Genomic DNA, 72,089 nt, shown 5'->3' with positions numbered 1-72,089 from the left:
AAACTCCCTTTTCCTCTTATCGAGCGTGTTCTCCGTGTTAATATTACTCGAGTATCTTAATAGCTGGTACCAGCAAAGGTTTGAGAGCAGAAGGCTCTGCATTCGGCTTTGGTTCGATTGGAACACACCTCGTAAGCATGTAATTTATAAACAGCGAAATATGTACTAGAATTGGCGAAGCTGCATTTAAGATGCGAGTTCCTGGCCGCTGTTAAGGATTCCCGATGAGAGAGTCCTGTTTGTAGAAACTCTGCTTAATGTAGACATTGTTTGAGAATCGTGTACCGTAGTGGAACCGAGGGTGCTCAACCTTTGCTCTAAGCTTTTGTAAATTCATCGAAAATCTCGTAGACTAACGAAGGTAAACCTGAAATAATCAGAATACATGTAGCATTTATATTTGTATTTGCGTATCTGTGCAGTTGAGGATGCTCTTTTTAAAATCGTTTATAGTCTCTTGAAAAAATTGATGCGTAACGATGTTATCAAAGTGCTAAAGGAAGTTTTAATTTCAAAATTTGGAAGAAAGAATCAACTTTTTATCCTTCAGATTAATTTCCAATTTAATCATTTCCAAATTTCTATTAGTATACATGAAGATTGTCAGCCTCCTTGGTCGCTAAACATACTTTGAACTTTGAAGAATGTTATAAAAAGTATGGTCCATAACAATGATACGATTTAGCGGAAATTAGGCAGGACGTGGGTCGGATTTGGGTGGAATGGAAACGAGACGGAGAGAAAGTACATTGGACGAGTTCTCTCGGTTTTGTCTCTCCCACGTATGGCTTATGCGCATCTCGAGTTCGTAAGCCACAATTCATCGATTCACTGGTTTCGTAACGTTGCCGGATTGTTTTCACCTCGTCCACGACGGCGCCGTATAACCGTGGGGAACCTAATGAGATGTAAAGTCGTTAAAATTAACAGTTGAACTCTGAAGTCTTTGAATTCCCGAAGGATGTCCATCATATGTCTTCAAACTTTATTACTCCCACGATTCCCTCCATTTGGATCTAATCCCCTTAAAATCTACGTCCCAAAATAAACACAAAATCGTTACATAATTATGACTCCCTTTCAAATATTTCTTAATCGATCGATTCTCTGCTTGGTATCTAGTAATTTCACAGTCCAACGAGTTGAAAACATCTTTAAAATTTGTAGGAATCGTGTTTGAGACATAACGAGCATCGCTCAATGCATATCAGAATTTAAAACTCGCGTTGAATAGTCTAAATGAATCATCAACAAAATATTCTTTTTATTTAGCATTGCTTGCATTACGACTATTGGAAATCACATTAACCTCGAAGATTATTCAAAGATCGTACAACGATCTTGCTTGACGATTTTTGTTCATTCTTATAGGCCTTGTCGACGAAGAGGAAATCGGCGTGAGCACCTCTGATTCCGCGCTGAATCGAGCGAGACCGTGTACGCGGGTGGGCCCAATGGGCCACGAGTCCCACGCGGGTCCGCGTTCTCGCACCACACACGCACCGGCATTAACACCTGACCTTACGCTATCTACGGAGTGTAGATTCATTATCGGGCATAAATTACGCCGGAAAAACCTCTGGGGAACTCGATACGCTGCCAGCTCTCGGTTTCGCGTTTTATTGAGCGTTCGACTTCTTGTTCAGCCCCCCGAGCATTCGCTATTAGACGCCACTCGAAACCTCGTACCAACCATTCCTTCTCGTTTTCTACAGCTAAATATGTTTATTGTTATAAGTAATCCTGGAAAAATCATTGCAGGAAGATGATACCTTGTATTATGGATTCCTGAAAGGTGTAAGGTTATTGTAATGGATGTAATTCCACGCTTTATACCTTGTTTTTCTTTTTCTTATTTCATTTTGGACGTAATTTGTTGTTGGATTCAGATAATTTCATTCTATAGATCAAAATATATCGCGCACTTCCATTGCAAGAAACCTTTTTGAAAATTATCGGTTATTAACTGTAGTTCTATTAACCTGCTAATTACGACGGGCCAGTTTGCTCACCACGAGGATTACAAGCATTTTGAATGTAGTCCTTTATTTTCTCTGGAGTTTAGCTCTTTCATACATCGTTATATTCGCATAAAATTAATTTTTTTTTAATGATCTATTAATTTGCTGTCTGAAACTTCTATCACAAAACGATATTTGTAGGTAATTAGGCTTGTTTGAAAAGCAACATTAGCAACTTTAATTTATTTCATATACTTTTCCTAACAAAATAAAAATCTCACAGATCGATATTCAACAGAAATTCATACCTTTACCAAATCCACGGTTGTCAACAGGAAAGATATTTAAAAATTCCAACGGTAAAAACGTGATAGTATAGTGAGAAAATTCTTCTTCGTACAACGATTCGATCGTTGAACCCGAAGCCACGCAATTAGAACATCTTTATCTAGCAATAAATAAGACCTCGGAAACGTTTAACAGTCTTGCAAAATCGATCGTAATATACGCGCATAACGAAAGAAATCTACCACGCGAATAAACGTAAAGTTCGATCGGTTGTGCTCGTGAAAACATGGAAATTATGCGAGCCACTAAACAATCCGACGTATCACGCGGAGCGGTCTTTAATGTCAGCCGGAAAGGAACAACTTAATCTCGAAGGAGATATCGCCGCGTCGTTCCTCCCCCGTGGTCGTGGATCACGATCGTTTTCACGATCCTCCTTCTTCGCCTTTCTTCTTCTTCTCGCTGGAGAAAAGAGATCAAAGTCGTTTCCAGAATTCCACCGTGGTCAGTGATCGAAATTCGACCATAAACGAAAATGATCTTGCCTTGTAGAAGCGAACGGATGGTCGTTCGTTCCACATGAAACGGCACCCATCGAGAGCAATAAAACTGACACGGTATAAACACCCACGCCCTTACTCAGACAAAACCATCTCTTTTCCACCAGGAGGCCACCATGTGGATTTTCGAGGAAAGTCTGAAATTACTGGGATTTCCAGTTCTAGCTGCGACATGTGCGACTTTCCCAGTCGAAGGAACCTTACTTATCGTCTTACTACCTTTCCATAGGCTACCTGTTCTACCTCATATTTTTATTTATATATTTCTCATATATTAATTTATATATTAAATACATATATTATTTATATATATTTTTCTTTTTTCACTAAACCTGTTATGCCTTGCAGTAACCTGGAATGTTTGTGACTTGGTCGAAATTCTACTTGAAAATTTCTTCTACATTTTCTATTATATTTCTCCTGAGAATCTTTTCGAGCGTAATTCAAAAATTGATCATGTAACGTGGCAGACATTTTAATAACTATTCCAGAATTTTTTCAGATTTCTTAAAAGTGTAAAATAGCAAGAAGCTTGGGCGCAGACATAAGCGAACCAGCTTGTGAAAATCTGTTTGCCCACAGACCGTTAGGTATTCTTACCGTAGAGGAGAAAGGTTTCAAATTATGTAGAATGCTTACTCTAAAATTTAAAATATTATGGGAAATTGGTTGATGAATGAATATAGGAAATGTAAAATACTCGATAATTTTATATGCAGCATATATTATAAAATGATATCAATTCGATAGTTTGAGAATTCCCACTAGTCTCAGTAATAACATACCAATTTTATTTCCCTCTGCACGATTCCAAAATCGTAAATGCCTATACTGTTACATTTTATCGCCTCCAAAGTTCTTAACGCCATTGAATATGATTTATAGACCAGATCAATTAATGCAGGAAAGTCGTGTAGTCGGTTAGGTAACCAGGAACAGGTAGCGAGGGTTATTAGCCTGTAGAATAATGAAGACATCCGACACGAATCAATCAATTCGCCTGTCGACACCTACTCGCGACTCTCTTTTGCCATACCGAAGCAATCTTCTACGTGTAACCGACAATTTCTCTTCTTCCGAAAGCTCGTAAGAAAATACTCGACTGCATTGGCAGAGCTCCCGTCTCGTAAAAAAATCGTTTTTCGTTCTTGGAAGAGACGGTCGTTCCTCGCGTCGCGTTTTGGTCGCGGGTCACAGCCTTTCGTAAAATCTTGCGAGCAGTAAATCCTCGCGTGTAAATCACCTGTCGGACGTTAAGAGGGAGACGAAGTGGTGGAGTAAGAAGAAGAAAAGAAGGCTGGCGAGGATGAAGCTGGTGAAATCGTAGATGCGTGACGACTTGGCCATCGTCGAGGACGCCCATTTCGAAAGTTGTCCCAGGCAAAAATCGCACCTTATGAGCAACGTATGGCGAACACTCGTGGCATACCTAAGAGGAAAACTGACAGCTTCCCTACTGAACCTCGAAATTGCACGTAAATTCCATTATTCCACTATGTATCTGGAGAACACATGTTCCCGGTACGTTGTCCTAGACCATAAAACCTTGGGCCCAGAATTTTACGTGTCCCTTCCACTTTTGTTTGTTCTTCGGTAAACGTAACGGTTTCAGTTAAGTTTTCGTGGTAATTTAATAAAGCGAGTACTTAGTATGATATCAAATATTTCGTCGATAATTTGAATACTTGTTGGTTTCTAATACAATAAATGAGAGTTAAACAAACGAATAATTAAGGAGCAAAGGATGTTTGAAATCGTGTTTGCTGTTTATTGAAACAATCTCTTTCGTTTCTCTGGTTCATAGTTAATCGTTTGTTAATAGCAAATATTCAGTTGAAAGAATCTACGATATCAAAAATGTTCAGTTTAAAGAGTTGAGTTTGGTCAAACATTCGAAATCTGCGTGGACCGACCAATCAAGAAATATGTAAAACGAAAAAAAGAAGTGACATACGATGATACATGATTGCATCGGTGTGACACAGGAAAGCAGGAGCTGTCGACAACATTTTACAACTCGATATGATCTCGGCTTTTAGCATAAATTTGTGTTTGACGTGGGCGTCAATTAACATAGTACGTAACGCGAGCGTTTTAAGGACATCAGCGGCCCTCTTCTCCCTTGGGTATCGATAAAAGCCACCGATCGAGTTCATGTCGCGCCTTTTTCTCGTTGGTCAACGGTTTGACGAAAATACGACCTGGCATCGGTTACTAACCCAAGTGTGGATCGTCTCGATTACCAGCCGCGACTTAATCGAGCGAACCGATTAACTTTACAATCCGCCGCGGAATCAAGACATTCCGCTACGAGGATCGGCCGCTAACGTCCGCACTGAATTAATGCGCCCGAAGATCCGGCCTGCCGATAACGCGGAACATGTCCCGACTCTGAGACCCGCGGTGATTCCTCTCGGCGCATCCTCGTGATCACTAACTCGCGTCGATAGCATATGGGTTGAAAAGTTTATGCGACGCAGTTTCGGAAGCAAACGTATTTGAAAATAATATAATGTTGCGTATAATGGTCTTTCGAAATTATGGGGTTTCGAGGGTAATGGGACTTGCAATTTTTCAAAATTGGCGGTCTTTTGGAAATAGTGGAATTTTCGAAATTATTGACAGTTTTAGTTTATAGGATCCTAGAAGCATTGAAATATTGTGGTTAACAAAGTTTCAGGAGTTATGTAATTTTTATATCTACATTGGTTTTGCAGTTTTGTAGAAATAACGATGTATCACAGCTGATAAAATTTTGGAAGGAAACGTAATTGTATGAGGTAGATGCATTTCAAACTTATAGTAATGGGCTTTTAAATATAATAATGCTCTAAAATTCCAGTATAATGTCAGCAGGATTGCATACAGATGCACCTATTATAGGGACCCATAAAGAATACCTATAAGCTACCAATTTGCCTATAAAGATCACATAGCTCGAGGTGGAGATTAGATCGACATTTACTGTCAAAATGGCCTGCTGTTTCGTGGAGAATTGGTGTAATAGTTATCATTACTTATTGCATCCTGCAAAGATTGTTAAAGTTCACATCGAACAGGAAATGCGTTTTTACGATTCAACATCGATATTCCCATACAATACCATGACGATATGTACATACACACGTTGCGTTTGAGAATGGTATGGGAATCGACGTTGTATATCTAGAACAGGTGATACGAATCCATTTTTTCAAACATACTGTTGCGTGAGTACGATTATGGTATTTTTGTCAGCAGGTGTAACAGTCTGTGTGACAATTTGCCAGTTTACTGTGTACAAAAATTACATACCTGTGGAAAGAATCCGTTATAAATATTCTTTCGAGTACGTAACTAATTGTAAAAAGTCAGAAAAGAGAAAGGGAAATTAGAAAATTAGGCAGGATTTTTAATATTTTTCTGCGATCGAGCATGAGACTGAGTATGTATGGAGTAATTAGCGAGCGTGAAGTCGGCCAGAGACGATGTGGTCGATCTTAACAGTCCTATGCAAGCGACTGCGGTCGCGGCGCGTCACAATTGTTAGTCTTTAACCACTTTAACCGCGGCTGCATCAGGGACGGTTTCAGTAATCGAAATATTTTTCCCTAGCTCCATTTTTAACCGACAATTTCTATAACATCGTACCATTATACAAATTCTTATACGGTTCATAGTCTGTCCTATTAAAATTATGTAACTTTATGTAGAAAATATACGATGATGGATAGCGATGTTATAAAAATTCGAACCTAACCTTTGTTCTTTTAAACACTTAAGATTTTCTTACAAAACTCTTCAAGTCGTTTCTTCGATCCATCATCCACTTACGAACGAAACATGAATTCTTGTTTGTTATACAATTGGTCTATTTAACAGGACGATTATCCTAATAGCAAATCCGAGAACCAACTAATCGCGTGTAATCGTGACCTCACATAGTGCATGGACGTGTGAAGTATTCCTGGAAAGAACCTCGACCTCCCACCCCTCGAAGCATACCTTCGGCTAATTCAATTCTCGCAAGGTGGCCACCTTGCATGCATCCCTGAAACCGCGAAGAAACGTCCGGAGTCGGAGGGTACCGTAAACTCTAATCCTCGGGGACGTTGACTGATTTACACCGGCGACACATTCCCGGTGCATGCACGGTTCTTCCCCGGCGAAGGATGAAAAAAAGGTTTACTCGCGCCCTTCTCTTGGTCTCGACGAGGCGCGAAGAGGTTGGCCGAGAGAGCGTTCTCCTCGTCTGGGTGTTCGCGTGTAAAAAAACAGACACTCGTCCCCTTGTATTCGCGTTTAAAACGACGTCCGTGGCGAGAGGTGGAGAAACGTAATGTGGAGGAAACGAGAAGAGAGGAGGGTGCACCGGTGGAACGTTGAAAGTATATAGAGAGAGGGAGGATGAAAGAAAAAAAAAAGGAAATCACGCGGTAAATCACCCCGCTTTTGCTTGGCCGGTCCGAGACGGACAGACGGATTTAACGTGGACGTGTAACGGACGAACGAAACGTAACCGAGATCCAGCTTGTCGTTAAACGTCCACGAGGACGACGAGAACGCGGCTGATGGTGGTGGTGGTTACGCGGGCCCAAAACCGCAGAACGAGAAGGGGTCTGGTTAATTTTTATTGAGCATAAATTTGCTAAAATATTTGAGCGTGACGTGGATGGCCCGTAACTCTCGAGAATGTCCCTTCTCCCTTTTCTCTTCTCATCTCTTTCTCTCTTACTGGACCTTCCTTTCGTCCTTTCGGTGTCCTGATCGTTTCTTCCTTCTCTCGCACCTTTTCGGCGTCTTGCGTTCCACTCGTGCTTCTGTCTGGCGCACGCTGCAGACCGCTTCTTATATCTCCTCGACCAGCCGATATATATTAAACATCGTTCAATTCTTGGAATATCGCGTGGAATTCGCCGTGAATGACCATGGTGCTCGCCACCTTCGACCCTACTTTCCGTCCCGAAACGCCTCGTCGATTGGTCGCCTCTGACCTCTCAGGGTGACACCCGCAACGTGCCAAATGAAAAAGCTCGTTTCGGGAGACTCTCAAAGCATCACCGACCCTAGTATCAGATGATTAAGTTGTAACGCGTCACTTTATATCGACCGGATGCAATTAAGGTCTTATCGAGCTGCGAGTTTTGTTCTATTTTAATTGAGAAAGCTGTTAGGGTTAATAGAAACGCCATAGGTAATCTATTATCGACATTCGTTAAATATACCTTCCTAATTTACGACTTCTTGGTTATGGTTAATCGAACACTATGATCATACTGTGATAATTCTTAGTCATGATCTTGCTCTACGACTAAACGTTTTGAAGCTTAGATGAGAATTCAACGTCGATTAAATTTGAAATTCTCCTATGTGTAATGCTTCGTTTATAAAATTTGTTAAATTCCATAAACGTGATCGATGCTTCGAATTGCGCTGAATATTCATCGGTTAAATCCACAGCAACCCCAGTACCCACCCCCGCGACGTTCTCTCGCAAGATCGGCGGATGGTAGGTGGTAAAATATGAAAATCAATAAACATAAAAATTAACACGCCCCTAACACCTATAATTTTAGCGTCGGGAACGTAACCGCGCCGTTAATACCAACATTATTACCGTGGCCAGCACTGTGGCCGCATTATGGGTGGCCAGGCACTGTAATTTGGCAGCAGTATAACCCCCACCGGTTTTCGAACCACGGCCAACGAGCGTGTCTCTTTCGTATGCTCCGTTCGAGTACATCGGTAACATACATAAGACGAAGATTCGTTCATTCGCCTCGCGTTGTCGCGTGTGCGTGGATACGCGTGTAATAATGCCACGAGATACTTGCCACGGATATTTATGCTCTTCGTGATTCTGCCCCCTTACGGCTGCCTTCCCGACGAATGTTGGGCCGAGTCTTACAAAGGCTTTCTGCTGATAACAAGGTTTCGACGTAATCTCCAGAGAATAAAAGCCAAAGGGGACAGTTCTAATTCCCGATTGCTAAATAACAAGGAATATGCTAAGGAATTCTGCATGTTCTCTGTATAATGTATATGTCGGGTTATCACTAGGATTATGGGCGTATAACGAATCTTCGCGTGAATTGGCCATCGTTGTTATGTACTATAGATGATATTTATTGATATAAATGTGATTATTACAGAGTTTAACAAGTAATAGCGGCTATTGGATAATCGAGATGTCGATGACAATGAATTTAGGTTCGATAATGAATACGATTGACTCAACGTAGTTGTTCACTGTACAAGTAGAACTTATCGGACTGACCGACTCTCAGTCCAAGTGGAACTGTCCTCATATACTGCCTCCTCCCGGTACCTCTCGGTACCCCTCGGGTTAATCTTCGTTTTTAAGGAGAGTTATTTAATTACTCCATAACTGTGTTAAGTACACGTCTCTCCCGTGACTGTGGCTACGTTCGGAGACTCATTATTTCACTTCGATCCTAAGCCCACTGTCATTAATCTCGGGAACCCATACTCAGATTAAATCATAAACAATTATTTCTCAGTTTTATTATTTAAATACAGCTATAATAAAAAGTCTGGACTAAAGTATTGGGGGCCTTCCCAAATATTCCAAAAAAGGGCCTCGATGTCCTTTCATTTCCGACATATATAATAATTTCTTGTATAATACATATTTTTTATATTTCTTGTTTGTAGTCTTAGATTGTTAAAAGAAAAGAGAATTTTTTATCAAGTAAGAAAAAATCGATCGGATCGGTTTCTGGGAAACAGAAATTTATTATTTGTTATTATTTGAGACTGAGAGTTCTTAAGTTACCAAATCCCTTACAATTTTGCAACTTTAGAATATAAAAACAAATCTACAGCCAGAAGCAATCCCCCGTTTTATTCCTCTAACCGAATGTTACTCCTGTAACTACCCTTTTCTACGAGGCATTCGCGAACGCATATAAACAGTCGAAACGACTTTTCTGGGAGCCGACGTGCACCCGTCTGCCAAATTACACGGCTAAACGTTCCTGATTTATGCGTGCATTTTATAGCCACGATTCGCGCTGCTGTGAAGATGCGACAAACAAGGCACCGTGAACAGCACCGCGGTGACGTCAAAGAGACAACAAGCCTCGTTGCTGGTTACTTCGGGACTTTACGGGCGGCCTTAATTGCGAGCATTATCATCCCCTGGAATGGTAACTGCGTCGCGAACGACCGTAGGTGTCTACAAGCCGCTTCGACGGCCGCATAAAACGCGTCCTCCTTTTTCGAGGGTGCTAAACGCGAAAAAAATCGTTCGCACGTTGTAATTTCTGACCAGCAGCCCGGTCATCTTTATTCTTCTTCCGTGAAAACCAATACAGCCTACCATGAGATTATGAGTTCTCGAAAGACACATGAAATTTTTCAAATGATCGCAAAAAGGCCGGTTAAATAATATTTTGATATATATACTTACAAAGAAGTCGTACTTTTTTACTAATTTTCTTCTTGTGTGTTTTCATCATCATTAGGCAAATGGCTAGGTCGAAGGTGTTAGATACATAAAATATAGAATATATATGTAGGGTTATCATTAGGGTTAGGGGCGTGTAATGAATCTTTCTTTGGGTTAGATATTGTTGTGATTCAAGAGCGAAGATATTTACTAGTACAATTATGATTGTGACAGAATTTAACAAGTAACCGTGGTAATTAGATACTCGGGATGTGCATGGCAATGATCTTAGACTCAATAACGAATCCACGGTCAACAGGACGACGAATGCGATTTTTTCCACAGTCTAAGTCGAACTCAACGTACTTGTCCACAGTACAAGTAGAACTTATCTGACTGCCAGTCCAAGTGGAACTGCCCTTATATGCTCCTCTCCTTACCTCTCGATACCCCTCGGATCAATCCTCGTTTTTAAGGAGAGCTATTTAATTACTCCATACCTGTGTTAGGTACACGCCCCTCCCGTGACCGTGGCTACGTTCGGCAACCCATTCTTCGATCCTAAACCCACCGTCATTAATCTCGGGCACCCATACTCAGATTAAATCAAAAACAGTTATTTCTCAGTTTTATTATTTAAATACATTTATAATAAAGATCTGGATTAAAGCATTGGGAACCTTCTTAAACATTCCAAAAAAAGGCCCCGATGTCCTTTCATCTCCGACATATAGAATAGAAATCGTCCATCTGTTGAAAGTGCATCAGCACTAACAATTACTATCTGATGTTTTCGATTACATGTATTAATAATAAACGATATGATTAATTGCAACTCAAATTGCAGTCGAATAATATTACATGCTACAGAAGAGATAGAATATAGATCTATATCTCTCGCAGTACAAAATTCTGACAAAATAAATACATTCATCTAGTATCTATGGTATTCAGCGATTTCTCTGAAATGCTTTGAATTAATTGTTCAAAGCAGAAAACGAAACAAGTAAAGAAGGTAAGATATTTAAAGCATCTAAATATCCTTTAATATCCTTAAATATCCTCGTCCTAAACGTATTATAAGGTTTCTTAAGTAGGTTTGTTCGTACCCAAATTAAAAACCTAAATGTTTCTAGCAGTTTTAAAGAATCCTAACCCAAGGATAGACGAACGAAACAGCGCAAACAGAGTTTAATGCGCGTTTTCAGCGAAATACCTACCGCCGCGTTGTCAGAGTTACCGCGAAAACCGAGTGCCTGCTCGTAAAGCGTATTTTATTCGTGAAATTGACGTCCGCAGGGTTAATCGGCAGTGAAACGTCGCTATCGAGTCCTTTGTTCCCTTTTGCTTAGTCTCCAGACCGAATGGAAAATCTAAACGGGTTATAAACTATATAAAGTACATAACTGTTAGGGTCTCGCGGAATTAAGATAAGCGTCTCGTGACTCGGCCGTATCGTCTGCCACTTTTTGGACGTAAAGACGGAGAATACGGAGGAGCACGAGGTCCGCGGAGATCTGGCGAAAAGAAGAGAGCTTGGTTACGTAGAGAGGTCTTAGCAAGGCTCGTAAAATACGTATCGTTACAACCGACGCGTTGGGCCTTGTAAGCGGAACGGAGCTTGTCGTTTCGTACTTTCCAGCAACGACAACCGCGCGTGTTCCCTTTCTACTCGTTGTGCTTCGAGAAGGTGGAAGAAAGAAAGAATGGAAGGAAAAAGGAAAAAAGGAGACGAATTCTTGCTGCGAGTCGACAGCGTGTAATAGCAAAAACGTTGTTCTTGTTGGTTAGCACGCGGTGTGCCATTATCCTGCCATTTCATCATTTTATCTTCGTGCCCAATGGCCGGCCTGATGAGCCAATAAAGCTGAAGATATGACCGGCCTGGTAAAAATGTCGCTCGGCTAACTCGGCTGCTTTCCAGACCACCGAATAATTCTCCAGAACGTACCGCGGCTGTCGTCGTCTAGAAGAGAACGAAGATAATCGCCAGTCTCTGTGGTAGACTAGAGTAGCTCGTAAGGGTACCTGTTTCCACCGGCTACTTTTCCGGTGGAACCGCGATTATGGGTCTATAATAGACAATTCGAAGATTCATGATGGCAAATTACTTTCGTTGCTGAAATATTGGTGATTTATTTGTTACCAAGTGGTTGGGTGGTATTTCTTGAGGTTCCAGGCTGTTAAACGCGTCTTAAATGCGCTGAGAACGCAGAATCTACTTCAGAAATGCGAATTTTCTACATTTTCAAATCGAAGATTAGAAAGATCTTAATCGACATATCATAAAAAGCCATGATCTTTAAAATGAATGAGAAATTTGTCTAGCTAACAGGTTATACACATCATTGTATATTAGTTGCATATATATACATTGTATATATATATAAACTTGAAGATTGCACGACAACAACGAAGTTATATTTTCCTCAAAAATGGCATAAAACGGAAAGATCTAATTATCAATTTTACGGTCAACTATACACACTGGGAACCTCCGGCTTAGATAAGAGAAACATCCATCTGAGAATCAGGTCATTACAAAAAGCCATAAAAGATAATGTAACGAGAATGCAAGGCGATCCTTGTAGGATTAGTAGGAACCTAGCACTCATCAAAGAGCTCGAGCAAAGTGTACCGTGGCAACCGTTGCGACCAGACCGCTCGGTATCGTCCGGATAATATATACGTATTACGTATACAATGTGCAGTATCTTATCAACTAATCGAGCAGGAACGAAGAGAGGCGCGTCGATTCGCACAAGAAAGATGGAGAGTGTGAGGAATCTGCTGTTGGTCCTTGCGCGACCGCATCCAAGTTACCGTTGCGATCGCATTAAAACGAACGTGCACCAGGGTGAGATGTATGTACGACCCAACGATCCTGCCGCCGCGGGCACCGTTGATCTACATCGGTAGTGATCTACCGATCTTGTGTATAACTCGCGCTTGAATCGTGATCAGCCTTTGGGCATCAGAAGTGCAATCGTCCGGAATAGCCGTAGCCGGTGCTCGTTCCACCGGCAGAATATACCGTTTTCTCCGTGTACCGCGCGCGGCTGGTCTGCTCTATTCCGCGGATGGAAACCAGAGGGAGATCCACGATCCATATTCCCACAGAATCGAGTTCGTTTGTTCGGGACGAACGAGATCGTTGCCACTGGACGATTTGCTTTTTCCAGCGAATAGACCCCATCGCCTTCCTAGATTTTACACCACAGATAGGTTAGAGTAAAGCTGGTTGAATTGGTCGGTTTAGAATCGATAAAGTGTTAAGTAGAGAAATTTCTAAGTGGATTACTATGATTACGCAGCATCGATGCATGCGGGGTGCATGAGGGTAATTGGAATCCGTGAACCATCAGACACGCGTGTGTGCTCTGAGTTGAAGAATGACTTTTGAGTTAGCAGTGTGTTATTTCGGTGGATATGGAGGAGTTACAGGTTATAGTTATAGCGCTAGATTAAGAAGTGGTGATTTTTATTTTGTTTTTTATTCGTTTCGGTTTCCACGTATATTTTCCAGGTTTTATCTCTTATTATTTGCTTTTAACTGAGTTTACTATTGCTATTATATTTTATTATTTTTCTATCTATTTCTAATCTCTTACGTTGAGATAATCTTCAGCGATAGAAATTACTTGATTTAAAAATCTTGACGCTTCTATTAATTCAATGTTTGAAGTCTCTTTTGCAGCTCCTGCTATTCTCATCTTCTTCAACTCGCATCTTAGCGTATACCTTCAAGGTTGCCCGACGCTTTCGAGTGATTTAACGACGCTATCGATCGATCGATCGCGGCGTGCTGGTTGACGTGTAACAAATCGCTGGTAGAAGCGGCGCCATCGAGACCAAGGAGGGATACCAAAAAATAAGGCCCCTCGAGGGACAATTAACTGCGGCGTCCACGGTCTCGAGCTTTTCTGTGGCGCAACGTCGGTGGCTGCGAGCGTCTTCTTTAAGGAGGAAGTCGAAGTGATGAGAGAATCGACTGGAAGAGAGGGAAAAAAGGAAGGAACGGCCGATAGTAACAAATGACACTCATCAATTAAGAATTAGCGGACTTACTGGCGGAGCAGCAGGTCACAGAACGTTCGTTCGTTTATGGGAAGCACGCCACTCGAGCTATCGACGAATCAGCGTGTGATTGTTTGAAACAAATGGCCACATATCCGATCTCGACGTTCTAACGAGGATACACGCGAGAATTCAAGGTCGAAGTACTTGACCGAGCTTGAAACGACGCCCATTTGCGACCCAGTTTCTAACCACACGCGACCAATTAATTTAGTCCTCGTTGATGGCTCTCTGGTTGAGTAATTGGTTCCGTCAGGTGTCGACCGTTTATTTTTGCTTGGTAATTTTTTCTAATCCTGCAATACGAATGCCTTCCCTTTCTACGCTTTCTCGATTAATTTCCACTGCTAGATTGATTTTTACGATAGTTTTAGTTCGTCAGTGTGTTCCATCATATTTATTACGAACGTAGAAAATTATACGCTCGCTGGAGGTTGCTCCATTAATCAATGGAGCGTCCCATGACGGCAGAAGTGCCACAGAAACGGTTGTTCCAGGCAGACACAGCGTCTGGGAGAAAGACGACACCAAGTGCTATAAACATAGCGATGTAAAACAGACAGACAGAGAGGGAGAGAAAAAGAGAGAAAGAAAGAGGGAGCTGCTTTCCAGAAGCGAGCGTATAAAATAACACTATGTCATTTTAAAGTAGAATCTTCGAGACACGTCCCGCGGTCTGACCACAATAGCCAGCTAAAAGAAGATCCGAAAGTAACACTAGAAAATTACTTGTCTGCCCTTGAATAGTCGCATTCTTCGCGTTCTTCCCTCGCCTCGTCTTTTCTCCTCTTCTTTTTCCAACCTGTCTATGACTCTGGTTCCAACCTGATGCACGAGCATCGTGATTTTTAGCTTGTTCCTCCGGCTTTCTTCTTTTTTTTTTTTTTATTTCTTATTACCTCTATTCAATGGGAGCCCCATTAAGGCGTTGGTAACGCGGCATTAATTCCCGCGGGACCACCATCGTGACCAGGGAACAGCTATAGTACGAGGTGGTAATCTCTTTCACCGTGAATGCGCCTCACCATGGATAATCAAACGTCGCTCGATTCTGACTCGGGCCCACGCCTCGACCAATTCGACTGGCGACCCGTGCCAGCCTGTCGACTTTCGAAGGTCTGTCTTTTTCACAGGCGCTTGGGTTTAATGAAGTGATACGGGACACGGAAGCTTTTTATGTATCATGGCTCCTGGCTGACGGAACGTCGCTGGTATTATCCGAGTCTATAGAACAATAAATTTGGATTCTGTGGGAGGGTGTGTGGGAAGGAAAATTTAATTCGTTGGAAGAATCTTTTTGAAGAAGTTCCTGAAGTTTGACTTACAGGCCTTTACTGTTGAATCGATAGACGTTTTACTTTGTTTCAGCAGAGAATGTTAATTTCTAAGTTTACTCGTGGAAACGATTTTAAGAACTGTATTATTAATTAGATAAGACATTACATAATCTAATTAAACAGCCGCTATAAGTCGCCGACCCTTTCGACACTTTTGTTACCCTGACCCGAACGATCCCCACGAAGTCGCAGTTCGCGATTTTCCTCGCGACGCTGCCCACTCGATATGAAGAGGCCGCCTCGAGTGTCTTCCACGGACATTAGTCCTCCCCCGGTGCATGTAAATTGTGCATGTGCATCGTACGCCACTCGAGGGCTCGTCTTACGGAAGGTTGGCCGAGGTGAGTTTGCCCGCGAGGTGCAAAATAATTCATTACCGCGTGACCTTCGATCCCAGAGCGCGAGCCGCTCATTATGGTACACTTTGATGATCCCAAGTAGGATGTCCCATTCTCCTGGATAAGGCAGTCGTTCGTGCTTGGCTCGAAAAGAACGCGAATGCTCGGAAACGCGTCAACTATCGAATTTAGCAAGTTTATTAGAAAATCACATTTTAATTTTAGATTTTATATAGCACAAGTATATAATATTACGATATTAAGAGGTTCGATCAAGGATGTATGTAATTACTGGAAGGAGTGTTCTTTCGATAAGATCGATTAATCAGTACAGCAGAAACGGTAGAAGCCTGCTTTCTACAAGAGTGCTTACCAGCCAGGCATTGAAATCACCGAAAGAGACGGCCGAGGTTTCCACTTGCACGCTCTTCCAACCAATTTATCTCGGGAACGGAAGTGTCCATCGTTTAACAACGCATCGAAGGCAGAAGACACAACAATGAACGATGAGCCAGAAGTTAATTATCTTGCGAGAAGGCTGATAATTATGTGAAATAAATCACGCGACCAACGGAGCAGAGGCGGCTGCCATTGGTACGAAAAGTTACCTGTACGCAGGTAAGTACGTTCGATTCCTCGAAATATATAATGCACCGAGGAAGGTGGGAGGTCGCCTGATCCTGCTGCTTCTTACCTATATACAACGAGCGTGATAACGGTACCGACTCTTAAACGCCACGTTATTCCGTCAAATGAAATCCTCGTGACCCTTTGGCTCCTGCATTCTTTATCCTTCGTTCGGGTCTCCCTTCTCTTCTCTGTCCTTCACCTACCTTCGTTGCGACGTATTCTCCACCCCATCGTCTTGTTTCCCTTCTCCCTTTCTCCCAGCTGCTTCATCCAATGGTGCCTTATAACATTACAATTGCTAATTCCCCCGTTGCGGTTGCTCTCGACCGCAGTAAAGTTCGGCCGTCGTAAAAGCAAGGGCGATTCTCCTCGCGCTGACACGAATGCACGTGATTACGCGTTCTTGTCACTGCTGGAACACCGGCCCTTGGCACCCTGTTCTCTTCCGATGTAATAATCGTACACTTTTAACACTCGCCATACTTTCGGAAAAATAATTCGGCAGGTTAGCCATGATTTAATATCTTTATAGTATGGAGATTGTTAAAAGGTAGATTTAAAAGCATACTTTTGTTCACGTCATACGTAGAACCGTCAGAGTAGTCAAACTAAGCGATTCGAAATTTTTCATACGTATTTTATAAATTTTTAATGGTACATGTTTGAAGATTCAAATGATTTTGTATCAAATGGATGCAGGTGAAGTCTTCGCATTACATATATTTTTTCATCTATAGTGGTTACAGAAAGTATTTCTATACGTTTATTTTCCAATGAAGCATTTTTTATCAAGTTCTACGTTTCATTTTCAAATATCCAATTTTTGTGTCTATATGAAAGTGCTACTAAACCATAGGAAATCTAATATACTTTTATTTATTTCATTAGTATGTAAATGCTGTAACAACTAGAACGGCATGCTAAATACTTTTGTTGCCTTTTTGTTGATTTCATTGATGCAAATCTTACGTTTCTGTCGTCGGTAGTTCTAACATGAAAAAATTGAAATTTGCAAGCTGAAAATCTCATACCTTTCATCTGGGTTTCGATAGTTGTTAATATTCAGCAAGACTGCATATAAATTTTTCAATTACCTCGAAAATCAAGGTAAAAGGTGCAAAGACCACACACGAGAGAAACTCGAGATTCTGTATCAGCCGTGGCATCAACTCGCATTTATACAACGATCACAATGAAGTTCTTATCACGAGGACCACCGTAACAGCGTGAAATAAAACCGTCGGCAAAACGCACGATTCCAATTTAATATCCTGCGAGGATGGGCATCAAGAGAGGAATTTCTTTCACGATTTAATTTCAAGACGTCTCTGCCTCGTTATTCGGCACTGTTGTTTATGCGCAAGAACACGCGCGTGCACGAGAGAGCGCGCACCAGCTTCGACGCGCACCCACGTGCACATTATTTCATACGGCGAGGACACGTACGTTTTCAGAGGACGTGCGGACGGGACTTTTAAACGAGCGTGGCTCTTCCTGGTGCACCGATAGTAGGTCAAGTTAATATGCCGCATTGTGATTTTTAATATCGTCCCGCTGTCGGTCGTACCCTCCGCCTTCCTGCCCCCTTTCGTTTCCTCCACCTCCTGTTCCGCGTCCAATTCCGACTGGTACTCCTCCTCCGCAAAAAAGGAACGAAAGAATTCAAGTACCGGTGGAACGACTCGTTTCGTGGCGAGGGCCAGACGGCGAAAAAAGCATTGTTGGGATTACAATCGAGTCGCTTAATATAGAAACAAACGCCACTCGTTTTTGCCCTCTTCCTCTTCGCTGTGTTACCTACTATCCTCGTGGAATTCTTTCCTCAAAATGCTGTTCGACTGGTCTTATTCGTATTTTCATATTAAATCATCGTTTCGGAAATTAACTTATCTAGTGGCATTGGTGTAGAGTCGTGATTTTCAACCGGTATATCGTAAGAATGTTTAAAACACGCAATACTCGACTAGTTAATCCTCTTTTCCTTTAGATCGTCGAACAAGTCGCTTATTTGCCAAACCGGTTAACTCCACGAAACGAAAAGTAGAGAAAAATGATAAAATTATATAAGACAAGCAGTAATTTGACCTGCGAATGGCTCAAGTAAAAACAACGATAGATGTTCAGTGTGAATGCCCTGTTTTATATCAGATATAATACATTCTTTGATGTACGAGAATTATAATAATTAGTTCGTTATAAGTTATAAGCTGGAAAAGATTGAAAATCGTTGGTTCACAGTGATTATAAAACGAGGAAAGAGAAGGTTTGTTGATATTATTTTATTTCCCCTTTTTAATAAATGGTTAATGTAGTTTTTAACCGGTAAAATATTCCGCTAAAAATCCAGGCACCTTTTGCAAGTGAAACCTCGAGACGCCTGACTCTTCAGACTGTTCAAACACACTCCAAGTGGAGTTCGAGTCGAGGACGAGTGCGGTCGCAGACATGGAAACCGAGACAGGGTCCTCTCAGCGGGGGAACTGATAAACTTGTGTTCTGAAAATTCAGTCCGTCAACATTAAATTCCCTTGAAATCGTGATTGAAACTTGACTTTTAATATTCTTAAAAAAAAAAAAAAAGATATACCTACGTACACCAACTTTTTAACCTTCAAGGAGAAAGACAGAAAAACGACTCTTTCTATTTCCTTCTTAATTCGTGATTCTCTTCAACCGAAGAGTACGAAACATTTTTTTAAATTAATCCAATAATTTAATAATGGTCGGTATTGCAATATTTCAAGATACAGTATCGCCGATACTTGGAGTACTCTTAATCTGTATATCAAAGAAACATGATCGATCGTGATCGACGGAACGATCCCATCAGGGATTTCTCAAGCAATCCAGGCTGACCTGGAAGACACGTCGCATCTCGACAGGTACTTACGCTGAAGGAAGCTTATTAGACGGCACGGTTGCATAACCAGGGGCGTTTAAGTGGACCTATCAGAGTCGACTGTTAACCTGGCAAGGGCCCACCGCTTCGTGGGACCCTGCTCGTGACCCAACCTGTCCGATCTACGAGGTCTGAGGCGATCTTCGCCGACCGTGCCATATTTCGCGCTCCGAGATCGCGATCGTTAAACACTTCCGTGCTCTGTGTCTTGTCCGACGGCAGGGACCACTTTTTTCGATCGCAACCTGGGATGCGATCCAACGTACACGAGCTACTGATTGCATCCTGGTCAAAGTTTCTTGTTTTGGTCGAATAAAACGGGATTTCTGGGATCCTAACGTCAGATAGGAACTCGATAGGAAGATGAGTCTTATATATACGTAGTTAGGTTATAGTTTGGTTTTGTTCAATTTCATTAAGTCGATAGGAAAAGAAATTATTCTTAATGGTAAAGGAAACTTTGCTTCGTGTTATGATTTCGTCGATTTTAATATCGGTTAGTGTTGGATATCTAGCAGTCGATCCATCAATTTCCAAACGAGGAACACAGAAGTGAAAATAAATTGAGAAACTAATTTAATGCCAATTTCACTGTTCACGGTTCAAATATTCCACTTCTTGTATTTCAAATATCCAACTCGTGGAATCATTCTAAATCTTCTCTGGAGAATTTATTGCTTCTAATCCTACCTGTGTTCGGGTGCGATACATTGTTTCCCATTCAATCTCATAAATCAGTACAGCTCCCGCGCGCGATTTATCAGCGGCTAGCGAACCAACTCGCCTTACCTCCTTCTCGAAACACACAATCACCGTGACTAGTGAGTCGTCGGAAGTCGAAGTTATTCCACGATAAAGAAATTCTCTTTTAATTTCACCGAGGTCGTGGCACTGTCTGCTTATGCAAATGCATATGATTAGGCGGACTTGTCCTTTCCAATGCGCTTTCTACCGGCTACTGAAGCTAATCCATATTCGTTATATATTGTTAAAGCCCTGAGCCGCGTCCTCCGTGGAAACGGTAGCGCGGTTACGTGGGTGCAGCATTAGCGGGCCTGTCAGGTCAATGAATCATTAGAGGCACGGACAGGTCGCCAAGGCGCCTATCGACGACGTGAATAAATGTTGACCGCCATAATTCTCCGTCGTGAGTCGTGCAACCGTACGCGGCCTGTCCAATCACCGGCACACGGCGTCGCCCTTGCGAACCAGGCGCCTCGATTCATGCACTTTTCAAGGCGTCCCGTGACGCGAATAAGTGGGACGTCCCCCGTACAATGAGGCTGCATCGCATAAATCAGCGATCACGATGAGTCCTACCATGACGCTGGTTTACAGCTTCTGAAAAAATTCCAGGCTCGTGGGTTCTATTGTCGCGACTATGCACGCTGGTAACCACGATTATACAAGCTAAGTTTAGTAACTGAGTTAGACTACAAGTGTGTTCCGTTTGCAGATAGAAAAATATTGTAGAAGAAAGCTTTGCCTTGTTTTCACTAAGTGTAACTGCACCGAAGAACTTTCGAAAGGAAATGCTGAAAAAGCTCGATAGACAACGTAAAAGTTTCCTTTATAATCCTTTTCTATTTATGCTAGCAGCTATAGTCTTTCCTTTTCCTTTTTCGAGCATGAAACTCATAGTCGTGTTTGACACGGTCGTTTCCTGGATCTGCTCCATTGCAACTCGTTACACACGTGAATTCGATCGGAAATAGCACACGATTAGTGGGAGCAAGGACCACGTACGGGTTATAACCTTCTACTCAGTTGGTCGTGTATCAATTTTCTGATAGTCGCGCCGTTATTGGTGATTTATCGGCCGGAAACGTCATTGACTCTGTTGGAGGTATCGAATCGAGGGTGACAAGTAATTGTGGGATCGTGGGTGGAACAAATACTATTGAGCGATGGAGATAGAGGGGGTGGCTTGGGGGCGGAAGGTAAGAAGAATTGATTTAAAAATACGGTCGTGGGAAGAACGGTACTTTAGAAAGGAAAGTTCGATCCTTATGTGAAGTTTCAAACGTCGACTTCGGATGACCGTTTACTTGCTCGTTCCTGTAATAAATTATACAGTAATTGCAACTATCTGCCAGCCATGGAAGTCGTTGCTCTTTCATTGAAAAAACATAATCCTATACAAAAGACGTATTTGCTAATTAAGATAAAATTGTACGTTTGACACCGGTGATTCTTCGAAACACTACTACATCGTTGGTAACTGTATATAACACACACATAAAGCAATAAATATTATCATCTCCGTCACATTATAATACGTTATCTTACGATTCCAACTGCTCCTACCTTCTACGCTTCCTATATAGAATCATCATTGTTTCAAGTTTCAAAGTTTCCATCGAAATACACCCACAAATAAGACATTAATCACCCTCCTAGTCGTCCTACGCGTCCTATATTCGCCCGTGACGATCGAAAATCGCGCATAAATTGTTAAAAATCTTGGAGAAATAGTCTCGGAAGATGGCGTGGAAGAGAATCGAGGCACGGGTAACGGAATTAAGAGGAATTCGCGCGTATGGGCGGACGCACAAGCCGCGTAATTGTCCGTGTTAACCCACTTGGGCGTCTCCGCACGCGCATCGAGTGCTCGCGCGCGCGCGACACACGCACGTTACGACGTCTACACAAGACGACCAGTGGTGGTACGAACCAATCGTGTGCCGTCCTTTCGTCCTACGGCAACCGCGCCGCGAATATCCCGGAGAGGGGAATGGTGAACGTCGCTCGTTGGAGACCAACATGCACCAGAGACCACGTGCACCAGCCTACCCGTAAAAATTCACGCTTTTTACCGCGAATTCTCCGGTTTACGGCGCCTTTCGATGAACTAGGTTGTTAGAATCCGACGAGAATGAGTCATTTTAGATGCAAGTGGAATATCTCTTGCATTCTGCGTCATGCTTGAGAAATTGTAGTGTTGTAATACAAATTAGGGGTGGTTCTGCTACCTTCTTTGGATGAATGTGTAAAGAATTCTAAATGATGGTCGTTGGAACAACGAGATGATATGGAAACCGTCAAGTGTATTTAAAATAATAAATAAATTAATAAATACAGGTAATGTCATTAAGACGCTCGTACTAACAAATTCGTTGAGACAGTGTGTAATCGCTCGCTGGTAACTCGTTAGAAACTGATAGATATTCGATAGATACTCGATAGATACTGACTCGCGCGACTAACTGAAGACTGGTTGATAACTGTACTTTTTACGACTGCGTTCGTTTATTTATACTGGTCAGGGGAGAATCGGAAAATTCAAATTCGTCTTCGTTCGAAGGTTGCACGTTGCGGCAGCATTGTTTTGCTCGGAGTTTATTTATTATTACATTACGTGTATTCTAGCAATATTGATACTCCAAGGCAAAACAACATGATCTGAATTGTCCTCTAGCTCATGTGCCGCTACAGATGTTACCATATTTGTGTCCGTGAGCGATGCAGATTGATCTATGAGTTCTGAAGATCGTTGTTTTGTTGAAGAAAAAAGGTTGAATTTTATAGTCAATTTATTGGTACAATAAATTCCTCTCATGAAGATTTAAGGGTGTTTATAAATTCGCTGAAATGATAAATTAAGTGTTACAATGTTATAATGTTACAGTCTTAGGATATCAAGGTACTCAAAAACAGATTCATGTTTCTCCAAAATATTCACGTACGATGAGTTACGGAAGCCTTTGTATACTCCTGCAATTATTGAATTTGAGGGTTCGTTTAAATTTCCATTTATATGACAACGAATTGCTATTGGGCTTTGTTAAGGACGCTGCGAAATGGAATAAATCACAGAATTACAATCGAGTGTACGATCTCGAGCTTCGACAAAAATTCACTTTCTTCACCACGGACGGCTCAAATCTTTCTATCGCATCTGCGAGCTAATTAACCAACTAGCACGCAAGCAAATCATCAAACGGAAACTGTTCTCCGTCAAAAATCTCGTCCGTCGTTCCGATCGGTGATCGATTATCGTTTTACGGACCGGTGAGCGTCCCAGATTCTGAGTAAATCATGTTAGATCGATCGATCTACGAGCGGCTGGCGCAGCGAAAAATTCGCCACGATTTCTGCTTATCGCGATGGTCTGCATTCGCGTCACGCAACCCGTCGAGGTAACAGGTGTTCCCGTGACTGTTGCCCCGATTACAACATGCAGGGTGGCACCAGCCGTTGTTCCTTAGGAAATTTTTCAATCGTTTGCTATTCACCGTGCTCGCCATTTATCGATCGAATCGATCGATCCGATCGATAGATTCCGCGGCAGTCGGCTCGACAAACGTGCGGGAAACTCGTGTCAACCTGACGGAGAACGCGATCGATGCCGTGAAAAAATCAGCGCGTATAACTCGAGTATTAGATCGCGATAAATTATGAAGGTTTGCGCCCCGTTCAGTCACACGAGCACGGAGGATCGTTATTCGATCGGCAATTAGCGGGCCATGCGTTGATCGATGACTGTAACCCTGAGAATTCTCATTACCTCGATTCTTCTCACGTTCGCCACGGCGTTCTTCGCGGGCGGCGATAATTAATCACATTACAATGGTCCGAAAAGCCGGGGTGTTTCTTGATCTGTCTGAACCAAGAGAGCATCCTAAGTTCCGCCCTGATAAATGGGTGGAAGTAAGGAAGGACGATGGAAGATGGAAGATTCTATTTAAAATTCAGTTTGGATTCGCGGTTCGTGCACTGTGAACCTTTGAAGCCAATTAATCATATCTAATCGACGTTTCCGCTTTCATTTTGTCGATTCAAGGCTCCTCCATCTATAGTACGATAGATAATTTTGTATTCTATTTCGAGTACTCTAACTTCACTCAAGTAATCTTGCAGTAGGTAGTAGTATGCTTAAGAAATATGTAGATTTAAAATCTCTACCGCAAAGAGTAATATGCTTCATCTGAACTGTTTCATCGTCAAAGGAAAGAGCAGAAAAATAACACTGATCTAACGCTGATTTCAAAGCTTAAGATATTTCTATTTGTCAGTTACATTATGTTCTCTGGTTCAATTGTGTAGTCAATTAATCTCCAAACGAACGAAGACTTCAGATATTGTTCCTTCATCTTTATCATTATTTCCATCAAATGGAAAAATGCGGTTTTGTTACAAACACAGTCTTCAGTTGTTAATTGCAAAAGTCAATAAGACAAGTGGATAACTTGAAATTATCGCTATTAATGTCCGTACTTGAAGAAGTGAATACACGTCGAAATAAGTAGAAGAATGATCCATTACTCGAGAACTCAGGCATGTAAAACACAGCTTCATAAACGCCTTTTACTTATTTCAATGTGTATTCACTCCCTGTGGTATGGACATGCATTTATGACTCACTTTGTATACCGATTTACAGCCAATGCACAATGAACGTATTACTTACTAATTGTCAGCAAACTTCACAGTATGTCCACTCAAAGAAATATAATATAAAAAGCTTTCTCGTCAGACCAATTACTACCATTCAGAGGTTAACTACCCATCGATTAATTATAATAATCCTTCCTCGATCACCAACCCGATACACCTTGACTGCCATAACTCCTTAGGCAAAGCTCGTTGCGCATCGCAGGTGCAAAATCCTTGCCAATGGCATTGCACCGAAGGTCAAACAAGAAGCTGCACCATCGAGACAACGGCAGCCCCTCTGGCTCCGATCAGACGAGATATCGTAGGAGATTACGAGAGCATTATCTTAATTGCCGGGCAGGAAGCTGCAGCGAGTCGAAGAGGGCGCGAAGCAAACGAAGGGGAACAAGAGGAAGGAATCGAGAGAGCCGATAGATCGAACGTCCAGAGCGATTCGATCGATGACAAGATCAGCCACGAACAATCACCGTGACTCGCTTTAATTACCGATGGCATGGTCCATGATCTCCCATAGAGAAACGACGTGGCAGCCGCGCGGACCACCGGCCTCACAGTATGCCAACTATGCCGCGGTTCAAGCTATGCGATCCTCGGACTCGATGACGATGCCTCGTTAGCAGATGAAACGTCGTCCGGTGACACGATCGAAACGGCGTTCTCGATAATTAAAACCGCGATCGGTCGATTTGGATGGTCGATTGGCGCGTCTCAGAATTGGTTGTTGCGTAACTTCGTAAGGTGTCGTGGTGGTGTTACGGTTCGGTTTGAGCAGCTTCGTGCTCGTTCACAGTGACTCGACCGTTTTTACATACGAAGGCACGGATTAGGTATTGTGAAAATTGGGGAAACGAGACTTGATAAGCGATTTAGGGACTTTTTGTGTTACCATGGAAGGGGGGTGTTAATAGACTGCACATAGGAAGATCGAGGGAGGGTGAAATTGATCGTGGGAATGGGAATTATTGTTTGGGGAAATAGTTTGCTATGACGTGGAAATGAAGATATTGTATTGACTGGGGTGAAATTATTGTCATGGGACCGAGTGTTCCATGGGGGTGAATTCTGTTTGACTTTGATCCGAGATACGCAGAACGTCAGCTAAATAAAGTATATTTGGTCGTTTTAAGGAATTAATTAAAATGTTTATTAATAATGGATGGAAAGTTAGTAAACAAAGGAGAAAAATGAAAATAAATGGGTGAGAATTGAAACAGAAGAATATATTGAATTTTGTTGCGCACATATGCAAATCGCAAGAGAAGGACATAAGTCTCATTCTTCATCTCACAATTTCCACTTACGCATTACTACAATTGGCTTTTCATCCATACAAGGTTCTCTTGCAAGATATTTACATTCAAAATGTTGAATATATATGCTGTTAGTTTTTTCACGAAATTTCACACATTTGTCATCTGCTGTTAAAAGGCTCAAGTTTCCCTATATAGGTTGTTTCTCTTTTTACCTACATTATATCAAAGTACACTTTTTTAACCGCTTAATAAGATCAACAGAAAATCTTCGTATAGAGGCGAGACATTTACTTTTCTACGTTTCTCACTGGGTGAGATTTTAATCACTGCTATAGAATAGTTTTCTATTCTAACGATCGATCGAAAGGAGTTTAAACAAGGAACCCAAGCGGGTGGATAAATCAAAGGTTAATCGTTGGAGTGTAGTCGGAACAGGAAGAAAGTTGGAGAGCCCGTGGCGCGAGAAATTAATGTTCGTGACACCTACACGAAATCGGTGTCCTGGTACGATGTTCCGTGGCATTGTGACACTCTTAATCGATGTCTATCGAATAGTAAGGTCGTTAGAAGCTTGTTACACAGTATACGTCTAAATCTTCCTAGGGACGGTAAAAATCGGTTCACAGAATAGTTAATTAATTCCAGAATACCACGATTCTTTCCTGTTACGCTAAGATATCGATTTCTAAGACTGGTATAAAATAGAAATTCTGGTTGGTCGAGGTGTTCCGTGGAATTTCTGTCTGCACGAGGCGGATGTCACGGGATTCAGAATGCGTGGAATGCACGGGAAATGGATGGCGTAGCGTAACACTTGTACGTAGCCATGTGCTGCTCGAAATACTCGTGTCGGAGATGAAGGGCGTGAAAGAAACACTCTCCAGGTTGCCCACGAGCAGAGTGCCTGCTTTAATTGCCACTCTTCCGTGTTTCGTGATAACGAACCACGGATTCTTGTCGTTTATGCGCTCCTAAGAGAGAGGACAATAACGAGGTAGATGGCTTAACTGCTACTGGAAAGTAGTTTCGACAGAGTTGAAGACGATTTCTTGCCGAAGATGGAGGAAAACAGAACGAATGGAACTTTGTGTTTCAAATAATAACGTTCTCTGGAATGTTCAATTTTAAGTTTGCTTCAAAAACAGATTGGCCGATCATCTTTTCGTTGAATCTTTATAAATTTGTCATTTCTCTAGCTTTCTAGAGCAGTTTTTTAATAACTTTTGAATAAAGGAAATAGTTAAGGTTAGAAATAGAAGAATTATAGAAGAAGCAATATCTTTTTTGTTTTTTTAATTTTTATTATTCTTTTTCTTTCTTTTTTTTTTTTAAGGAACTGTTTAATGATGTTTGGATAAAGGAAAGAGTGACAATTAGGGAGCGAAAGGATAGAAGCTGGGTTTATTTCAGAAAAGAAAGAAACGCGATTCTGCGTGAGCGACCAATCCAATGGTTCCCAGTCGTTATTATGCTAACCAGTCATCAAATGGAGTCAGCGAATTCGAGTAATTCGCCGCGCATCATTATCCAAGGTGTGGCGACGTCCGGGCTCATAGCTGGGTGGTCCACTGATTGCAAACCACTGCGTGTGAATCATGGTTTCGTTGACGAATCCACCAACCCCTTCATCACACTCATAAAACCATATAGAACCTGAAGAAATCGCAGACAAAGTCTTCCTTCTCATCTCAAAACCATAAATAAAACATTTCTATTCTAAAATTTCAATCTTTCTAGACTCTCTGAATTTTCTATATTCGTCTTTTAGAGATCGATTATTAAATAAAACAAATTGCTTAATTATATGAAATTCGTTCGTTTCAACGTAATGGAAGAATTCAGAGTAAATTACACGTTACAAGTGAAATATAAAATTAGCCTGGCGGATAGGTCAAAAGCTTCCGAAGCATTCGAACGGTAGCCATCTGACGCGTTCAGGAAGATAGGACAAGCGTTACTGATACGGAAAAGACAGACCTCGAAAGGGTGAGCCTCTTACCTGTCGTTAAAAAAAGTGGCTAACAAAACGTGCGTTAGTCATCAGAGTGGATCCTCTGAGAAACCAACAATTTCCACAGATCAATCAGAGTCGGAATTAATTATTTTCCTGTTACTTAAAACATGCCTCGTTTTAACATGATGGATATTTGGTCATTTATATAAAATATGGCGTGCACGTTTCTAATTCATCCGATTCTCCCACATAATTTAACTTCGCACTAGAAACGACGTAAAATCCACTTTACTTCTCATAGCAATTACTATTCGATTTATTTATTCCAATAATTCATTTTCTCTCAATTTTGACATATCTGATGTATTTGTTTATTCATCAAGCACGTACCACTGCCAGAAAGAATTCCAAATATTCTAAAACTCATGAAAGCAACAATTCCAGTTTAATTCGCTTCTCTTAAAAACCCTGTCTTAAAATTAAGAAATCCCCAAAACCGTAAAAAGAATGCTCTTAAAAATCGTCTGGATCTCTCGAACACTCCAACGCCCATTAAGAGGTCATCGAGATAATACAAAAACCCACCCTGCCATCGTCCATGACCGAAACTAATTTCCAACCTTCGTTGCACTCGACTCAAGTTCACGAGGAAAGAATCTAGCGAATCTGGTCGAAAGGTTTGCGCGGCAGGTGTAATCTACAGGGTCGGGCCGCGGACCATCTGTTGTGCACGCTACCTTAAAGAGTGGACGAAGGGCCAAGTAACAGGTTGCTCGTAGCCCTCGCAGCCGAGATTGTCTTGTATCGAACCGCTTAAAGATCGTCCACGGACTAATGAGCCATTCTCCTTCGATATTGGAACGGACCAGCGAACCCGCGTGTTCCATTCATGTCCGTCACACCATGATCCAAAAGCTTGATCGCGTGTCTTCTTCTTTTTTGATCCTCGAGCGCGTCCGATGACTCGTCGATTTCTCAAATTAAGCACCGACAGGCGTGTTGATCTCGAACTGGTTCGTCACCTCGATGCAAGGACGGGTAATTCGGTGCATCGTGATCATCGGGTTATCACGAAGGATCGGCGGGTCCGGAATGAAGCAGATATCGGCTGGTGCGCAGCTGGTTCGAATGAAAGATCGTGGATCTGGTGGACGTTGGCACAATAGGACACGTAGCACCACGGAGTAAAGGGTTGCAAGAAGACGAGAGTCTTCCGGGAAGCGATGAAAGACCCTCGATCCTCGATGGTCAGGTGTGCCGGTCTCCGGGGGACCAGTTTTGTGCTCCAAGCCGATGTGGCCTATGGCTTTTTTGCCCGTTCTTTATGCTGCGATCGTCATTCAGCTCGAAACTCACGATAAAACCAACTCGAGCGCGGTAATTAGGCGTGGAATGAGATTGGAATGCGTTAACAGGTATATCGCGATCGTAGTACTTTCTTCTGAATTTTAATTTCAATCCGAAATTCTACCTACTGTAACTCAATTTGTCAAATTTCTTTAAAATGGTGCTATTCGATAGAACGATTGATCTTCTTCTATTTCGTTTTTTAATTCCACGAATACGGATTTCTTTTTATTTTTTAAATCTTCGGATTATTTCCTAAATTATTCCCTCTAAACGTAAAAAAATGACGGAGCTAAATGCAACATCAGCGATTCTTGTGTCTCAAACTCAATTAAAATTTGAATGCTCATTGAAAGTCGTGACTCGCGAAATTTTCGTTTCGTCGTCGGTCGCGTTTAAAGGGACTTGAAGAAACATCGATGTCTATAAAAAGAGTCTATGAAAAAATCATCGCTTATACAAAGATCGTTTCCAAGTTTCCTTTAAAACTTCTTCTATAGCATTCTACGCTACATATAGAACTGTCCGAAACATAAATCATCCCCAACATTAAAAACATGCAAAATTCTGCACATAGAATTGAAACTTTCCATGCGAACGTGCATCGAAAACGTAATCGACACCATTGCAGTGAAAGTCCAGAGTGCCCAAAAATAGTTTGAAAGGCAAGTCGTCGACCTGTGCCTCTTCCAAGAGGCAGCGGAGAAATATTCTGGGAGGAAGGTCGGTCAGAACGACCCCGTTCCCTTTGTCATGAAAAAGCTCTCCCTCGTTCTTCCGTCCACGAAATCTGCGACGTTACGACCTTTTGTCGTGGCGGACAGCTTCGCATTACACCGACCGCGCGCTCGCTTTTCTTCGGGACTCTGCACGCCATATTCCCGGCTATACACACCAGCGTGCAATAATGGAACCTCTTACCCGAGTATATACACGCTGCGTCGGGGCACCTGTTCGATCGGACCAGTCGCCATAAAAGCCCAGGGGCCAAGGTAGCTTTTGCTTCCACACTTTCTTGCGCGGCCACATATACACACTCGTGCGTACGAGCCGTACGAAGGGCCGTACTTGAAAGTAACGACCACCTGTCCGGCCGAACGAGAAATTTCCTGTCGATTCGGGCCCCGTCATCCGGCGGACATTCGCCACGACCAGATTTCTACGGAAGGATCCACCCTGATTTTTCGATCGTTTACTGGAGGGAGTTGGAATTTGCTTATGATTGCCACTTTTTTTACTCGTTTTCGTTATTTTCACGTATGGTAGAGTTTCATTTACCGGAACGATATTTTTACTTGACGATTAACTGGATTTTTGCCAGATAAATTCGCTTACCTGAACGTGAACTCTTATTATATGAACGAGAAATAATAGGTGGCGTGCAATATCGGTGAACTTGTATTATATGAACTCCAATTGTATAAGATGCTTGTCCTTTGACAAGTTTATCTAAATGGACTTTTACTGTATTTCAGCAGCTATATTTCAAAAGTCAGAAAAATTCAGTCTTAGAGGAAAATAAAAATCGTTATTCTTTTTGTAAGTTTCCATAATGAATTTATTAATTTAAGAATTTTTCACTTCTCTGGAAAAGTTTGTTTAAATTGTGTCGTTTTTGGAATTACGTGTGTGTCTTAACGATTGATAAAGATGGGATGAGCGAGATAAGGACTAACTACAATATTAGACAAATTGTAGAATTATAGATCTTTCGTTCTCTCAATCATTGAAAATCTCAGATGCGATGTACATGCTTTTATATTGAGATGTATACGAAACGAGATACATAGGATCATAATCTTATCGATGGATCTGGAAATTAAAATTCTTAGACAGCAGAAAGCTGACATCGTCTTGCAATTAACACATGCCTGAAGATACTTGATGTATTAAGATCAAAGAATATGTAGGATGCATGTGATCACGGCTAAACTCGTTTTCAAAAAAGAGAGAAATAAAAAAATGAATATAGCATTCGACATCGAACAAAATTTCATCAATTTTAACGATCTGTCACGCGGTTCCTAATAAATTCCGGATCAAAGGATCCGCAAAATTGTGCCGCCTTCAAATGTGGATACTATATATTATTATGTGTCTAATTTTTAGCATGGTTACGAAGCGAGCGCGCGACAAGTCGCTTCCGCCCACCTTTGACTTTCACCGCCGTGTTTGGCGCCTCGTGAATCCGTCCAAATAACAATTTTGTCTCCAGGAATTAGAGACAAACTACTACTTCAACTCGAGCAAAAATTTCTCCTTCTTTTCTTTCTTTTTTCTTTTTTTTTTTTTTAAATTAGAGCAGCTTATTGAAATTATTTTACATTAAAACGTCAGATTACAACTTGTAGGTCGATGTGATGCGATTAAAAATTAATTTGCTTATCTTTCCTTCATTTGGGCTCGAAATTGAATATAAATAATTAAATACAATAATTAAATACAAAATTAAATTAAAAATAAAAATAAAAAATAAAAATAGAATATTAGTCACAATGAACGGGTGAGTCTGCCTGTATAAGTGCACGTGTTTATGCTTTTCCGAAGGCATCTGGCAAGGATATGCCAAGTGGGAGAATTCTATATACAAAAGTGTAAGATAATGGATGAGTTTCTCTCATCAGTGTGACAAGTAGACGACCCTTGCACTTTGCGATAGGGTCGTCATTCCTTTTTGTGATGACAAACGGGCGAACAGACTGTGTATATAAACCGTATTCAAAATTTACCTGTAGGTCTTAAGATAGCATGAGTGACGTGTAATGCTTATAGTACATATGAAATGTAGACTTTGCTAAAAATAAATTTTACGCAAACAAAGTTCGTACGATATTCATCTATCTATAATTTTTAATTCATATTTCTATTTCATTTATATTTATATGTCGGAAATGAGAAGGAAATTAATTCCTTTCTTTCGGAATGTTTGGGAAAGTCCCAAGAATTTCTATTATAGTTGTATTTAAATAATAAAACTGAGAAATAGTTGTTTTTAATTTAATCTGGGTATGGGTGAGATTAAAGGTAGTGTTTAGGCTCGAAGTGGCATAATGGGTTGGCGAACGTAGCCATGGTCTCGGAAAGGTCGTGTACCTAACACAGGTATGGAGTAATGAAATAAATTAAATACGAAGATTGCCCCGAGGGGTATCGAGGGGTAGGGAGAGGAGTATGTGAGGGCAGTTCCACTTGGACCGGCAGTCAGATAAGTTCTATGTATACTGTGGACAAGTACGTTGAGTCGTACACCCGAATCATAGATCAGTGAGTTGAGTTCGTCTTAGACTGTGGAAGAAATCGCATTCGTCGTCCCGTTGATCGTGGGTTCGTTATTGAGTCTAAAATCATTGCCATTCGCATCCTGAGTATCTAATTACCACGGTTACTTGTCAAATTCTGTCACAATCATAATTGTACTAGTAAATATCTTCACTCTTGCATAATAACAATGTCTAATCCAAAGAAAGATTCATTACATATAATATAACATTTCATATAATATAATATAATATAATATAATAATTTATATTTATACTTCATAGTTTATATATTTTCAATCAGCTTCCAATTTATGCAACATGTGTGTAAGAGGTTTCGAATAAATTTCACGCCTTTACGGTGTATACTCGTTTTTATTTTTCACTGTACACGTATATTTATAATTCATTATTTTCCACAAAAGTGTCTTTCTTCCAGAGGAATTTGTGATGATAAAAGTCCTATAAAAATCGTAAAATAAAATTAAAATCTTTGGAGTCGTCCTTCCGTCGCTCCAATCGATCAATTTTTAATATCAACGATCGGTAGAGCAACGGGTGCCTAAACGAAAGTTTAATAAGTAGTCTTTAGAAATAAGTGTTTAACGACGCGACACAGTGTGACTAAGGGGAATCAGAAAATCGTTGTGTGATTTAGCACACCCATATGGGCGAGACTCTCGGACAAAAAGCTGGATCAGAGGCAGGCAACGGTGATTCAATTGCTGGTACGTGGCAAAAGCGCGTGGGATTTAATACGCGGGGCAGGTAGCCCGTTGCTTGCCAATGAATTGAACGCGTTTGGAACACGCGTTTGCTCGCCATATGTTGTTTGCTTCGCTAAAAGACTTTTGTACGCTCTGCTAACGCGTATGAATGAACGCGTGAATGATCCAAAGGAAGAAGCTGATAGCTCGTGCCGCTCGTGAAAGCCTTTCCTCGTTTACTTACAGCAGCGGTAAATGGACGTGCATCCTGACTAAAATCATTCATTTATTTTGTTTGAGCATCGTTAAGATGAATTTTGTGAATCGATATTGCATTACTAACAAAAGTTTCATTTCCTACAGGTTTCATAACTCGTTTCAGTTGCAACTTTCAGCATCGATCCTAAAATGAAAATTATTTACCAATACCTTTGTAAGAAATTAGTTTCATTTCAGTTGCCGTAACGAGAAGATTGCTTCTCCGTGTATTACAAATTTGCAAATAAAGCAAGTGCAAATTTGTTTATCATTGTAGCTATATCATTCTTCTTGTCAGAAATATTCCACTTTTTGTTCGGACATAAAAGATGGCACCCCGCTGGGGGTAGCCACCCACATGCTATATTTATTTTTATTTTATTTTTTTTTTCTTCACCAATAAGATATAACACTTTACCAAATGTCCATAAGGACAAATTGTAAAATAACCAAAATAAAATAAAAATAAAAAAAAAACATTTTGTTCGGAAATTGTAAAATCTAAAACAGTAAGTGAATTTTACGGAATTAACTCACCTTATTCATATTCACCATCGATTCCCAAATAGACCATAAAATTCGACAAAAATCCGAGTAAAAAGACGACGTTCCAAGAATTTCACAACGTAAGCACAAATATGTCGAAGTTTTTCGTGAAAACCACAGAGGCACGAGTGGTTATTTCGTTTGAACCTGACATTTCCAGCGAGAAACGTTTAAAAAGAACGACTTTCGAGTATCACGGCTGGTTGCCAGGCACGTTGAACGATAGAAAAAGTCGACTACGTTAACTGGATAGATTTATCTATCGTTAACGCGGCAAATCTGTCGCCTGGTGGAATGTAATTACTTCGTAGGTTCGCCGTACTGGTACGCTGGATATTTAGCTGTGGCTGGCTTCGGTTGTCCGTCGGATCTTACCTCGAATCGAATCGATTCGTCTCGAAGCCACGACTGGCTAGCAACAATTACTTTTATCAGAGCCACAGGGGACCCTGAGGCTCTGCTTATACTTCGACGAGCAGCAACGACCGATCGGGATCCGATCGTAGTGCGGATGGAGAGATAAAGCAAGCCGCGTGGTCGTTGTTTGTCGAAAGACAAAGCGCATTATTATGCACGTCGACGAAAGTTATGCGTCGTTCGGCGAGCGCTCGCACTGATAACGAGCTCGTTGCGATATTCGAGGTGTCCGCCGAGATTACATCTCGCTGCCTTCTTGCGCTCGAATCGTGCGGCATATATAATATTTTGGAACGACTGATTCCTTATCGAAACTTCAAGTGAACTTTCATTAATTACACGACAACGAGAGTCTGGTGTGTACGTTCGTTTCTTTTTAAGATTATAGTCGCTTGATAGCTTAGGTGTTACGAATGAAGGGTTCTGCTCTTTATTTTAGAGAATGCATTATTTACGGGAAATTTTAATGCGCGCATAATATGCAGAAATATAGATATAAGATCTGCAAAGTTGATTAATGATTGTAACAGTTAAAAAGCGAAACGAATTTTTATTCGATCGTGTTTATAAAAATATAAATTTGCATGGGTATCTCTGATAATGAAATGAATGTCATTGTACGAGATAGATATACGCGATAGCGTGAAGGAATTGCAATTAGTAATAAGTTATTTATTGGACATTTAAATATGTAGATAATATGCAGAAATATACGTACAAAATATCCAAAGTAAATTAATCGTTCTAAGGTTTTGGCAGTGAAACAAATTTTCACTTGATTATCGGGTTCGTTAATTGTGCCCGAGTATTTCTAATAATGAAACGAATATTCTGTGAGATATACGCGATAACATAAAGGCATTATATACTACACGTTTTGAAATTTTTAAAGTAACTTACTGAATGTTTTAATATCGAATGGAATGTCGTGAGTATTAGGTTTGAAAATAAAATAAAAGACTTTTATGAGGTTTTAAAATCCAAGTAATTTATTTTGTATAAAATATCTCTATATATAGACGATATCTGCGTCTCGAATAGTAGTTTATTTTTTTTTTGTTTTTTTTTTTTTTTCAAAAACTAGAAAGAGTGTTACTCGCTTTGAGTTCGTCAGTTTTCTAACTCTTCTTGTTTTTATATGAATATATTTGCCACATAGAAAAAAAGTAAGAAACGGATCTATCGGATGACGATTTCACCGTTTAGTTATATAATCTTTTTCGTGTGACTTCTCTACGAAGAATACCAGAAGACCAGTCGGAGTAATTCACCTCGCAGCGAGCCTCTAGTTTCTTTTCCTTGTTCAACTATATAGATATAGATATAGATATATATATATATATATATATATAATATATATATTATGCAGTGACTAGTTTCTTCGAGTAACTAACAGTGATTTACGAAGAAAGAAAACGCAAAGAAAAAAATACAAAAAACGAAAGGCAAAATGAAGTATAAAATGTAAGCTCTCTCTCTCCCTCTCCCTCTCTGTCTGCCGCATTCACTTCCATCGCACGTTCGTTCTCGTTCTATCCAATTCCGAATGTTATCGAAATGACAACAAGAATACGAACGCATTCGGGTACCAGCCAATTAAATATCTTTCTTTCGTGGTGTTTCGTTCTGTATTATGGCGAATTATAATACTTCGTTTTATGCGTGCCTTGACAGCGAATCGTTCAGTTATTTACAATCGACGCACGTGGCACACGATCTTGAAAATGGCACTTTGGTGCACAGTGCACATGATTATTCAAACGATTCACGCGTTTCTTTCCTACTTTATCTTTTATCTTTTTTTTCGTATCGAACAACATTAAACAGAAAAAGAAAAAGCAAACAATCGATGATCCCCATCAACGAGCAAGCATTTTCTTCGATTTCGAAAAATCACGTTTATTGCGTGTACGTCCGCTCGAATCGATCGAAGACGGAAATTATGAAGAAACAAAAAAAAAAAAAAAAAAAAAAAAAAAAAAATAGGAAATAGAGAAAAAAAACGAAGATGGCACGATAGCTTCACGGGACCGCGTCAAGCGGCTGCATCGACTCTTCAGCAACCGTTTCCTGCTTATCTTCGGTAAAATTTCTTCGAAGGGCACACACACACACACACACACACACACTCTCTCTCTCTCTCTCTCTCTCTCTCTTTTTAGGATTCTCTAAGTACGGTTTCGTAAATGCGCCCATTCTCGCCGATTGTCACACGCACACGTCGAAATTATTTACAGTGTGACGACGAAGGGACTGCAGGAGAAGGAAATAAGAAACGCACAACCATCTTTTTAAAACAGAGAAGTTTTGAAACCAGAAATCGATCCGATTTTTCTCTCCATGACCCTCCCAGAGAACACGTCGTCGTTCTATAAAGTCTGGGTCCAGTTTCTCGGCGCGATGTGTCGTATCGATGATCTCGTTTAAAATTCACGGCGCTGTCCACGGGCATGAATTTTAATCGAAATCCAGGTACTCGATATATCTGTCTCTTAATCTCAGTCAAGCTGATACGATTCACCAAGAAACCAAAGCCTGCGATAATTTTTCTGGTCCTTCTACTTAATCATATTAACTCGTTTGTACTCCGATCAACGCGTAAGGCACTTTATCAATTGAACCGTTTAACAAAGTACTAGATATTTAGTAAAGGAACCTGTCGAAGGAATCCAAAGACTCCTTATCTCGGGACGATCACATTGTATTTTCTTGCGGTGTTTTCAACAACTGTAGCCCATGGGAACAGCGACACCGGGGCAACCACCCTCCTGGTGTTTCGTCAACAGTGACATTCTGCTGAAAGTTTTGCTGCACGATGTGCACGAGTACTTCTTCACGTCACTGTGCGTCTGTAGATGCGCCCTGAGATTGCTCCTGTCGGCAAAGGCTCGCTTACAGTGCTGACAACTGAAAGGCTTCTCTCCCGTGTGCGTTCGGATGTGCCCTTGAAGCAGCCACGGCCTGGAGAACGCCTTCCCGCAGAGATGGCACTTGCAGGGTAACGTGTGCGTCCTGATGTGCATCTTCAACGCGCCCAGGCTAACGTACACCTTGTCGCAATATTTGCACGAGAACGATTTTTTCGCTTGCCCCTCGGCCGCCGCGCAGTGGAATTGTTGATGCTTCGATAGACCGGAGTACGTCGAATAAGATTTGCCACAATCGGGACATTGGTACCTGGGCGACGTTGTCGACGAGGAGGACGACGACGAGGACGAAGACGAAGATAAGGATGTCGTGGAACCACTGGACACTCCGGTTTTCTCGATTTTCGCGTTAGCGATTGTTGAGCTTGTCGATGTACTTCCAGCGGACGATCTTCCGCTGTCGCTTCCAGGCGAAGATAAATCTTCGGGTGTAACTGGTGGAGGCGACCTGAGCGATCCAGAGCTTAAGGAACTCGTTGGTGACAAACCACAGTGGTCAGGACTGCTCCAATGAGCGTAGCTCCTTGCGATCGGTCTTTGAATTGTTGGACAGGTTAGTGCACCATGTGGTGGAGGAGAAATCGATGGATGATGCTCTGGTGACGAGTGAGGATACGCTGGTATCGGATAGGACGGATACAGCTCTGTTCCCGCGTGGTGGTAATGATGATAAGCCGTCGGATAGGGCAAATAATGTGGCGGATAAAGCGGAGGTGCTCGAACCCAGGCTGGAGTCGCGTAATGCGCCAATGGCTCGACTGGCGTGTTCAAGTTTAAGGGTTCCAACGGCGCCTTGCTCGCCATGAAATGCAACGGTGCCGACGTGGCTGTCACCGCCGTCGATGACGAATTATCGTGCTGAATCACTTCCACTCGCGCCTTCTTCGCCACGAGATGAATCGGTGCAATGCCTACCGGCGGCGTGATCGCTTTCGTAGGATAGTGATGATGATGAATGTGATGTACAGGATGCGCGTGATTGTGCACCGTTGGAGAGACAGGCCTGGTTATCAATGGAGGCGACAAGGACGTTTTGATGACTGGCGAAGGAGACCTGGGCACGCGTTGCTCCGTTTCCTGTTGCTGTTGATGCCGCTCCGCCGTTTTACTCAGATCCTGCGGCTTTGTGCTCAGGTTCTCTGGCTCGGGGATATCGTCCATCACGACGTCGATTATCTCTTCTGGCAAAGAGGAAGAGAAACTTTGTTTCAGATGATTGATTCTTTTTGATAAGTATAGGATTTTCGTCTTAGACGAACGATCATTTTCGTTGATAGGATTTGCAAGAGAAGCAAAGTTCGAAGACTAAATTGATTTTTCGATGGTAGAAATATCGAGGGACGGCATCGAAAAACGAGTTCAAATAATACACACTCACCTTTAATTATCTCCGGAACTTCTTCGGCTGGCAGGACATGCACTGGCCGCTTTTTCAGCGGACAGTGGCTGTAATTGTTGTTCTTCTTGACGAAGCTCCTCGGAGTTTCTTCGACCAACATTTTCATCACTTTTTCTCGATATCCGCACTGTTAAAATGTTTACGTCGGCAGTTCGCAGGTACTGGGCACTGCGAAGCCGTATCACTGCGGTATTAATCCAATTGTTCCCGATTGCTCGGCACAGATTACACCAAGTACAAACTGTCAAGATAATCCTGGGGTACGTGATCACTGCACTGCGACACACATATAACTGATAACAAAACAGTCCTCTTTCTTTCGTTCGCTGATGAAATCCACTTTTTCGTAGAGAACATACGAACGAATCTATTCGGCAACGTAATATCGATGTTCACTATACGTTCGTCGAGATTAAACTGAACTTGACTGTTTGATCGAACACCGTGGTCAAATGTGTTCCAATTAACGAATGACACAGAAACGATATACAGGAAGAAAAAAGGTGATGAAAAAAAGAAAAGAAGAAAAAAAAGGAATGAACTATTGGCGTTTGAATTTGAGGGTACGATGTTCGAAGAGACATAAGAACTCTTTACTGTTAAAACGGTTCGGCTGCAAACCGTTCTCTGACTGACAGGGGGGTGCGTCAGGGCCTTTTATAACAGTTCTCCCCACCTACTAGATGCAGGTGGCCCGCACGTGCTGCCTGACCAATACAGGCCCGTGGGCCCCGCGCTACCCGCCAATAGGGGACGGACGGTCACGGGCCATCGACCAATCATAGGTTGGGCATCTGTTCTGCTGGCTTACGTATCCCCCTCTCTCTTTTATGTAACAACAGGAGGTGCAGGATGTTCATGAGTGCGACACGATTATCCTGCTACGCTCTCCTCCCCTGCTGTTGCTTTCTCACTCCCTCTGCCTTCCTTTTTCTTCCTCCTTTCTTCCATCCTCTTTTCCTCTTTTTCGTACGTATCGTCCCTGTCTCCCTTGAATCAGGAGGGGGTACACAACACTCACTGTGTCCTTGTCCCTCTTGTCCCTCTTGTTCTCTTTCTCACTCTCTGTTCGCGCTCTGTTACGTTGCGTTGTTGTACAGAGAGCAGATGCTGGGGCCCCAGCGTAACGCTCACCCGCCCCTCCGCCGCAGTTGCCGCCCCTTACCGCTCGAGACCTGGCCCAACGACCCGTCACCTCCACGCTGTCGTCAGTGCACATGCACCACCGATTCAACCCAAACGTGTTTTCCTCTCTTTCCTACTTGTTCGTTTATGTGGCAATGTTCGTAGAGGGGTACGTTTGCACCCTCCCTATCTTTGCTCCGTTGCTGGCCTCACATTTTTCTATTCGAATTTCCGTTCAGTCTACCTGAATCTCCCCCTCTCGTTCTATCTTCCTTCATCGAATAAGTTGCCTCACAAATGTGTACGTTTTTCTGTATATATACATAGAGGTGCATAGAAGTGCGCGTTCTCGAGTGTCGCATTGGCTGCTGTGCCGTTTCTTTCTTTTTTTTTCCTACACGCCAGCCGCCTTTTCACGTGCTCACAGACGAGCAAGGAGCTCGTTGTGTTGGTATATACGCAGCGATCCGCCTGGTTCCCCTTTCTGAATTTCACCCCTCGTCCCTTTCACGCCGCCCCGCCAGCGCGTTTCGAACGTGTAACGGTCGTGTCGCGTGCCAAAGCATCGCCCACGCGTGCTGGAACCCACACACGCACGTGCGTGCAGCGAGGGACCAGCGTGATTGTGTGCGCGACCACCCTCCCCTCCTTCCCTAGAGCAGGATTCACCAACGTAGCCGAGCATTTTTGCGCTCGAGAGAGGGAGGATTCTGCCTGCTTCCATTAATGATCCCGCCACGCGACCGCTCACGAGATCATCCAACCGATAGCGGTTTTCTTATTTCTCGTATGTGGAACGGAATCCACGATGAACGTCGTTTTCGCCACTTTTGCAGCAGTATCGAAACATGTTAGAGAATTTTTACACGCGATAGTTGATTTTACGGTTAGAATGGATAGTATGGCTTAAAATTATAATTATAGAGATCAGACAAAATTCAAGGGGGAAAATATTTGGAAGTGGCTGTGATGGAATGCCAAAGAATTTTGTGAGAATTTTGTAAAAGATCTTTGGCATCCCAAGAATGCGGCGTTCTAACACTAACTGAAGTTTCTGCGAAAAATCGTGAATTGGTTAGTTTTACTATTCCGTAGAAAGAAATATTCTAACGATCGTTTTACAAAATCGTAAAATTTCCTCGGAAACTACTGTATAGTTAAACTGTAGACATCTATGTAAATTGATAAATATATTAATACGATTGAAGAAAATAGAATATTGGTAAAGCATTATTTGAAATAATGCAGTATGTATTCTTATCTTTTTGCATGTTACATACATTTTATGGATTTTTCTATTTAAAATTTTTCACAAGTATTTACACATTTTAATAATTAATAAATACGTTGCGTCATGAAAAATAATTATAGAAATGATGAGGTCCTTTCCGCCGTTTGAGTTTTATTTATTTTCAATCCGCATACCTGATCTCTTTATTTTTCAACGTTCATCGGCCATGGGACTGTCTGATACAATCAATGATAAACACCATTATCTATGTTTAGAATACGCAGAATTAGAGATTTGTCAGTTGGTTTACGAGGCAAAGGTGCAACCGGGCATTCCGGTCGATCGGTTTTCCGTTTCGTTCGTCGATGTGTCACCGGCACTAAATCAGGTTATCAAAGCGCCACGAAATCGGCCGAATCGATTGAGAAACGATAAACCATGGCCCGAGACCGGTATGGCAACGCGGAGGGGCATGATTTTTGATGAAGGACCCTTGTACTTGTCCTCGTAAACAGCTCGTTCGTTGTAACACTTTATTCGTCGAGCTGGTTCCGCGATCGTTCTTTCGGATTATTTCGTAATAAAGGTGACAGCATTCGTGAACTAAATTTCGTGGTAAAATTTAAGGGACGCGATTGGGCGAGTGGTTGGTTGTCTTGAAACGAAACGGTTCCACCGCGCGGATTCAGCGGCGAAGGCAGACAGCTGAATCATCAAGCGCCGAGTCTGATGATTCGAGGGAATTTGAGAAGAGCAAGATGATAGTTCGTTGAAACGTGTTGGTGGCAAGACAATGGTGCGTTGTATTTAAATTAATTGCCAAGTACCCCTTTTTTCCGATTATGCGGCTCTTTATGACATCCTACATTTTGTTTTCGTAGTATCAAATTTCTATAGCTATACGAACTTACCATTCAATGAAACGAAATTTAATATACTTGGACCTAATTCATTTTAAAAATCTTTCTAAAATATTTTGTTCACAAATACATACTTGGTTATGTATTAAAAATCGCGATTAAACTTTTCAAGAATAAACCTTTAAATCGAAACCAAATTCGTACTGCCAAACAGTTGTCACTAGAGACGTAATGACTTAATACACCGTCGCATTAAGCTAAACATAAGCACAAATATATATATCGACTTTGAAGACTCAAATAAAGCAGCTAATCGTTTGTTGTTACTTATTTATCGCGCCATCATTCGTCGAGAGCAGACGCGATATTCTCGTCGTTCATTATCGACGAATGTCCCGAGCCGACGTTTATACAGGACGTATTAGTCGAAATCGCCTGCATGTTCGCCCCCTCGCGTTATAAATTTATCCGATCGTTAAGCGCGACAGAGAGGTCGATTCGCTTGGCGATAAACGTGGCGACTCCTCGGGGAACCGAGGCCGCGCGACGATTCGAATCGCTGAAACGTTCCACCGCCTCTTGTTCCTACCGACTGCGCCCGCGTTGCTCCATTTTCTCGCGTCTCCTCGCACTGCTCTCGCTTCTCTCGCTTATCTCATCGACACCCACGAACCGGCGTACGGCCGCTGTTCGTACACGCGAATCGTGTCCTTACACAACGGCCAGGGACAATGCGTTCCAAGGGGTGGGTTCTGGTCGAGAAATCGACGTCGATTCCGGGTGAATAAATAATGCAAGGTAATTGTTTCGAATTGGTGATACATACATAGCGATAGGCAGAGCTTCTGGAGTTGAAAGATTAAGTTATGGCATCTTCTGCTGACGTTTTTAAAAGGATCAAGTTTCGGAATGTTGGGCTAAAAGATTCGAAACTAGAGATAGAAGTTTAAAGATGCGAAAATGTACAAAATGTGGAAAAGTGCAGAAATACTTGCTGCAATGTTTAATGGATAAAACATATTTCTGTTTAAATTTGCTGAAGAACGTGGGTTTGCATGAATGATAGTTAATTCACAGTTTTGTCTAATGCCAACACAAACGTTGAATGCTGCAAGGTCTTTGCGATAGACTGTATATGTACATGATATCATAGCGGAAAGATGACGAAGTATAATTTGTAAAACACGTGCAGGGAATTTCGCTCGATAAGGGTTGGTTAATCGCGCATCAAAGGTTACTGCAATCTTTCGTTTCAAAAAACGATAGAAGAATTATATAAATATAAAACAACGTAAGTCATTTGGCATTAATAAGTCAATAGGGTAGAGTATCAAGAATACGGAGAATATCAAGTTTTTCTCTTCAATTTACATGTTTCATAAAAGATATAACTTAGAAAAAAACGAAGCTGGCACCCCACTGGGGGTAGCCGCCCACATGCTATATTTATTTTTTATTTATATTTTTTTTCTTCACCAACAAGATATAACACTTTACCAAATGTCCACAAGGACAAATTGTAAAATAACCAAAATAAAATAAAAAAAAAAAAAAAAACTTTACATGTTCGAACGATCGGTTCTCATGGTGCTTGCGATTTATGCTTGACTGACTCATTGACTTTCAAGTTCGCCATATTGAGTTTGTCCGAAGATTCGCGCGAATTCATAAGCAATGGAAAAGAACACACAGAAATAAATTTTCAAATATTAAAAAAGGCGAGATATTTTTACTTTTAAATTCCAATAAAGCACGATCACAACTTTCGTATGATTTTCATTAGACCAACTACTTTCCAAGTGATTTTTAAACGATAGATATTCAAGAAATAGTTATAAGTGGCCAATGATTTAAGGAAGAATTATAAAGAATAGGATGTTAGTATACAGGCCAATAAGTCATCAAATCATCCATTATCCTATTTTCGCGATGGAAATCACGCGCTTCCTCGTGTTCCCCCGACTTGTCGCTTATCTCATAGACACCCACGAGCGGGAATACAAGCGGTGTAATGTAAAAGTGTCCTGACACTCGACGTGCGGACAACACGGCCAACGATCAAAGGGACGACAAACAAGAGCAGTGGTCATCGAGTTTGAGCCGAGCCGACGCGGCGGATATGCCGCGTTGACTTAGCACGCGCACCACGAGTGATCAAACCAATAACAATTCCTGTCTCGTGCAACAAGTAACCCGATCGACACGAACAAGCTGGTGACACGATTGTCAAGTTCCTATGGAATCACCGGTGATTAGCGTTCGTGCGAGTTTCGTCATAGTCAATAGACCGTAGAAAAATCTATGTGCATATTAGAATATTAGTAATTGATTATAAGTATCAGGGAAGATTAAAGTCCACTTTATAACGTGGAAGGCGAATCTTTGCGATATCGAATCTTCTTTAAATTCAAAATAAAAAATTTCAAATCTTTTAATCATCGTCTGAATTATTTTACTTACACGCGGATTATTGTTGCAAACTTTGCTTTTAACAAATCTGAAAAAATCTCGAGATACGCATCGATGCCTCTGGTAAATTACGCGATCATTTGTTGAGGTAAATATTTAGAACTTTTCCCATTTAAAATAAAACCGTGAAAAAGTGACGTGATTCTGAAATTTCGTTTAGATTTTTAGTTTTAAACTTCTATTAGTCGTTTTAGTCGCATTATTAGCATATTATGCTTTGTTCCGACGTATTGTGAACATTGTTCACTTCAATGCAGATTTAAAAATTTAAAAACAATTATACAAAATTAAGAAATTGTTAATCATTATGAAAAGCACAAGGCATTGTTCTTATTCTTCTATCCAGCGCTTTACAAAATTTCATAAATGGTACAAATTAAGATTTAAGTCTGTTCCTTACAGGTAGAAAGTATATCCATACGTTCACGTTATTTATATATAAATATATTATACGAATATAACATAAAATAATATCTGCTGGCTAAATTAAGTCCTATTTTACTACAGCTGCGATCCTATCCTATCCCCGTAAGTTTACGGCAAAGAAAGGGTGCATGGATTAGTGTGCGCTATAATTACCAATAATCCGGCGTCAGTAGACAAGCTTTCGATTATACGATCCCTTCTTACTATGATCCGCACAACACACATCGCACAACACACATCGCACAACACACATCGTATCGAAAGGATGTATCATGCACCAGTTGCCTCGCAAAAAGATTTACCTGCGTCTTCACGATGGACGCGACCTAGGTGCGCTTTTAAACGCTATGTTAGATCAAGCATACCTATATATCTGTCTACCCTACAACCCCTCTTTCACTTCGGTACGATTTCGCGGGCCAATAAAAAAATGCGATGCGAGGAAAGAAACACCGGAGGAGGACCTGTATGGTTGGACGGCCGGTTATTCCGGTAGCTGGTTCCGCTATGGTATTTCGTTCCTTTGATCGTTGCCAAGGCGAGCAACGAGTTCACGAAAAGTGCTGCTAAATTATATCAAATACTGGCTGCGTTAACTCGCCTCGCTTTTTGTTTGCCCCGTGCACTCTGTGTACTTATGTGCGAAACGAAGGGGGACGTTTCACGTTTTCCTCTGTACGTCGTTCCTGTATTTCGAGTATACGCAGGTTGTTCGAAAAATCGCACTTTTTACCAGGCACTTACTTACTTATTGTGGAAGCAGGTCTCGCAGACGAGATACGGGTCCTGATACGTTGGTTCCTTCATGGGACGGGTAGATTTTTGAGGTTTGTTGGATCGAGCGTTGTTCTTTCGCTATTGTTGGAAAAAAAAGCTTGAGAATTTTGGATCGAAGCTGCGTCCCAGGGGAGATGTTGGCAGATTTAGAATTGGGGAGAAGAGGTTAAGCATCGGGCATCGCAGGGGTTGTAATTTTATCGCGGCGGTAGATACATTTTCACCAACTTGATTAAAAATTTAAACAAATTGATACGTTAAAAATAACAATTTTATTAGGCGGCACTTCCAATTTCTTTTACAAAATTCATTAAAAATTACGTGATCGAAAAATTACCCACTTCAATAGTGAATACACAGGAATAATGTCAAGCTTTACATCTTTTTACATCATACAATACGATCAATAGAATAACATATTTTTTAAATTAATATATATATATAATTTTTAAATTATATATAAATAATATATACTATATATATAATATACACTATGTATATATGTAATATATATATAGTATATAATATATATATAGTATATATTATATATATAATATTATATATTATATATTATTATTATTATATAATATTATTATATTATATAATATATATAATATTATATATTATATATATAGTATATATTATTTATATGTAATATTATATATTACATGTATAATAATATTATATGTAATATACATGTATATATATATATATATATATATATGTTACATATATATATATAATGGTATATATTGATAAGTATACAATATACACAAGCATAACGTTAATCTTCCAATCGTAAAATACGAAGAATGAAATAACCCATTAAATAAAACCCTTGGGATGTCAGAATTCGAACAATTGTGAAACGGATAAAATGGTAACGAATCTGACCGCTTACCATCAGTTTGTGAATCGAAGCCCCAGTGGATCAAAGCGGTAAATTATATGGTGTGATGGAGGTAACGAAAGGTGTGACCAGTCGAATCCAACGATATAGGAAGGCACGTTCAATTTGAAACTTTTAACTAGTCTTGCGGCCTACGTACATTTCTACCGGTCATGATTTCGTCCGGCCGAATAAATCTGTATAATTATTACGGCTTCGTACGTGTATATAACGGATGGCCTAGGCCCAGTCTGAGCGTGGAAGGTAGCCCCATCGGAAGGAAGCTGGTTTATTTTTTTGTTGTGCCGCCTCGAGGAACGAGGGGCACCCCATAAGCCTCACCTTTGAAACACCTGGCTATTACCGCTGGATGTTTTATATATACGTGTGTTATATATTATATATTATATATACATATATATACCACCATATGCGACTGGCCCCACCGAGACTAGCGTACCCATTTTCGTGCATCCCCAGACATGTGCAAAGTATACTCTGAATTGAAGGGAGGCAAAGGGTCCCGTTTCCATTTTCCTCGTGTCGTCCAATTGCTCTTCCAGGAATGACCCTGAATTTTCCACGAAACAGTGAAGATTATGATTTATTATTATCTTTGTAGCGGTTAAATTAGGAGTCCATCGTGTTTCATTGTGAATTTCTATGGACTGGGAGAAATTTTCTTTTTTTTTTTTAATATTAGTAGACAAATTTTATTAGCGGAAAATTGTTACTCTCTCGTGATAGTTAAATTAAGAATCGATTACGGATTCTTATGAAGAAAATAAAATTTTATTTATATATATTTTTTATTATTTAAATAACGATGGTTAAATTAACAATACACAGTACTTTGGGTATTAGGACTTTTGGAATTGTGTTTGAACATTGGCAGCATTCGCCATGCTATGAATGGCGATACATCACTTCTACTAATTCTTATTCTAATTATTAAGTTTCATTAGAAAGAAGAAAACGATTTGAAAGCAAAGAGAAAGCATAAAAAATTCTGGAAGATTACTTACAAAAGTTTGGAACAGTATTTTTCCACACCACCTCTATCGAGATACCAGCCGAGATAAATCTACGGTCACTTTCGTCGATAAACTAAACGCCATTGTACTGTATCACTAAATTTGTTTACGGTGAAACTGTCTATCGAGTTAGTTAATGTCCACGTCTGGATTTCACGAAGCTCAAGGCCTCTTTATCTTAATCTAAACTACCTAATCAGTAGTTGTATAAGTGAATCAATATTGATTTTGCTCGTGGCTAGCTTCTATAACAGTGCTTCTAGCAAATCTTTTCCTGTATGAGTCAGAGCGTGGTGAATTGCACAAGAGGATGACCTTTGTTTGTGATAACGTATAGCATATAATGATAATTCAAGTATTTAGCATTTACCAATGTTTCGACATATTTAGTAGTTTAAAGAGTCCAATGTCCCTTTTTTTTTTCTTCTCCTCTTTCCTTACGGTCGGTGTTTATGACTGAACCTGTGAGACTGAATGACAAGAGCTGCTTCGTGACATCAGTCCCTTACCTTGAAAGTAGAGGGTCCCTCTTTTGGCGAAAGACGTAAATAGCGGGAAATTGGTAAGGTAACAATGGCCAACACCTGCGTTTTTGCCTCTACCTTAAGGCTCCTGCGCTGTTGGCTAATTAGGAACGATTATGCAGGTACTATCGATAAGAACGGGTCGTTTGGTCATTCACTCACTGGTGATTCATTCAATCACCATTGTAAAAAAGAATCGACAAAAGATATTTCTAAATGATTTGAAATTAATAAAAAGAACGATGTGTATTTTTTGATCCTATGTCAATTTTCATTAGTGAAAAACTTATCCTTTTTTTACCTCTTTTCTCAGACATAAATCTTTCCGTTCCTCTTTAATAATTGTTTGGTAAGTTGATCATAATAACGATTACGTAGAATAATTCAGGTCGAACAAGTCTTGATATCATTGGAGGAGGGCTTATTTGAATTTGTTTATCCTTGCCGCTTCAAATTATATTTAGCAAGTCCAACTATCGGTCGACCCATTTGTATGGCACGTTATAGATTTGTTATTTTACTTGTCGCTTATCTTCATATTGTTATGCCTGTGGCGTTCTCTGCAATGCGTCATACTATTGTTGTGATTACGAGGAGGAACCTTCGAATTTTCCAACGATGAATGTATTTATTGTACTTCGACAGGACGTGTTTGTATAGACGGACGGAGGTTAGGGTTACTCAATCTACTCCGAATCTTTAACTTGATTACTTAATTTTTTCTATATTTTTTATGTTGTTAGGGTGTCCTTTAAACTAAAATTCAAAGTAATACAATATTATTGAATATTAATGAACGTAGGGTTGTTTGTTTTTTAATAATAATCAAAACTATTTAATTTTTTGTATTTTTTGTTTATATAAAGTTAATAATATTTTCACCTTACTTATTGTTCATAAAATAAAAAATTGATTTATATTTCAAAAATAAAAGTTGCTTCTATAATTTTCCACTGACAAGAAGAATAAAACAGACATGCGCACGAGGAAACAACAGATGATTCCATTCTCCAAACATTGATGTTTGGCTCCTCCTCGTTCCTTTTCATTTCTCTGAAACGCCTGACTTCAAACACGCATTTCACTTTTGCTTTTCCGGGCTTGTTTACAGGGTTATTAACAACTTCGATAACCAGATTGCAAACAATGTACTCGAGTAATCCGCCAGTAAAGACGTAACTCCGAATCTTTCAGGATCCCGCTGTTTCATTGTTCCACACTGCGTACCTGCCTGGTCCGTGAATCCTTTCGTCCTGCGAGCTTTCGTCCAACTGTTTCGAGAGCTCTTCTAACGTATACTTTTGTACTGCTTTTCGTTCTTCCCTTTACAACTGACGCAGTAACAGCGTGTCGCGACAGTTTCATTCTGGAAACATCAAAACAGAAAATAAAGATTAATGCTGCTTCGCTGATCACTAGATCTCTGTGGTAAAGTTCTTTTTTTGAAGCGTAGAAATATTCTTAGATTGGATTGGGGTTGACATTGTCCTTAAAAAAGGAAATAAAAAAGAATACTTTTTCCAGCGATTCGTGAATTTTTTTTATTCCATCGACTCTTCGTTCTTTTAAAAAACATCAATTTTTAATATAAATAATTTCACAATTTGAGGAATCTTTTCCAATTTTTACCGATAGCTTTTTAAAAATTAATATTAATTTTAATTTCTTTTGCGGTGAATTCTATGATCATAAACTTTCTAATAATACTCCCATTAATTAAGGAACCTTCTTCAATAGTCCAAATCTGATAACTAAAAAAATATATATAAATAAAATATATAACTAAAATATATAACTATATAACTAAAAAAATATAGCGGCAAAAAATAGTTTCTCGGATATCAAAAAGTTCCGAAAACTGAACGTTATTCTAATCGTTAATAAGCGTCTTTTTCTTCCGTTTCGTTTACACCAAATTCGACAACTCCACAACATCCTGTCCATCCCCAAAGTCGTTTTCAGGGATCGTAGAATACTGAAGAATGGCAGGTTTTCGAAGAATGAAACGTTTCATTGAAGATTGACCATTACACAGTGCGAGAAAGGTATCCATGACGAATAACAGCGAGATTCTTCGCAGGAGACCTGGCACTGGAAGGTCCTTAAAGTGTCTTTAGTGTGCAGTTTCAGTCCTTTCACCGCGAACCTGGTCTATTCATCCTCAAAACGGAGGTAAAACGGCAGCAGGTTCAAATTCCTCAAGGTGTACGTATCAAATTCATAGAATATCTTAAACATCGAATCAAAAAATTTAAATTTAATTAATTTAAATTATTTTATATTTAAATCCAATTATTAATCCACTCTAAATTACATCCTGAGATACAAATACAACTTAAAATTCCCAAGTTTATTCGGCTGTGATATTTCTGACCTGGTTATTTTCAATCTAACAAGATCCTCAGTTCGCACGAGTAATTCTGAAGAAACACACTTATGGATGATTCAAATGGACGCGCAAGTGTCTCTAATATCTGTATCAGCGTTTCTCAACGTTTGAGAATGTCGATGTTACCCTTGGAAGATTTATTCTGAATTTAGAGAACCACTGGCGTGGTAGAAACGACGAATATATATATTCCGTTGATCGTGAATGGGGAATAGCGTGGCTGAGTTTTTCCTCTTATTTCCTCTTTCCTTTTTTCTCTCCCGACATGAATAGCCGTCGCGGCACGTAAGGCCGCTCTCCATTGTACCGAAATCTCAAAGAATCAGTGGCTCCTCTTAAATCCGCTCGCTCGGTCAGGGACGCGAAGTACGGTACTTGTCCTTTGTGTGCCCCAGACCGAGGGACCTGCTGCTATAATTTTCGAAGAAAGTACCACGTCTGCCCGTATCCACGTCCACGTCGCTACGAAGATTACGTCGAACCATCTTGATTCTATCCTCAGAATGAACGTGTCCACGGTAAAAGCGACGTTTATGAACCGCTGATCACTTTCCGATTCAGATGTTCTTTCTACTGGTTTACTCGAGATTCAAGTTTCTGTCGTGTATCGGTTTCAACGTGATTAGGGACTTGTTAAGAGATGAGTCGTGGTGATTGCGTCGTGTGTTGTTGGATGCTGCGGGTTTGAGTTGTGACACGGAGCAGATTCTTATAAATGTATTGTGTTGTATAATTTTTTTGGCATTGATTGTTGGAAATGGAGACGGTGTAAGATAGAAGTGAATGATGGTGCCAGTAGGAAGTTGAGTAGAGTTTTATTCGTATTCTTTTCTATTGAGGATTTATTAGAATGAGGAAGGTAGAATCAGAGAATCTTGAATTAAAATAAAAATCTATTTTAAATTCAAAATTGAACATTCAGTACTTAAACGTTTTATTATTCAATCGTAAACTACTTGAACTAAAACTTTAAGTTAAGACATTGAAAGATTTTTAATTAAATGTCGATTTTAAATTTAGAAAATACGAATAATGTGTTATACAATATTGACGAACACACTTTCCATTGTTTAATACTTTCAGAAATATAAAAGCAATACACCATGCTTCCTAACGCTACAAGAAATCACATCCTACCAATATTAAATTGATCAACATTGTGAGCCATTTTTCAAAAAATGATGACAGTCACATATTCCCCGTATATGAATAGAAAAATCGATACAATATCCTTTGCTATGCCTTCTTCCCTTCGTTGCTGGCAATATTTCTTTAAATTCAGCGGAATTCGAAACCTTCGAGGCTGCAAACTGCCACTATACGATTCCACGAATTTATCTTCCGATCGAAGACCTCTGCTCTCGGGAAGATATCGATTTTCCGACGTTCCTTTGCACGTTAGAACCTGCTCGTGCCGAAGACGTTCACCTGCATGCACGGGTGAGGAAAAATCGAGACTTGAAAAGATCGGAGGAGGGTGCGAATCCCCGGAGCAACGAACGCGAATGTGGTAGCGCGGCCAACATCTGTCCTGGATCCAGGACAGCTGAACCTTGGGCGCGTGGCAACTTTTCGTTTTCCAGAAACGCATGGGGGTCCCTCTGGAAGCTAAACCGATCTCCCGACCGGACGTTTCATTGCGTTCGGTCTATTATTAGCGTCTTAAATAAAACGTTTCGCTATCCGTATGCCATGGGCCACGTGTGTTGTTTGTCTTGTCTCTTAAAGATCCCCGTTGCCCTGGATCATTATTAAGTAAAGTATTTGAGGTTTATTTAGTATGTTTAATTTTGGGTTTTCCCTTAACACGTTAGATAGCGATGTATCATTATCATTATCGATACGTTAGAGCAGATGCTCTAATCGCTATTGTAGAGACTTAGGATTTGGCAACATTTTTCTAATTTGTTTTCTTTTAGGAAGTATCTTGTTTGAAGAGATTAGAAATTACTCAAGCCTATATGGTTTAACAATGGTCGCTAATATGTAAATAAATGATGAAAGATTATAATGTAATTATATTGAAATACTTTAACGAAAATGATCGAAGAATTAACATTTTCTTGAGTAAATAACTAATTCGCTTCCATCATGTGAGCATATATTTTTAAGTAATTAGGAAATTTTGGAATTTCTCTTTTATAATAATTGCAAATGGCGTTTAAGAACATTCAAATGGCGTTTAAGAAAATTCAAAGAACATGGCGATTAAATTCCATAACGCAATTGCCTAAGGGTTGAAATTTTCTTCTATGTACTTTTAATTCTTCTTTGATTTGGGGTAAATAGGATGTTTCGAGGGTTAAATTTCTGTTATTAATTGTTAATTACAGATAGATAAATTCTTATATTTCATGATTTACTTGTATACATTGATATATTTTAACAGTTATGGATATGGGATTTCAAAGTTGAAGATACAGAGAAGCACAGTATCTGACGTAGAAAATAAAAATTTCGGTAATCTGCAGCGATAAGAGTGGCACAGATCGATTTTCCAGGAACGCGGCATATGGTCAGTTTGCCAGGCGATTTTCTTTTGCCAGGAGGTCGCGTGCTCATCGGGGGTTCGGTTTAGGGGCGGGCAGGTGACGAATGAACCAGATGACCAAAGCTCCGTCAAACTTTGGTCTCGTAAAACTGACCTAGAAACGACCATCCTCTGTGGAATCCACTTATCTCGAGTAGAGAATCATTAATCTATAGCAAATTTTGAGAGTTCTTTAAATTTCCCCAAACTTATTTCTCATACTTTCTAAAAGATATAAAAACAAAATGGTAACTGGTAAATTTAAATTACTGCAATTATACAGTGTAATTAAAGAAAGAAACAAACTTTCAACGTCTTCCTTTTCTTATTTCAATTTTTCTTTTTATATTTCCAATTTGTGAATTTGAATCATCATTGAATTATACAAAAAGAAAAAAGAAATCTCGATCTTTCATCTCTTGTTCTCTATTCCAATCTCCTTGACAAAAAAATTTCTTTTTAGGAACTCTGAAAAAATCACTGATACACACAAGTACAAAATTATTCCTCCTCACGATTCTCCCGAAAATTCGAAGAAAAGACATATAGAGCCCATGTATACTATAGGAACGGTTATCAACGTCAGTCGTCAATTAAGACACGTCCAATCCAGGCTCTCTGTTCTCTGTTCCAAACACTTTAGCGTGGAACTGGTATTCAGACAGCGCGTTTACTAAATCGTTCGGACCCTATAATGACATCACAGGACACGTCCCAGGGGTGTGAGAGCGTGCGAACGCGATATGATCTCTTCAGGACCACCGGACAAGGAGTCCTTATCTGATCGGCCATTAGGGTGAGACACAGGCCACGGACGATGCATCACAAACTGCTTGACTTTTATATTTTTCGTCCGCGCCCTTGTTTCCCTTCGTTCGCGTGACACGCTGATCATTATTGTTCCTGTTCGCCCATGAACTGATTCTCGTCCTCCTTTTGACAGGACCTCGCGCGTTAAGAGTCTTTTTATCTGATCCTTCGAAATGCCTCCTGTGTCTACGGTAGTTACCGTTTGTGTCTTTGTGTTGTTGATGGTTTCATCTGAGAAACTCTAGAATGATTGCAAATATGAATTAGTATAAAATAAATTTTTCCAGGCTTTTTTATTTATAGCTCAGTTTAAATCAAGTAAAAATGTATCACATCTTTTGCTTCAGTTTTTCCTTCGATTGCCAAAGCGTGTAGACATGTGTCTAGTACTCAGTGAAATTCACAATACAATAAGTGACGACCCTCCGTTGAAAGTGAGTTGAAACAGAAATAAACCAAGTGTTTTCTAAACTTACTCGTGGAAAATCCAACACTTCTAATCTCTAATCCAAATCATAGCTCTCGACTAGTTATTTCAATTTGAATTAACTAGCTCGAAGATGGCCCAAGTAACCAGATGAGGCCCTCATGAACAAAACTACAACCGCACCATTCTACCTCCTCCGTGGCAAAAGGATAATATATCCCATCTTTCAAACCACACTAACAACGTTAAAAAACGTAAGCTTGATTCAGTCAAAAAAAAAAAAAAAAAAAAAAAAAAATGTAAACACTAATCAGAACGAACTGCCAACAAGCCATATTACCACATACAACAGATTCGCAATATTAGAATCTACAGACGATTCTATGGACGTAATTGAAACATCAACAAATCAACACAAACAAAAAATTATCGACATTCAAACAATGATAAAGTCCATCGAGAAAGATATTAACAAAGAGGATTACATACTAAAAATTAAAAACAATCAGGTTAAAATTCTGCCGGCCAATCCAGACTTTTAGAGAAAACTAACAAAGTTACTGAAATCCCTGAACGCGAACTTCCACACATATCAACTGAAACAAGAAAGACCTTTTCGTGTGGTACTATGCAACGTCCACCACTCAGCTAACTTAAATGAACTGAAACTTGAACTCTTAAATCATGGCCATGAAGTAACCAACATTAGCAATATAAGGCATAGAATCACAAAAATCCCGCTATCCTTATTCTTTATTGACTTAAAACAAAAACAAATAACAAAGAAGCCTATAATATCAATCGTTTAATGAATTCGGTATTAAAAATTGAACCACCTTTTATAAAAAAAAGAGATAGTTCAATGTAAAAGGTGCCAAAGGTACGACCACACGCAAAAATATTGCAACCACAATTACCGCTGCATTAAATTTGCAGGTATTCGCCCTACAGATCAATGCACTAAATCTTCAGAAACTTCTGCGAAGTGCATCCTTTGTCAAGGAGAGCATTCTGCAAACTATGAAGGTTGCACAGCCTACAAGACTTTGTATAAAAATAAGTACCCCAAACCCAGGGTTAAGGACCTAACCTACCAAGTACTTAATCCACAAAAATTCACTACTCCTTCAATCTCTCATGCACAGGTAGTTCAAGGAAATCAAAGCAGACCGAAAATCTATAGTGCTCAATCACAAACTAGTGTTCCCAGTTCACAAAACACGGATAACTTCTACAGGCTTGAAAAATTAATCGTGAAACAAACAGAGCAAATTAATAACTTGCTATTATTCCTTCATCGTGGACAAATCAACACGCTCTGACGTAAAATAAAACCAATACGCATAGCTCTTTGGAATGCTAACGGTCTAGCTCAGCATAAATATGAACTAGAACTCTTCCCAAAACAACAAGAAATTGACATAGTACTTATATCTGAAACTCACTTCACCGATAAAAATTATCTGAAAATAAATGGTTATAACTTTTATCATATCCAACATCCCAGTGGAAAGGCCCACGGTGGTACCGGAATTATCATCAAGATCAGCACAAAACACTATGAGCTTCCATCATTCCAGAGGAACTATCTCCAAGCCACAAACGTAGCGATAGAAGATTGGCATGGTCCAATCAGCACATCAGCAGTATATTATCTTCCTAGACATTCTATTTCCAAAGAAAACTTCGATAAATTCCTCGAAGACCTGGGCAATAGATTCATAGCTGGAGGAGACTATAACGCTAAACATACGCAGTGGGGTAGCAGACTTATCACAGTAAGAGGCAAAAATCTTTTGAAACCCATAAACGCCAACAGACTTAACTACCTCAGTACAAACGAATCCACTTACTGGCCCACTGACATTAACAAACTACTTGACTTATTAGACTTCTTTATAACTAAAAACATCTCGCCAAGATACATCCAAAACAACTCTTCTGTGGATCTCTCTTCAGATCATTCACCTGCCATAGCAACAATTAACTCAACAATTATTGAAAACCAATTAATGGCTTGCAGGTGCTATTGATAAGAAAGGATCGTTTGGTCATTCACTCACTGGTGATTCATGCATTCCTTTGTCAACTTTCACTAATGAAAAGCTTATTCTTTTATACCTCTTTTCTCAAATTGTATTAGCAAGGCCAACTATTGATCGACCCATCCGTATGGCACGTTATAGATTTGTTATTTTACTTATCGCTCATCTTCATATTGTTATGCCTGTCGCGTTCTCTGCAATGCGTCATACTATTGTTATGGTTACGAGGAGGAACTTTCGAATTTTCCAACGATAAATTCATTTATTGTACCTAAATTATTAGACTAATATAATATAATAATATGCTAATAAAGCTGTATCATCAGCAAATGTCGCTGTGGTTAACTCTATTAAGGTTGGTAAATCGGCAGTGTAAATGGTGAACAGCAGAGATCCGAGGACACTGCCTTGGGGTACGCCAGCTTCTATTGGGAATGATACGATTATAGCGTCTAAATATTTAATCATGAACAGCCTATTGGTTAGATATGATTTTAAGTTAGAGTAGTAGGTGTGTAGTAGGATTTTCTTAGTTTGAACGAAAGTCCTTCATGCCACACTTTCTCGAACGCCTGCGGAATGTCCAAGAATACCGCAGAGCAATATTTGTTCTTTTCTAAATCTTGGCTGATTTTATGAATTAGATGATGAATTTGCTCTGAAAACCGAATTGATGATCTGGCATTGTTTTCAAATCCTCTAAGAGTGTAAGGAGTCGTTTCGTTAGCATCTTCTCAAATAGTTTGGACAAAATGGGTAGAAGACTAATTGGGTGATAAGAACTAGTTTCATGTATTGGTTTTCCAGGTTTAGGAATAAGAGTAATTAATGATATTTTCCAAGATTTAGGATAGTATTCAAGACGAAGAATTGCATTAAAAATGAGAGCAATCCCTTTTATAAGAAGTTCCTTGATAGTTTTGTTACTTATCTGACCATGTCCCGATGCTTTCCTGGAGTTTAGACGACGGATTAATTCTATAACCTCCAGACATGAGAAAGGTTCAATAGGAGAAGACATCTGGAAGGAAGAGTGCAAGTATTCCGTTATTTCGGCGACAATAAGACATTAGTTGGGTGACTTGCAAATAAGTTGGCTTTATGTATAGGGCTACGCGCACATCCACCGGACAGCGAATTGGAGGGATTATTTGCAGAGAGAACGAGTGACTTTCCTGGATGCCTTCCATAGTGAGTAATTTGAGTCAGCTGTGAGAGACAGATTAGCAAGATATTTTTGAAAACAGTCATTTTTGTAATTTTTAAGGATTTTAGTTAGTTTTCCTGTGGCGTTATTTAGCTTACGCTTGTCTTCAGGTGTTCTATGACTTTGCCATACTCTTCTAAGTCTGCGTTTTTCTGCGATTTTTATTATTATGTAATGGAGGTATTCATGTTTGTTGACAAAACACTTAGTAGGGGTGGAAGGACGGATGGCGTTTATTATGTTGGTGTTTAAATATTCCGTGGCTGTTTTTATATCTTTGTTTGTTTTTAGAAATACTGAGACTGATGTTAAATAATTAAATATTTCCCTAAAGAGCTGCCAGTTTGTGAGTTGGTTTGAATAAAGCCATTAAGTTGGTTTTCGATAATTGTTGAGTTAATTGTTGCTATGGCAGGTGAATGATCTGAAGAGAGTTCCACAGAAGAGTTGTTTTGGATGTATCTTGGCGAGATGTTTTTAGTTATAAAGAAGTCTAATAAGTCAGGTAGTTTGTTAATGTCAGTGGGTTCGTTTGTACTGAGATAGTTAAGTCTGTTGGCGTTTATGGGTTTCAAAGGATTTTTGCCTCTTACTGTGATAAGTCTGCTACCCCACTGCGTATGTTTAGCGTTATAGTCTCCTCCAGCTATGAATCTATTGCCCAGGTCCTTGAGGAATTTATCGAAGTTTTCTTTGGAAATAGAATGTCTAGGGGGATAATATACTGCTGATGTGGTGATTGGACCATGCCAATCTTCTATCGCTACGTTTGTGGCATGGAGATAGTCCCTCTGGAATAATGAAGCTCATAGTGTTTTATGCTGGTCTTGATGATAATTCCTTAATGATAATTTTTAATGCTACCAAGCTATTAATTTGCTCTGTTTGTTTCACGATTAATTTTTCAAGCCTATAGAAGTTATCTGTGTTTTGTGAACTGGGAATACTAATTTGTGATTGATCAGTATAGATTTTCAGTCTGCTTTGATTTCCTTGAACTATCTATGCATAAGAGATTGAAGGAGTAGTTTGGTTTGTTAGGTTCTTAACTCTGGGTTTGGGGTACTTATTTTTATACAAGGTCTTGTAGGCTGTGCAACCTTTATAGTTCCTTGACAGAGGATGTACATCGCTTCGGCAGTCGAAGGAAACTGAAATTCAAAGAACTGAAAACAAAACTAAAAAAAATTCTACTGGCTCATTGGCAGATGCTCCAACTTAAACATGCAGAGTAAAATAATGCTATATAAAGCCATATTAAAACCTGTTTGGACCTATGGGATTGAACTATGGGGAACAGCGAGTAATTTCAATATAGAAATTTACCAACGATTCCAATCAAAGCTCTAAGATCCTTAATAGATGCACTTTGATATGTTACCAATGAAACAATACATCGTGATTTTAAGATACCCACAGTTAAAGAAGAAATATCCAAGTTCAGAAACAGATATAATATAAGAATTAACAACCACCAAAACCAATTACTTGACACGACGGATCAGATCCGCAGACTAAAAAGACAATACCTTTTAGATTGAAGCATTAGATTCAACTAGAATGAAACATACTATAAACTCTTATAATCCAAATGACAGTACCACGTCAAATTAATTTACTTATAATTCTCTATGAGAATTGATTGTAAATAGTCTACCAAATAAAAAAAAAGATAAAAAATCTTTTGCTTTAGATAATTTCAATTTAATCTTTATTAGAAAGATGTTATAAGGGAAAAAGTGATATGTGAATATAAAATTTATTTTAGATTAAAAAAAGGCATTTTTTCATAGTGATTAGATATACAAAATAATATATTACGAATTATAACAAGTATGTAAAATATCGTTTAATTCTTATTTGATTACATATGATATATGTAATTAGTTCACTTCTCATCGATAACAGTTATCGGTGAGTACATATCGATAATTATATGGCCGTGCACGATGTTGAAGCTCGTTGATAGATCTTGAAACTCGCATCAACAACGTAGTACAACTGTTAACGTATGTCTTTCTTCACGATAAAAAAGCAAATTAAATCCAACGACTTCTGCTGGCGTTCATCAGCTCGTAAACATTAAACGCGATCTCGATTTAATCGCTCTCTTCGTTAGAAGCATCTACGTACTAGTCGACTTCCTTTTATCATTTATCCAGAAGATTAACCCACATACTCTCGAGCATTCCTTTCTCTAATATCTACCCCATTTGCTTTCGTTGCGTTTCTGCCTAGCAGCAGAGTTAAATTCTCTTTTGCTCTGAAACATGGAGTACGATATTGCCTTGCAATTCTAAATTATAGTAGGCAATTTTCAGCACTACCAGTAGATTTGAAATACTCATTTATTGTAATTCTATAGTTGATTATAATTCTGTATAATTATATTCTAGACTGTGCCTGTTTATGCAAATTTACACTTTTACGAATGCAAGAGAACCTGAGCAGAGATTTATTTTACCCACTAAATATTATAATTATACTTTGGACATTTTATATAATTTTATAAACATGCGCAAGTATCCGTAGTCTAATTATAATCATTAAAATACTTTAACAAAACGTAAATTACAGCCAGAGAAAATTGCTGAAAGATCATTTACTATGAAATTAAATTTCGTAACTATCAAACATATTCCACTTTCCACAAGTTCTAAGAATCTCCAAATATCCCAAAGCTAAGAACTTCGTCGTTTCAACAGAAGGATATTTGAACCAAAACTCTTCCATACCATAAAGTCTGCAAACTTTATACAAAAAATAGAACGCTTAATTATTCAAAATTTCGTCACGAGTCCTATTAACTAACCCCATTATTCCTTACTTTATTCTTAAAAGAAGAAAAAAAAAGTCAGTAGTCCACGTGACACGTACAGCCGGACAACGATTTTTCAGCGACCACCGACCGCGCTCGTAACGCTCTCGATTATGATCAAATCGACTTACAGCACACACCAGGCAAGGCGCCTGACGCGGTCGCAGGTCCGACGTAGCCGTGCCTGACGTCTCCACGGGGCCCTGCTTAATTAAATTAATTTCAATTGGGCTCTTGTATCGAGGGGGACCCAGATACACTTTCACCATGTTGCGACAGCGCCGCTGCCGCCACCGCCGCCGCCGCCGCCGCTCTGGATCGGCTATCTCAATCTGATACAGGTACGGCGTCTCTTGATAACAATATCTGGATGCCTCGGGCGATCGTGGGTGCACCATAGTGTGCGTACACATGCGTCCACGCGAACTTGTATTAGATACATTATGTATATACTTGCGGCCATTGGCGAGACCCGTTGTTGCTCGGCTGTTACGCGTCGCGCTTCGAAATTTCAACGATTTATCGACACGAACTGGAACGCGACCGATCACCCTCTCCCCGTGGGCCCCACGCGATATCGGTATAGAGATCTTAGGCTGATTCGTTGCCCTGTAATGCAATTACGCCGCGAACGTTTCTGCGACACGCTTTCTTCCCGCTGGGGTATCTGTTGTGGTTAATTTCGGTTTTGGGAACTTTCATTTGGACAGTGTATAGTTTAGGGGGTGAAATATGAAGTTTCGGATATTTTAGGTTGGAGACAGCTTCTTTTATGGGAGCAGAAGGTTGATTTTATAATTTGGAATTTTGTGAATGGCGAAACTCGGTATCGAAGATGGTTCATTTCTGTCCGAAAATTGTATTAATTTGGTTTGATATATTTTTCTCTGGTGCTGTGACGCAGATACGAGATTGTTGTATTTTTTCGCAATTTCATTGAGAATACAGTTGTTATAAACGCGTTCAATTTGTACATCGCTCTATGTATTATGTTATTTACGTACTAGTTAATTAGGTTAAAGTATATTTACTTCCGTATCATTTAATAGTACTTTTACGTGATTACAAAATTTTGATACTATGAAATTGGAACGCATAATCTGATAAAAGAAATGCTTCATTGAAAAGTAAGGGTATGTACAAATAAATACTTTTACAATACTTTTACAATATTGCAATAATGATTTTAGAATATCGACACGAAATTTGAATTAATCAATGTAAGTTCCTATCGTTGAGACGAAAAATCGTAGGGGTGAATCAACGGGTTTGATCATCAGAAATTAATAGATTTAATGATAGCATCATGTAGATAGCAAACACTTGTAAATTCTGAAGTACATGATATTAAGGCCCTTGAAGGAAAATATTGCTATTCTTAAAATGTAAACAACCCCCATTTTTTCTTTTTTAACCAAAGTATCCTACTTCCGAAACTTACTCGTATACTAAATAAAAAAACCTATTACTTGAAAAAAATCACACTGCTTTACTGGACGTTTGCTTGTCCTTCCACTCTCAAGATACCCGTAGAACCCTACCGAAGGAAGCAGCCGAAAGAAAAGAAAGAAAAAGAGAAAGAAGCTCCGGAACCCGCTTAGGGTTGAACGACCCTAGGCGACGTTTCCTCCGTCGTGTTAGCACGCAGTCAGCGAAGCTTACGGGTGCGTTCATAATCAGCGTCGACAAGGCGTACACGCATCTCGTCAATGGTACAATGAGCCCTTTCCTCGTCGTGGACGAAGCAGCGGGGGTGAAGAAAGGGAAGATGAAGGAAGACGAGGTGAAAGAAGAGCGCAGAAAAGTTGAACGGAGGTGGAGGAGGATATTCAGGATCGTGAAGATCGACCGCAGGAGAGAAGGAAACCGGACCTTGTTCCTGATTCAGGAACGTCTCGAGCCAGTTGGGAATCCCGGTTGATGCGCGTCAGAAGAAAGAAGAAATCTATATATATAAAAAAAAAAAAGAAAAGAAGAGAAAGACTGGAAATCTTCCCTCTGGTTTCGTGTGAAAGAGGAGAGAGAGAAAGAGAACCGTTCGTTTTCGAGTTTTCTCACATGGTCGTACGTTTTAAGACGATCGTCGTGTGGACGAGCACGTTCTAGAGACGAGAGGTGGGGAAGTTTCAGAAATAAGAACGGAAGGGTGAGGGTGGTGATCCCCATTCGTTTCATTTACGACCCGTTCGTCGCGTATCGGACCTGCGCGAGGCGGCGTCACAAAGAACGAGAACGTATGGCCATTGTCGCGTTTGTTTGTAGGGAAAATATAGTTTTGGTTTTGTGAAACTATTAAAGCAACTTGGCGGTAGCCTTTACTCCTTTGGGCGCATAGCGGTGAACGATAAACATTAAATAAATAGGGTGACGTGGCAGACATTTGATCGTGAGCATTGATATTTAAATCAAGTTTAGGACACGGAGAGTGTGGTTTTCTAGAACTGTAACGATTATTCCAAATTTAAATTTCTAATACGCGACTTTCACTCCTCATAGTTCAAATTCCATTCCTGGAAGGGAGTAAATACGATAATCTTTAAAATACTATCGTTATTTCATTCCATATGAATTTATGTTTAATACATTTATGAGATTCTTTCTATTATTATCACAATCGAACTTCTTATCAAGTATCCTGAGATTATAATTCATATTACGTTATTCATATTAGATCCTGCTACTATTCTACATCAATCAAGTCACAAACAATCTTCAAATTTCAATTCAAATGACTCTATACCCGGTATAAATACCAATTCAAACCCAATCCCTTACTTTTCTCCTCAATTATATATCCTTCCATATTTTATGTCAATTTCTTTGATATATATTTTATACTTTAGTTACCAGTAGATCCAATATTAATCTCACGACCAAACGATCGGTCCGCAGCGTCTCAGCGTACATTCGTAACCGGTATACACTGGTAGTTTGGTCGAAGTGGATCATATCCGCGCGAACGGGCCAACGTTAATATTTTATCGCGTGTAACCCGGGCGAACACTTATCTGTTCGATTCGAGGAGGCTCCTCGTAGAAAGTAAATCTCAAAGAAGGAGAGGCCGTGTTGCACGAGGTCGCTTCGCGAGCATAAACATCCGTACGTGTACGACCTGGAATTCCCGTTTGATTTACTGCCGCTATCTCGACGCATTAGTCTTTGGTCCCCCGGGGGCCGATATCATCTGCCTTAAAAAATGCTGCCGTCAACGCGGCCCGCCAACTACCGTGCTACCCATCCTCCACGGATCGACTCGTCGTCGTTTCGTGCCGTTTATGGCCTACCATCGTCTCTCTCTCCTTCTTCCTGTCCGCCCTCGTCCTCGAGAGGATGCTCTTCCTTCCTGCTACGAGATAGCATTTTGCCCTTGGTGAGATATCGCCTTACGAGCGGGCTTTCGCGTCGAAGATCGACCTTTGCCAAAGCAACAGGTACCCGTTGGATCGCGAAGGGTTGAGGTTGGTTCGATGGTACAATTAAAGTGGCTGTTCCGATTCTGACGAACTGTGATTCGAACAATTAAAATAATACAATGGCTCGTGAAAGTATTTGGATATTTAACAGAGAAAATTTTGATGTACATATTGTTGTGTCATACGAAATATTTTGGAATTGTATCCCCTTTGTTATGAAATACGGTTATTGTAATTATGTTGAGAAATTTTGAAACAAATTTGAAAATGTGTATGGGAATTACAAGATATTTAGTGCAAATCCACATTTCGTAGAAACCCTTGAATTCTTTTCATTTTTCCTGACTACCACAAGAAAAAAATTTGGTATAAATACGTTAAATTTACCAGGAACGGTGTATTCTCGACTCATTTTTTTACTCTTGGAGATGCACGATCGTGTTAGGCAATTCATAAAATATCCCTTCATAATAATATGTATCAACTTTACCCTTAATTCCTGTATCTGTACAATATTTTAATTACTTTAATTAGTTTTAATAAAATAAATAATTGGAATTCCTGTAAACGTAAAATGTCCCAAAAGTATCATAAACTTTAAATACCTAACGAAATGAATATAAGAAAATACCATCATTGAATCTCTACAAAATAATCCATTATCTCTTCCATTAGAAATCCAAATTAAAATTAATCAAACATGTAAACATACTAGGAATCGTATATCATTTCCATAACTCAATTTCATACTGCAAATATCATTTGATGAAACAAGAATGAAGAGACAAACCGAATTCTTCTTTGCTTAAATCGAAAAGCAGAGTGGTGGACAGGTAGAAGAAATATGGCGAGGTGAAAACTGCTCCGTTTCCATCCGATGCAATACCCTGGCTGTGTTTCTCTTGTTGATACGCGTCCGAAAACGAAATTAGTGCGCCAGCACGCGGGTGGGTAGTCTTGCTCCCTACTGCTTTCGCCGGTCGGTGGTCCCTGCCGGGCATACATTAAATAAATAATCCCGATCCGTGGCTCGATATAACGTGACCGCTTAGAACACACCGGCGAGAAGCTACTGCCGGTACCTCCTTCTTGCGCAACTGTCGGCCGGTCGTTTCAATTAATTAGCATCGTGGTATAAAAGACGAGTCTCATCATCTTTTCCTTCCCTCGTTCGACTCTCACGTTGCTCTCGTTGCGCTCCAGCTCGGCCGCCACCAGGCTTAGATTATTCAAAACAACTTTGCCGTGGCGAAGCAACGGTGCGCGACCGCCGAACGTTATTCATTCCCGCGTGTATCGTGTGCGTGCTTCACGTCCTAGAAAACATATTAGTAATTCATGCCCGTTGGCCAGTTCGTAGATTTTATGGGGAGCAATCGTTAATCGTGGCAAGTGAGCGTCGTAACCGAAGACACCGTGCTCTTTCGGTTTTTAAAGGACAGACGAACGAGATACCGGTCCACGAGACGACATAACATCGGAACGCTTTCGATCTCGTGGGAGGTTGTTGCTCGTGAAACTATGCGGCTGAGCAAGTGAAGCATCTCAGTTCCAATTGGGTTTTTCTCGATTGTTATTGCTGCATCGCTGTCTTATTAATGTTACGTGATTCTATTGTTTTTGTAAAGTTGTTCATTTCAAGTTGGATAAGTCTTCCATACTGTGTGGATGTGGAATAAAATCGTAAAAACTAGTTTTGTTAAAGAGCGTGTTATGACTGTTTCTCAATTCTTCTCCTTGAGGGATAAAACAATTTTATATTGGGGTAAAAAGAAAGCATATTGAATTTATAGGAGATAGAATGAATCAGCACACCATTATGTTTTTATGTACTTTTGGTCATTTTTGATATAATTGTATCTTTCTAACGTTAAAAAATATCTTCAGTTTAGGCAAAATATGGAAAAAGTCTTATCGGTATACATGATTTCTCGTTTTAATTTCATGTTAAGCATCCCCTTAAAATATTACAAATTCTTTTTGTTAGCTGAAACGATTGACAATGAAAATTCAACGAATAGAACAGGATTAATAAGCTACAGAATAGTGCTAAGGTACTACGAACTTGCGAATTTTTGGGTTTCTTCTTCGATATAGGAAATGATATTAAATCTACATTATTTTAATATCAACGTTCTTTCATAAAATCATAGAATACTTCAGAATCTTCTACTATTTCGATGACCTTACTCGAAATCTCATCGCAGTTCTTAATTCTGCCCACTTAGAAGTTCGATACTCATATGTTTTTCCATCTCCATTTAACACAGTCAAAACATCATAGACCCGATAATAAACCCACGTCGCTCTTGTAAAAATATACAACGTAACAGAGGAAAAATTTCAACGATTCCCAAGAGTTTCCATGGGAGAAGACACTCAATGCGAGTCACAAGGGTGTTCTACTTGACGATACGACGTTTTGACGTCGTGGTGGTTAGAGGATGACGCAAACGGTGAGATACGTCTCTTACGCAGACGTTCCTTCTTTCGAGATAGCCACTCGAGATTCCAGATTTGGATCTGCGATTGAGCGTCGATCGTTAGTCACTGCCTCCCCTTCGCTACTTTTTCTTTTCTCGGACAGATTTTCGCAACCGACAATTTCACCCGTCGACGCACGCGCGTAAGCACGCGGCGTACACGCAACTCGCGCGCACTCGCATGATCGAGCCAGAGCCATTGTCTCTGCGCCGCTTGGAGAAAGTGTGACCCTAATAGCCGGGAGAATGATTAGAGGAATCGCGGCGCTCCAATCAGCACGCGCCGTCGCACCCACTCGTACAAACACGGCAGACCGGCTCCTTTCTCTAAAACCGCGAACGTGTATCTCTGGTCGATGCTTTTCTTCTTTCCCCTTTCTTTCCTTTTTTCGTGCGTGAACCTCTTTGCGGGTTTGAGTCATGCAACTATTCACGTGATCGAAAACAGGCGGAATTTGAAGAATTTTCCTTACCCCTTTGGATCCAATTCAATTTTTTAATTATGATTCGAATTTTTTAATTATGATATGAATTGTTTATCCTAAATGTGTATCGAAGGAATCGTATTTTCATCGTCTGGGTATTTTTTGTTCGTAAATAAAATTCATTGGAAGGTTTATTCTAGGAAATTTTTTCATCCCTCTGGGAATAATCCCTTTTTAGATTAGTCTTTTTAATAAAACCATTCTTAATATTGTCGCTTTAATAAAATTCAGCGAACCTTTCTACTATCTGAATTTCATTGAAAATTAGAGTCTTTAAACGAAAGTAACGAGTCGTGCTACATCTCTGCGAACAAGTTTTAATTGATCTAAGTTCTTTGCAAATTAGAGCCTTTAAGTCATTGAAAGCATCGAGTTAGTAGATCTGCGTGAACCAAATTTCACTTGTGCCAATTTCTTCTTAAATTGGAGCGTTTGAAAAGTTGACTGCGACTAGTTAAGCAACTGAAAGCAAAGCCTTCGCTTATGACGTAACACAATTCAGAATTAGAAAATGATTTAACGTTTTATTAACTTCACCGTAATTTGCTTTGTTATCTGGTAATTGAGATCTGAGGCTTCGTCCTGAATCCGTGCAACGTAAGCAGCCAGCGAAAGTGACTTTCGCTATTGAAAGACCGACTAGCTCGCGAAAATCAGCTCAGCAATCTTTAACAGGGTACTCGTGCTCAATAATAAAAATGTCTGTTATATCTGTGGAACGTCGATTCTTGGGGGTGTGTCTTGTATCATAAGGACTCTTCAAGACACTTGGGGCAATGCGTTCTTAATGAACCCACGTGTCTGTCACTTGTCAACAGTTCGTGTACACTATATATGTATATGTATATAACGTCCACTATTCGATTATTATTCATCGTACAGCGAAGTGGGATAGGAAATTTGCAATTTCTTTTAATAAAAATTATTATTAATATTCTTTGTTATAGACATTTACTTTTTTTATTATAATATCTATTATTATATTTATATATTGTATATATATTTTTTATATTTTATATTTTTTAATTATATATATTATAATTATTTAAATATTTTTTTATATAAATTAGAATAGCAATCGCATTACATTTTTTAAATTCCTGAGTTGTTCCATATTTTCCACCCCATATTCTTCAGATTCTCCAAATCTCTACGGATTCTCATTACGAAATCTCAAAGAAAGAAAATATCTATACGTTAATTTTATTATATAAGAAGAGGTATTTAGAAATTATTAAGGAATTCGAACTGACCGGAAGTAGCAAAATTCTATTATTCTGAAAGCCAAATTCTCTCCTTCGATAAACAGAATAATATTAAACAGGCATCTGTATATCTACTAATTATCATCCAGAAAGGAGAAATTAATTCATTGTTAAAGGATCAGGATTAATAGTTCTTAGTACAAATTTTCGGAGAATCGATTTAATTTTTCTTTTTGTATTTTCATGGTAGGACATTACCTAGCGGAGAGATCGTCAGGTGGCGCCGTGTATAAGGACCTGGACGATCTGGCGCCTGGTTACGTGCCCTAAGGCACGATTGCAAGAAAATCGTGTTATTTACGGGCGACAATACGCCCTGTTCCAGCTCATTGAAGCATGAGCAGCTGAACCTCTAATCGATGCCTTATCGATCTTAACTAGCCATCGTTCCCTCCAGCCATGCAATTCTTCTGAATCTCGCGACCCTGGAAGCCCTTAATTATGCCACACCATGTATTAAAAGACGATCGCGACATCTCCTATCAACGATCATATAATATAATATAATACTTATCGTACTATGCATATTATGCTCAAACGATTCACGTTTGAACGCAATTGGCGAGGTAAAAATATTTGTTCCTCTTTACATCTTTTATAGTTAGTCCAGTTGAATTTACTCTTACAAGTTTATAAATTTATAATACTACTATCTTACAGATTTATTACTTGTAACGTCTTGAATTATTTTAATCCTTTTTATCTTTGTATGGAAAGTCAGATAATTGTCTTTCTTTCGAATTTTTGCTTCCTTTCTTTCACGTATACATTTTTAGTTACCTTTTTATTTTTAGGATCGTAAGAATGGAATCTAATCGAAGAAGCAATTATTCATTTGCTCTTATTCTTATCAATTTTTCGACTACTTTGTTTAATACGGATGCCTGTAAACAGAGTTAAACAACGTTAGAAAGAGACATAAATAACTAACATCGTTGCTGATGGCGTTTTAACGAGGTCGAACGAATCCTCGACGAGTCGATCGATCGAACCGAGCTGCCACGCTACCCAAGGCGCCAGAACCTTTTTAATGTTCGATCGCCGGCGCGACCGATCAATTAGTGGGCTATTGATCTTAGCCGTGCCGCATAAGGCTCTACACGATGACGATGCCTTGGAAAAGTTCCTGCCACCTGGCCAGACCCCCGCGGCACGAGCAGATGCGGTTCGATTCCTGCATCGATCGATCGCGCGTCTCTCTGTCCTTTTTTATTTTCATGTTCTCTCTAGAATCATATTTCAGACAATTCCTATATTACCTGTGTCGTTTTCTCGAATTCTTCAAGAATTCTTTCAATCGAGAATTCTAAAATTATTTGAAAACAAGAATCATAAAATTCTGTTATTGAAATTCCTTAGGGTGTTTAAACATTTTAACAGCCAGAACGTATCGATTCATCCATTATCTTCAAAATTTTGTAAATTTGAACCTCTCTGACTCGAATACTCGGGGGTTAGTAAGAAGATTAGTAATAATTTCAGAGCTGGCAAAAAATCATAAATAGACTGTTGATTTTTATGCACCTACAGGCTATTGTAAGATTCGATTATAAGACGTATCGCAAATGTCATAAACGTCTGATATAATATTTCCAAGTTTATAGAAATATTATTAACATACCTCGAAAGCATCGTAACCCATATTTTTACCGAGAGTAGCTGAAACGTGTCGCTTCGTTGTTACGAGACGCGGAAAAAAGCGATCGCAACCCTGCGAGAAGGTTTTCTGCGACAGACAATCGTCGGTTTTTCACACGTCCAACGGTCCTGCCGTTCGAGACCGGCCTCAACCTGTCCGGCTCTCAACGGTCATTCCCACAGTCACCTGTGCCTCGTTGAAGACACTCGCTGGCCTATTGTAACGATCCCTAATACGCGTTATCCCACGACTCTACCGGTTCGCCTATCCTCTCTATCGTTGTCGGTTCGCTTCTCGTCTCAGTGATTTCTTCACGCGACGACACCTTGCCCGTTGGAGACAAAAGGATCGCGGTCGCGACCAAGCTTGAAATGCTAATCCGCTTCGGTAGGGGCGCGCCGCGCCTTCGAGATGAGAGAAGAGAAGGCGCAGAGAAGGGCGAATGAAGAAGCGTGGAAGAGCGAACGAACGGGGTAAGGGAGGGCCAACGTGAGTTACGGGACAGTCTTAATTTCGTCATTCATCTCGGCTTGAGAGAAGAAGACCGGAGAGGAATGTCAGAACGGTTGCGTTCGACCAGTTCTCCTTTCTTTCTCGCTCTTCGCATCCGAAGCGTAAAAAGCTCGATGCCTCTCCCTTTCTCGCTCCTCTCAGTCTGTGAAATTGTTGTTTACTCAACGGACTGCTTACGTGTTAGCATATCGGCTGATTTATAAGCGCGCCGCAGGTCTTGAGAGATTGGCCGTGGCCTTCTTGTTTCGCCTCGGACCGAGGAATAGTCCCGTTTGGCCACTTTTTTAGCGGTCGACGCGGTGGATGATTGTCGGAGACCTGGAGAAAGGGGTGGCGGGCTGATTGTGTGCCCGTTCGGAGGGAAGGCTTGTATAGGGTGTCGTAATTTTAACGTTTCGAGTATTTTGTCTGTTGTTAGTCGAGCGTTACATTGGTTAATGGATTAACTTCTGGAGTCTTTGAAATTGTGCTCTCCAGGAGAGAAGGGGAACCCTTCTTTGCTACTTTTGAAATATTTCAATGGCTGCGATTAGCGCGCTGGAAGTTGGCAAAAGATTCACCTCGTTGTATCCCCTTGCGGGAATATTCAAACTCGCTCTCTCGTTTCTTCTTTAACAAGTCTTTAAAACCTTGCTACGTTCTTTGAGTCCTATCTTCCTGTTGCTAACAATTCCTATTATTTAAGTCTGAAGAACCTTTCAAACACTGTTATTCGCACATACACATGAATTTTTGTTCCAATCGTACAATAAAGTTTTTCTTTAAGTATTATAAGTAGACTGTCGATGTTTATACGAGTTCATATTTCTGTGAACGCGATTAAAATATTAGAAGCTAAATAAAAATTTCTCTCGCCGACTAAATTTCACTGCGCGTGGCTTGCTCAGGATATTTTAACTGTAAACGTTATATGCATTCTGCAAATTTTCACATCCTTGAATTTCACATAAATGCATAAAAAACCGTAGTCTAATTTCTTGTTTGTTGGAGCAATAACACGAATGGAATATAAAAGCTCGAGGAACGCGGCAAGATTAAAAGAAGATCTTGAAACATTCCATAGGAATACCTGTATCAATATACAGGAACTGCCACGTCCAATTAAAAGAATAAGATATTCTGTACACGTTTTCTTGTGTATAGTGCGCGTCCAATTATCGTGCTTTATTAAACGGTGAAAAAGATATGGCGATAAAACGAGAAATGGATCAAAAGAAGGTGAATGCATCTTGTATCGATGTTCTCCGGAAGTAATCGATTTCCTGGATTATCCAAAGACGTAGACGTTGAACAGGCAGAACTTACAGGAGCTTCAATGGCGTTATTAAGTCGCGCTTCGTGTAGCGGCCGCTCGTGGACCGGCGTTCTCATGAAAGCCCAACACAACTATCTAATGCCAGCGATCCATCATCTTCCTTTGGCGGAGCTGCTGGTACCGACCTCGGGCAACTCGAGATGGTTCTGAATAACATAATGCCGTTTTCTTCGTGACTGTTCGCGCTGTCTGCTGCTGGCGCACGCCAAGCCCACGAACAAACGAGCCTTAATTAATGCGGCGATCTCTCTGTTTTCGGCCAGACAGGCCCGATTTGCTTCTCTCTAACTACTCAACCGTCGTGTTCCTTATGAAAATGGAGCGTGACGATCGCACGGTGCAACGCAAGCTTCTGCTTTCATGGGAGAACGTACGGGGTAGTGCTACAGGTTGCGAGTGTTACGAGATATGCGATTTAAGAAGAAGGTTGATCGATGTTTTACAAAGAGTTTTGGTGATGACAAATTGGGAAT

General features: G+C 40.1%; 1 protein-coding gene across 1 annotated transcript; it reads right to left on the bottom strand.

The window, feature by feature from the left end:
• Nucleotides 1–36,554: 36,554 nt before the first annotated feature.
• Nucleotides 36,555–39,559, bottom strand: LOC132911142 (protein escargot-like). The gene is made up of 2 exons (XM_060967540.1): nucleotides 38,922–39,559; nucleotides 36,555–38,724 (listed from the first exon to the last, which is right to left on the bottom strand). The coding sequence occupies exons 1-2, from the start codon at nucleotides 39,046–39,048 to the stop codon at nucleotides 37,337–37,339; spliced, it is 1,515 nt and encodes a 504-aa protein (XP_060823523.1). The 5' UTR covers nucleotides 39,049–39,559; the 3' UTR covers nucleotides 36,555–37,336.
• Between the last annotated feature and the right edge of the window lie 32,530 nt (nucleotides 39,560–72,089).

This window comes from Bombus pascuorum, chromosome 10 (assembly GCF_905332965.1).
Source record: "Bombus pascuorum chromosome 10, iyBomPasc1.1, whole genome shotgun sequence".
NCBI classification, from domain to species: domain Eukaryota; kingdom Metazoa; phylum Arthropoda; class Insecta; order Hymenoptera; family Apidae; genus Bombus; species Bombus pascuorum.
Note: the sequence above shows the minus strand (reverse complement) of the source record. Positions and strands in the feature narration are given on the sequence as shown.

Excerpts from the sequence above, each read along its gene's own strand:
- LOC132911142 (XM_060967540.1), bottom strand. The coding sequence starts at position 39,048 with ATGAAAATGTTGGTCGAAGAAACTCCGAGGAGCTTCGTCAAGAAGAAC. Across the intron at positions 38,725-38,921 it reads AGTTCCGGAGATAATTAAAG|AAGAGATAATCGACGTCGTG; the intron begins GTGAGTGTGTAT and ends CCTCTTTGCCAG.